General features: G+C 44.5%; 1 protein-coding gene across 2 annotated transcripts; it reads right to left on the reverse strand.

Annotated features, from left to right (window-relative positions):
* Positions 1-409: 409 nt before the first annotated feature.
* Positions 410-15,305, reverse strand: LOC110520122 (N-chimaerin). Of its 2 annotated transcripts, XM_036974450.1 has the most exons (8): positions 15,026-15,305; positions 14,541-14,870; positions 12,693-12,777; positions 4,717-4,890; positions 3,996-4,073; positions 3,023-3,160; positions 1,440-1,545; positions 410-1,293 (listed from the first exon to the last, which is right to left on the reverse strand). In XM_036974450.1, exons 2-8 carry the CDS (start codon positions 14,793-14,795, stop codon positions 1,122-1,124), a joined length of 1,008 nt encoding a protein of 335 aa, XP_036830345.1. In that variant the 5' UTR covers positions 14,796-14,870; positions 15,026-15,305; the 3' UTR covers positions 410-1,121. The 2 variants fall into 2 exon arrangements, with proteins under 2 accessions (XP_036830345.1, XP_021452872.1); XM_021597197.2 differs by having other exon boundaries at positions 14,541-15,304.
* Between the last annotated feature and the right edge of the window lie 41,536 nt (positions 15,306-56,841).

Genomic DNA, 56,841 nt, shown 5'->3' on the forward strand with positions numbered 1-56,841 from the left:
AATTAAACCTAAAAATGCATAAACCCCAAGTGACAATGTTTGCGTATGTATCCAGCAATTAAAAATCTGGATGGAGAGAAGGCCGTGCCTAAAGGTATTGTGGGTTTTGTTTTAATCTCAGAGCGAATCATTGTGATTGACACATAGTTTGAGGGGACGCTGCACACGGTCATGTGGGGCCTGGGCTGTCTATAGCACTGCCTGTTCATTTCAATATGCAGATTGAGAGGAACAGCCCCCTTTATCAAGGTCATTTTGCAAGTGCACGCAAATGTAGCATGCCATGTACTTCAATGTCTGGTGTCTGGACATATTTTACCATATTCTAAAATGAACATGCACTGCAATAAATGCTTATTCAACAGCTTCATTGTTACTGGAACAATTGCGATGACTCAGGCCATACCAGTGCATTTTCAGAAAGCAAGGTTTAATAAATTAAAATGTACATGAGCAAATTAAGTAAACAAATATTACAATAAAAAAACATTAACTGCACAAATGTAGTAGTTTGAATGCAATAAAGTTTTAAAAGTACAATGATTACTTGTTTTCTGATTGAAAGAGGCTTTGAATTTCCCCCAAAGAAGACTTGCATATAAAACAGCTGAAAAGGCAAAAAAGACAGGATCAGTCAAAGATCATTACAAAGGTTCAGAGAAGATACAGTAGTCTATTTCACATCCAGGTATACAATGTTTCACAAAAACAATTGCCTAATAGGCAACCGGGCGGGAGGTACTGTACATCTACAGGACAAATAATAGCAGAGTAACAATGTTTCACAATCTTTACCACATGCTGGGTTACTTCTACAAAGCTATACAAAATAAAGACGTGGCCAAGTCTGGTCCATCAGTGTTCTACACAAGCCCCGACAAAAATGGGGAGACAGACATGCAAGTTTAAGGTACATCATCATCCACACCCGTTACAGGGGAAGAAAAAGTGTGGTTCAGCGCTAATCCACTAGAAGTGGAAATGGATATATAACAAATGTAATACAAAGATTCCTTACTATTCAAGTCCTTGCACAAAAAAAGTGATTAGGCAGCATCAAGCCATTTTACAAAAAAAAGTGTCTCTTTCCTTCCATATCTCAGCAGAATGGATGTATGTTTTCAGAAGAGGATGTCTTCATTTTTTATGAGGAACTCCACCACCTGCCGTTGGTAACGGATGTCGTTGAGTGCTGTCATGGCATCCAGGTTTGGGGCACGCAGGAGGGTGGGCCCGAAAACAATGCCCAGGTTCTCGGCATTCATCAGGTTGTCCTTCTCATTCAACGTTACCCTGTAGAAGAGGCACATCAAGGAGAAGCAATTAACAATCTGAGCCTTCAATTATAACCATATGTCTGAGATAAACAAGCATGCTCTTACAAATCACCAGGGTAACACATTGTTTTGTAGAGAAGCTAGAGGGTGTCAATAACTTACCTCTTTAAATGGACCATGAGGTACCTCAGGGTTTCACTGTGTGCTGCAGGCAGAAGTTCCAGAGCCTCACGGAAGGCCTCTTGCTGCTTCTCTGGGTCTTCCAGCTCTGAGAAGCAAACAGAAGCACGGGGTGAAAGCAGAGCAGTCTCTCTGTCTACAGACTCTCACAAGACACTCTCAAAACCTCCCATAGCAATATCCGTGCTCAATGGTTCTCACTGAAATGATTTACTATTTGTGTTTGGGCCTTTTACCATTGAAGACCATTAGAGACCATAACAATGAAACCATTAGAACTGCTGTAGCCTAATGGTTTGCTTGTTCACCAGGAATGGTCTAACAGTAACTAATCCAGACCTTTTTGAAGGGGACATTTCCTGGACACAGGTTAAAGCGTAAAAGAAGAACAAACTAATTTGCTTTCATGGAGGACTGGCTTGAATTGTGAGGATGACCACACTATTTATTTTAATCATTAAGCAAATCTATTGGTTTTCTACCCAAAGTTGCAAAGGCAATGTTGTGAACTATTGAATAAAACAAACGAGACCAGTATTTGGATAAAAGAGTGTGGTTGTATAGCAGATACAGTGGCATCTAGTGGTCAAAACCTGGTATTTTCACACTACTTTTTGGTAAATAATGCGAGTGACTTCAATTACTAATTTCTCTGAACAATGAAAAAAACCCACCAGATTCACAGAGAATACATTTCATAGTATGGAGAAGCAATACTCCAAGCCGTGGCGTTATACTACTTGACAAACATAGAGAACTGATTCTGTATACTGGTTGTTGGGGTGGGGTTGGCATGGGGTGTGGGCGTCAGTGGGTGTCTTACGCATTGGTAGGAAGAAGTTTGGTCCAAATCGGATGTTGGGTACTATATTTATTGAATATTATCTGAATCGTATAAATTAAAATTGACAATTTGGGTGCAATCAATTAGCTTAATTTATCTGAGATAACACTTAATTTCAACAAAATAATGTTTCAGGAATGTGAATCTTACCTGTTTCTAACTACAGAAAGAATTTCAGAATAATCTGAGATGGTGGGTGTCATGGCTTGGCGAAATGACATGGAACAAGGGTTTTCCCCTTCACATCAGAGTGCACTCAAGTCGATATAACTGATTACCACACAAGTCATTTTCTAAAACAGAACCATAAGAACTTCAAAGGGAGAGAAGCATCTGATGCTCATTTTATGTGGACTGCATGAAAGTACATTACATTCTCCACTGAATGCCCAGGATTGTTAATAACGATACATAAATAGTGGAAATTCAGTAAACACAACAATGAAAACTCAAAAACATCATGACCTATTTTGCAGAACCATTTCTGAACACTCACAGAGCAAAAAGGAAGACCTGAATACATTTTCACTGAATGCTTCCATAATGCATCATGGCTTTAATGTTGAGGGATTTACATAATTCAACCACATATATGAAAAGGCACACCAATGGTAGTTCTTCTTGCATGGTACATTTTCCGTGGTGCTGGTGCGTGACTGAAACAATTATACATGGTTTTAACCAGCAGAGAAGAGGAAAAAGCTGCTTTTGTTGAACTCACTTGCAACCTCAATGAACCTGGGGTAGGCATCGTATGAGATGACAGGAATGGGTAAATCCCTGAGGTACAGTTTAAGTGCTCCCGTGATGATGTTGATATCTTCATAAGCGTTTGCAGAGATGTCTGTCTTCTCACCATCTGTGAAGAGATATAACACATTTGTTAGAAAAGAGGGAAGAACTGTCTGGATGTGCATAAGACATTGCATTACATTCGTCTTGCTGATTGAACTCAAGGAAATTGAGTTCAATCAGCATGGTGTGCTTGTGGTGTAGTGTAAGGTGAGGACTAAAGGGATTGTGGCTGGTCCTCTGCTTTGACTCGCCTGGCCTGCTTTCCTCCGACTGTTCCTGAGTCCGACACAGTATCCAGAGCAGGCCATGGCCTAATTCTGAGGGTCTACATATCACAGTGTTGTGAGCTGGAATGACACTCTTGTCATAGGTGATCTCCCATACACTGGTCTAGCTAAGGTTCAGCCCATAGCTCCAGGGTTGCCCTCAATCCATTTCTAAACTCACTCTGCACTGGGCAGAGAACGAGGCAGGCTAACTACCTCTTTAACTGGAGTAGATAAATGAAGTTGGAGGTTTAATACTACGGTGAATTACATTTCGGTCAGCTACAGCCTTTGGACTAGTCCAATAACGGCCGTTGAACTAGTCCAATAATTTGCCATCCCCAGAGCTGGCCCATGGCCCTATCTGTAAATCCTGTGAGTGGACCGTGTCAGGACGAGCCATGCTCTCCAGATGGAGATGAATCCCTCCACAAATGTGTCACTTTCCCATTAATCACAAATATGCAAACACATCGCATTGCCAACATTTAACTCAAAGATTAGTTCAATGTAAACCATCACATTGAGCACACATGAAGGCGCTAAGAGCTGACAAGCACGCTACTGTGAGAGGCACCCGAGGGGTTTGTTAACACCCGAACAGAAGGATAGGGGTGTCAAAAGAAGACACACCTCTGTCAAATGCCGACTTGACATCTTCGACTGAATCGCTGAATCCAGACATTCTGTAGAGCCCTTCAGACTTCAGACCTATGACAGAGGGATAGAGAGGGATTCATGAAAAATTCTGCATTTACATAACACAACATAGGACTGAAGTAGGCATCCAAGAGCAAAATAAATAGAGGCAAATTCACCTTCAGCGGTCACCTTGGGCAACATAGAGAATGTCATTAACAGCTCTTCAATATGCATGAGAAATTAAGAATGTCTACAATAGCACGCAGGGAATAACATGGGCAGATGCAAATAGTTTTCCGCACCATTGGACAAAATAATAAAGACATAAATCAAACATAGCATTAGTTACAGACGTAGATTACCGGGCTAGACAATGAGGTAGAAATGAGGGTTTTACATCGTTGAGTGATTCAACTGGAATGCAATCAACTGAGGCAGCAGCAGCAACACAGTAAACTATTCTCTATTACACATGTACCAGGCCTCCCATCAGCTCTCCAAGTCATATCAATGGATAGGACCAACGTTACAATCATTCGTCCTTCACCTTCTACTACCTACACTGAATTGTGTTTGTGTGCAAGTCCATCACATTACATTACAATTCCGTTGCAATTCTCAAAATATAACATTTCCTGAAAAGGAAAGAGGGAGTGAATGGTGTAATTTCCAAGTATTTTAATAGAGCCATGGCCATCTATCTTCTGCTCACCTCTTGATTCAATTTCCTGTATGCACATGTCCACTACCATGGGTCGCTTGGTGTTGTGAGCTTTCACCAGAGTTGTTAGCTCACAGCTGTACACTTTCTTGACGTGTTTCAGGTCTGGCACGCAGTTGCGGGGTACCATAGTGGAGCACTGCTTGTGGACGTTCAAACCACAATCTGAAAGAAAAGAGGAGACTCAGAGTGGACAACCTAAGAGGGATATCTTCCAATGATACGATCTTCCAGGGAAATAATAGACCTGATTGAGCATTGAAGTGTACCAAAATGATTAGCCTGCATCCCCCAAATTGCTCATTTCATTTTAGTTGACTGGCTTGTTTTGTTTTTGCTTGCTAAGGCCTTCATCATCTTGATCAATATTTGCCGTCGGCATGTCATTGGACGACTGGAGAATTCTGTCCAAGCTGTTGACTTCACTCACTGGTCAGCTGCCAGGGGTGTTATTGGAGTCACCTTGAGCACCGGAGTGGAACACAGGTCCACAAACAATCCCTCATTCAGACAGTGTGCCATTCATGCATAAAAAGAATTCATAACAAATTCCACAAAGTTTGATCTTATAGCAACCAAATGTATTCTTGATTTTCCTATGTAGCTTGGTTTGTTTTGTCATCTTTACACACAAAAATAATTTGTAGCTCAACATGCTCCTGATTTATGCTCTTCTAAGCAGTGAATATGTATTTTTAATGAGCATCTCACGCTGCTTTGGTCTTCAGTACTAGTGATTGGGGCCTGAGGTGCAACTGCCTGCCTCAGAATCAGAGCAGATATCAGCTTGTAGGGAGCACAGCACACTAAGCACAGCACAGCAGCCTACAGAGAACAGACGCAGAGCGACTCCTGCTCCGCTTTGTAACAGAGGCTCTTAGAAGGAATTAGAGGCCACTGAAAACAACGTGGCCTGGAGGAGGGAGAGTCAAGCATGCATGCTCCATTCTCCTCCAGAATCTGGGCTCGCACACAATGGCTGTGCAGGCAGAAATTCAGCCGCGGCGGGCAACATCAGACCTAGATTCAGAGGAAATATGTCATCAATTTTGCTACTCAAATATCAATAATTAAAAAATCACAAAAAGACTATGATCTACTGGTATAACTATACATATTTTGATTAATATGGGCCCTCAGAGAAATTTCACCAGGCTTTATTCATGTGCATTGATGCAGAAATGTAATTACGTTTAAGAGATGATTCTCTTAAGGGTATGAGACAGGCAGTGTAATAGAGGGCAGCCTCTCACCAGGCACAGGTCTGCTGAACTGGTGTTGTGCATGTGAGCACGCACGCACGCACACACACACAATGATGTGGTGGGAGAGCCCCAAGGGAGCCTAGGAGCCTGCAGAAAGACACTGCTTTACTGCACTGTCAGCTCTGTTGCCATGGCGAGGAGAAGACACTCCAGTGAGGATAAGCTCTGCTCTGATATGGCTAAAAGGGTTTGACACTGGAGGTGGGGAAAGAGGTAAGGGTCCAGTCCCGCTGGTAGCCAATCAACACCTTATCATGTAGTTTAACCTTTACCGTGCCTGGGATCCCCAATGGTTCTCTATCTCACCATCTCTAATGCCACAGCATAATACACCATCTCTAACGGCAGCAGCATAATACACCATCTCTAACGGCAGCAGCATAATACACCATCTCTAATGGCAGCAGCATAATACACCATCTCTAACGGCAGCAGCATAATACACCATCTCTAATGGCAGCAGCATAATACACCATCTCTAACGGCAGCAGCATAATACACCATCTCTAATGGCAGCAGCATAATACACCATCTCTAATGGCAGCAGCATAATACACCATCTCTAATGGCAGCAGCATAATACACCATCTCTAATGGCAGCAGCATGATACACCATCTCTAATGGCAGCAGCATGATACACCATATCTAATGGTAGCAGCATGATACACCATCTCTAATGGCAGCAGCATGATACACCATCTCTAATGGCAGCAGCATGATACACCATCTCTAATGGCAGCAGCATGATACACCATCTCTAATGGCAGCAGCATGATACACCATCTCTAATGGCAGCAGCATGATACACCATCTCTAATGGTAGCAGCATATGTAATATTATATGTAGTTCTCCATCATCAAATCAAATTGTATGTGTCACATGTGCCGAATACAACACTCAGCGTTCTGGGGGCGGGGGGGGGGGGCAATGCAAATAGTCTCGGTAACCATTTGATTACCTGTTCAGGAATCTAATGGCTTGGGGGTAGAAGCTATTTAGGAGCCTCTTGGACCTAGACTTGGTGCTTCCGGTACAGCTTGCCATGGCTAGGGTGGCTGGAGTCTTTGACAATTTTTAGGGCCTTCCTCTGACACCGCCTGGTATAGAGGTCCTGGGTGGCAGGAAGCTTGGCCCCGGTGATGTACTGGGCCGTACGCACTAACCTCTATAGTGCCTTGCGGTCAGAGGCCGAGCAGTTGCCGTACCAGGTAGTAATGCAACCCGTCAGGATGTTCTCGATGGTGCAGCTGTAAAACATTTTGAGGATCTGAGGACCCATGCCAAATCTTTTCAGTCTCCTGAGGGGGAATAGATTTTGTCGTGCCCTCTTCACGACTGTCTTGGTGTGATTGGACCATGTTAGTTTGTTGGTGATGTGGACGCCAAGCTCTCAACCTGCTCCACTACAGCCCCGTTGGTGAGAATGGGGGTGTGCTTGGTCCTCCTTTTCCTGTAGTCCACAATAATCTCCTTTGTCTTGATCATGTTGAGGGAGAGGTTGTTGTCCTTGCACTACACGGTCAGGTCTCTGACCTCCTCCCTATAGGCTGTCTCATCATTGTCGGTGATCAGGCCTACCACTGTTGTGTCATCAGAAAACTTAATGATGGTGTTGGAGTCGTGTCTGGCCGTGCAGTCATGAGTGAACAGGGAGCACAGGAGGGGGCTGAGCACGCACCCCTGAGGGGCCCTCGTGTTGAGGATCAGCGTGGCGGATGTGTTGTTACCTACCCTTACCACCTCGGGACAGCCCGTCAGGAAGTCTAGGATCTAGTTGGAGAGAGAGGTGTTTAGTCCTACGGTCCTTAGCTTAGTGTTGAGCTTTGTAGCACTAAGGTGTTGAACACGGAGCTGTAGTCAATGAATAGCATTCTCACATAGGTGTTCCTTTTGTCCATGTGGGAAAGGGCAGTGTGGAGTGCAATAGAGATTGCATCATCTGTGGATCTGTTGGTGCGGTATGCAAATTAGAGTAGGTCTAGGGTTTCTGGGATAATGATGTTGATGTGAGCCATGACCAGCCTTTCAAAGCATTTCATGGCTACAGACGTGAGTGCTACAGGTCGGTAGTCATTTAGGCAGGTTACCTTAGTATTCTTGGGCGGTCTGCTTGAAACATGTTGTTATTACGGACTCAGAAAGGGAGAGGTTGAAACTGTCAGTCAAGACACTTGCCAGTTGGTCAGCGCATGCTCAGAGTACACTTCTTGGTAATCCATCTAGCCCTGTGGTCTTGTGAATGTTGACCTGTTGACCTGTTTGAAGGTCTTACTCACATCGGCTGAGGAGAGTGTGATCGTATAGTCGTCCGGGAACAGCTGATGCTCTCATGCATGTTTCAGTCTTACTTGCCTCGAAGCGAGCATAGAAGTAATTTAGCTCGTCTGGTAGGCAGGCTCGTGTCACTGGGCAGCTCTCGGCTGTGCTTCCCTTTGTAGTCTGTAATAGTTTGCAAGCCCTGCCACGTCTGACGAGCGTCAGAGCCGGTGTGACTCAATCTTAGTCCTGTATTGATGTTTTGCCTGTTTGATGGTTCGTCGAAGGGCATCGCGGGATTTCTTATATGCTTCCGGGTTAGAGTCCCGCTCCTTGAAAGCAGCAGCTCTCCGATTTAGCTCAGTGCGAATGTTGCCTGTAATCCATGGCTTCTGGTTTGGGTATGTACTGTACGTACAGTCACTGTGTGGACGACGTCACCGATGCACTTATTGATGAAGCCAGTAACTGATGTGGTGTACTCCTCAATGCCATCGGAAGAATCCCGGAACATATTCCAGTCTGAGCTAGCAAAACAGTCCTGTAGTTTAGCATCTGCTTCATCTGACCACTTTTTTATAGACCAAGTCACTGGTGCTTCCGGCTTGAATTTTGTCTTGTAAGCAGGAATCAGGAGGATAGATTTATGATTTGCCAAATGGAGAGCAAGGGAGAGCTTTGTACGTGTCTCTGTGTGTGGAGTAAAGGTGGTTGAGAATTCGTTTTTTCTCTGGTTGCACATTTAACATGATGATAGCAACGAGGTAAAAAGGATTTAAGTTTCCCTGCATTAAAGTCCTCGGCCACTTGGAGCGCTGCCTCTGTATGAGTGTTTTCCTGTTTGCCTATGGCTGTATACAGCTCATTGAGCGAGGTTTTAGTGCCAGTATCTGTCTGTGGTGGTACGTAGACAGCTACGAAAAATACAGATGAAAACTCTCTAGGTAGATAGTGTGGCCTACAGCTTATCATGAGATACTCTACCTCAGGCGAGCAAAACCATTGAGACTTCCAGCTGTTGTTCACATATATGCATAGGCCCCCGCCCCGTGTCTTACCAGAGACTGCTGTTCTGTCCTGCCGATGGGGTGTATAACCCGCCAGCTGTTTGTTCTTAATCTCGTCGCTCAGCCACAACTCGGTGAAACATAAGATATTACAGTTTTTAATGTCCCGTTGGTAGGATATACATGCTTTCAGCTCGTCCCATTTGTTTTCCAGCGATTGAACATTAGCCAGCAGGATGGAAGGCAATGGCAGATTAGCCACTCGTCACCTGATCCTCGCAAGGCACCCTGATCTCTTTCCGCGAAATCTGCGTTTCCTTCTCCAGTGAATAACGGGGATCTGGGCCTGGTCGGGTGTCTGTATTATATCCCTCCCGTCCGACTCATTGAACTCTTCGTCCAGTTTGAGGTAAGCATTCGCAGTTCTGATTTTTGGTCATAAGAGACGGTAGCAGCAACATTATGTACAAAACAAGTTACGAACAACATGAAAAAACAAACAAAATAGCACGGTTGGTTAAGAGCCGATAAGACGGCAGCCCTCCCCTCCGGCACCATCGTAGTTGCATAGAATGGGGTTGAATAGAGAATGGGCTGTGTGACCGAGCTCTCTGGTTTTTAATGCGGGAGGAAATGGAGTTCCTTCCCAGAGCTCAGAGCCCAGAGCCCAGAGCTTTGTTTTCTTCATGGGCATGATGGTAGGAGACTGGGGGGCGTCCTCTGATGAGGAAATGTGGCACAACAAGCACTGGCAGGGTCTGGCTTCCTGGCGCTTGCCCAAAAACACATACAGAAAGAAAGGGGGAGCACATTTTTGGAATGCTAAATTCAAACATCGCATAAGACTTCACTGTCCTAGATTCTGGTCGCCATGGGTTTTGTCTGAAGGAATGGCAAAAAAAGTCTGTAGAGAATCTCCAAAAATAGGCGCTTTTCATTCGATTGTCATCTGCTTTCTAAGGCAGCGCATAAATAATTCATGGCTCAGCTTCCACAGACATATGTGTGGCTCACTTTGACACATCAATAATATATTAAACACACACATCAGTCCATGTTAATACCTCATTATCAACACCTGGGGACTTCTGTTAATCAAAAAACAATGATAAAAACATTATTATTTTTTAATAATTTCGGATATTTTGTACATGTGAAATCATTCACGTGGTTTTTGGACACGTGAATTTCTCACTTGTTTTCTCCCCACATTACATTATTTTTCACATGATTATGTTCACCACTTCCAGCTATATCTGGTCTCCCATCTAGGGACCAACCAGAACCAAACCTGCTTAGCTTCAGAGGCAAACTAGAAGTGGGATGCAGGGTGATACATTGCTGGAATGAATGTGACAAAACTTCAAAAAGGCAGTGAAAGCAAAGGCCAGGGTAACAACAAAAAATAGCAGAAAAGAGGGAGGCGTTATATTTAATTGCGTTATCATTATTATTATAATTTTTTTTTTTTTATTATCACTGAATACAATTTTTTTTACCCTCACATTTAAAAAGTATTTCCTTGCAATATTTGGTTTTGCTATTAATACTTTGGGGTTTATGTTTTGCTTTCAGTATCATTATTTTTGGTGGCAATTCGAAGAATGTTGTTCTCGACTTCAGAAGTTTTGCTTGATATTAATGGTGCAAAAGTAACTCACTTAATAGAGGATTACACCATATAATAACACTATTACTCTATTGAAGGTGTTTTAAGCCGCAATCTTTAATTGAAACATTAACAAAGTGTATCCCCGCCACAGTTTCGGTAAAAAGCAGAGGGATGGGGCTGGAGAAATGCAACCACTCTTAAATCCATAGATTACGCTAAGAATGCATGGAATAACCATCCATGATATCAACATTTTTGTTTTAAACATGTTTGTTTACATTTAATTTGCATACAAACATTGGAGTTTTCTTACATGTGAAACAATCACGTGAAAGTTTTTCACATACGAAACTGCAAATTCGATTTTTACATGTGGTTGTTTTTCACATGTGAAACTACATATCCAATTTCCACGTGAAAGTTAACATGTGAAACCACAAATTTCATGTGAAACTGCAATTCACATGTAAGGCGAAAACATGTCATTTTCCTCGCATGTTAATAAAAGGTGGTGTTAACATGTGAACTCTAATATGGTTCCACAAATGCTCAACATGTGAAAACAGATACTGTATTTCATATGTGAAAATACGATTTTTCACACGTGAAACTGCAAATTTGACATGTTTTCTTTTTTGTAAGGGTGGTGTGAGGGTGGTTTGCTCTCAAGCTAATTAGTTAATTAATTAGCTAATTAGTTCATCCTTTTTAGAGACCTTCACAATGGCAAAACATGCATTCACCGCAGAAATATGATCCCATTTTTAACATACGACATTCATGGGATGCCACAATTATACCACATTTTTATGTTATCCTAGCATTATAAAATGGCTTGTTAACTAATATCCTGTGGTAATAAAAATTATATAAAATCACTATAATACATTCAAAAAACATTTTTAAAACACTTAGATGGGAACAAAGGAATCTCATGACTATACTGTACATCTTGTAAATGGCTCCAAAACATCAGCTACTGGTTATTGTTCAAAAGGCAGCAAAATCACTCAACTAGTAATATCAGCCCTGATTGGATAAATAGGCCTAGACGTACACGTGTTAGAACATTGTGAATCTATTCAGAGACCATCAAGTGAGTATTTCCGCATGAATCCACAGAGGCATTCTCAACCCCCCACTTCCCCTGCAACTGGAGCAGAGAGAGAGAGAGAGAGAGAGAGAGAGAGAGAGAGAGAGAGAGAGAGAGATAGCGAAGAGAAGGGAGAGAGGGCGAGAGAGCGAGAGACAGTCTGAGTCCGAACGCCACTGTACATTATGATAATGGACTGATCAATATGACAGGATATAGAGTGCATATAGAGTGCATATAGAGTGCATATAAGTACACTATTAGTCTGACGTTGAGTGGAAAACAACTGCTTTGAACATTACGTGAGAATATGGGAATTTTCATTATAGCTTGTAATTTGAACAGTGGAATAGTAGCCATAAGCAGACTCATCAACTTGACCTCTCATTCATTATAACAGTAACACACAATCTGCTCTTAGAGCATGGCTTTCACATTAGTGGGAGTATGGATTACATCACACTGAGTAAATGCTTGATGTTGAGTTCTTATTTCACTCTATTATACAACTCCTCTAATCTATTCCCAACACATGGCGGGATTTTAGATTAAGGGACGCAATAGGACACATACTTACAAACACTCACATTAAAAAGCAGGTTACCCACATACTGGGGTGAGAACATAAAAATCCATTACATAAATAGAGAACAGCGTGTTGTTAAGAAAAGAGCAGCCAGGAGCAGCAGCTGTATAGTGGCTGTCTACTGTTAAGTATAGCACAGTACGTACCTGCACACTTGACTCCCTGAGCCTTCAGCCCCCACATGAAGTTGGCACAGTATTCACACCAGTGAGGTCCCCGGAACGTGTGGACCTGGAGGATAGAAAGAGAGAGAGAGCGCGAGAGAGAGAGAGAGAGAGAGAGAGAGAGCTGGCAGTCAGAAGCTGCAGTCATGTACTGCACAGGTACCATACCTTCCCCAGGTTGCCCTGGAGAAAACCACAATGCCGGCGTCTTAAACTAGTTAAATAAAAGGGATTATCTCTGTGTGTGTGTTGTAGATTAGGGGCGTTTAGAGCCCAGTCAAATCAGACAGGATGTCTAGTCCATGCTAACCATTAATGAGTGGCCAGGCTGAATAGTGGTGGTGGTGATGTGATGGTGATGCAGAACGGGGGAGGATGGGTGGGCACCGTTGACCCTGTGCCAGTGTGAGGGGGCATGTTGTCATGGAAATGTGCTACGGCAACGGTTAAAGGATTCTCACACAGGGAAGGGAGCTCCCACTCCGCCAGGCAACATAACAACAGCTCAGCCAATCAGGAGTGCCTGATCCAGACCTCTGGGCAGGAGGCAGTGCTGCCACCCTCTGAGGTGTTTTCCTACATGACGGAGGCAATAATGGCCCCTTTGATATGAGGTGAGAATACTAGCGCCATCAACAATACACTGTGTGAACTCACTATGGGAGCAGGGAAAGCAAGAGAAGATCGCCAGTAAAACAATCTGCCACGGTATGCAATAGAGAAGATGGTACCAAGTCTGATGAACTGGGAGTTCATCAGACTATACTATTTGCAGGACGATTAGAATCTCTTTTGGGATTCATGGTTTACAGGGAAAGGAAACCTTACTCTATTTGGTTGGAATACCTGAGCCGACAAGGTGAAAAATCTGTCGATGTGCCCTTGAGTAAGGCGCTTAAGCATAATTTGCTCCAGGGGCGCCGTACTACTATGGCAGACCCTGTAAAACAACACATTTCACTGCACCTATCTGGTGTACGTGACAATAAAACATGTTTTTGTGTGTGTGTGTGTGTGTGTGTGTGTGGAAAAACAGAACATTTAATTAACCCATAAAACTTAGCACTGGTTGTTATGTCTGGCCTATCTGGTTAAATTTGTCTCCAATGTTCATTTTAAAAAAATAATATTTTGTATTCATAACTTCAAAGAGATGTCTTGGCTGTACAGAAGGTTTAGGATGATTATTCATTTTAATGCTCTGTCAATAACTATTACACCCTAACCATGTCAGCCCAGACTGCTTCCTGTTGTGAAGGGATCTTGAAACAGTTCAATGTGTGACAGACCCTTAAAATGATTTAATGGCGCATTCAGCATGGACTGCATGGCAAAGTAATAAATAAACAAGGGAAGAGGGAAGCAGGAGTCCTGTAAGTGTCAGCAGTTCTAGAACCTTTGAGGGAAGGTTTCTCCCCCAGCTCCCAACTTCATTAACTAACCCAAACAGTCAGAGCAGAGCAGGGGCTAAGTCTGCTGACTGGAGCCTAATGGGGATACCACTCCTCCACTGCCCCCCCCCCCCCCCCCTTCCATCGCCTAATCTCCCCATCTGGTGCCCGAACCAACAACAGTGGACTACAGACCGCCCAACAGATTTCCTTTTGAAAAACACTCAGTGGACAGATCCAAAAACAGTCCTGTTTTCTCAGGCTTTCTCTCGTCCCATAACCCCCCAAACAGACCTTCTGGATCCCAACTGCCACCACAGCAGCATACTACAAAAAAACACTGCCTGTCTACAACATGCTGAAATATAAGCCATATTTTAGAGTGGAATGGCACGAAGAGGTGCAGCAGAACTACTGTTCCTGTGGCGATCTGTCTCACCTTGAAGTTGTGGACTTTTTCGTACTTGTGCGGCAGGCTGCTGTCCTTCAGCGTGGCTTTGCGGACCAGCGAGGTGAGCTGTGAATAGGCAAACAGTTTGAGAGGCTGCCAGATTGTGGCTGGAGGTTTCTGGGGTCCTGAGATCCTCATCCCCAGAGCAGCTGCCAGTATGTCCTGCTGGTTGGCCTCCTGCTTGGCCTTCTGCACCAGGGACTTCTCTCCCTTCTGGACCTCGTAAGACTCCCTGGATGGCATTCTGACACTCAGGTTGGACAAATCAGATGAACAAGCAGCAAACCTTCTAGCGCCGTCCAAAAAGTTAGAGGCCCCCTGGAAAGAACTGGATGCTTAGAGCTAGTTTAAACTATGTAATATTAATTGCATTGTTCCAATTGAACAATTCTCAACTAAGTAAACAAAAACAGCACACACAAATCGCAAAATCCAATACGCAAAAGAATGTGTCCTCCTTTAAATCCTCTCACCACAGAAAGAATTGGATGAACAATGCTCCAACGATGAGAGTCTCAAGTCCTGTGATGGTTGGAGTTGGATAGAAAAGAGAAGAAGCCTTGGGTGCTCATTTGTTCCCTGAATGTGTACGCAGATGAGCTGATGTTGTGTTAATCCTCTCCTCCCTGTGCAGAACTGATATATTCTCTCTGGAACAGAGACAGCACAGTGTGTACTGTGGATGGATGCTGCCAGCATTACCAGAGTGAGGGGAAAGAGGAGTAGTCACGACAGATTAGATGGATCGCACTGGCCAATCACAGTGAGGCAGGAGGCTGCTTATGCTTCATCGTTGCAGTTTCCCCGCCCTCTACAACCCCCCTCTCAGATCCAAAGCAGGAGAGCTTGTGTCGGGAAGAGTCAGAGTAAGCGTGGGCTGATAATGAGCAATGAATGAGTCACGCATCATCAATGAGCTGCCACTGCTCACAGCTAAAGACAGAGGTGGGCTGTTGGAGAAAGGGTTATTTTCAAAATCTGGTTACCAACCATTTCCTGTTCCAGGGACCACAGAGACCTGTCCCCACACTCCATAATGATATACAGAAAAACAAATAAACATCTCATATTTTCAGCCAGAATCTTTTTCGATACATGTTTAAACCACATGAATTTAGCACATGAAACATTTAAAACACATGCACTTTCACAAAATAAAATTCACAAAAATATGAATAATTTAGTTGGAAACGCTATGAATAGGGAGAGGTGATGCAAGGCCGTGTTTTTCAACTGCAATAGTCTGCCTGCAAGCCTATATTTCAGTCACCATGCAGACAACCCAGAGAGAATTAACCCAGATGTGCTCATCCCACACAATTACAAGCTCCTTGGGGTGCCTTCGAGCTTTGTTTGGTTTCCTGGCTTCAAATACATAAACAGATTAAAGTAATATGTCAATGAAGGAAATCATGAAATACTCTTTCAGCGAAATTCTGTTGAAGAGCAATATCGTTTATTCTTCCAATATTGGCTATGGAAAAATAATGCGCTGAATATTGAAACGTTAATCACAGAATTATACTGAACAAATGTACATTTCTCTAATACCAAAATTCATAGATACTGAAGTCTAGTTTTTCATTTTTTATACAAAAGAAAATGAATGAATATTGGATGAATATGTATGTATGAATATTTCTTAATTACTATAATGAGAAATGGAAGAGGAAAACATTGAGTCTCTCTGTCAGTAGGATTCTGTCTGAAATTGTGCTAATTTATTCTATTACTGATGCCAACGCGGATGGTATGCAAATTCCGCATCACATACAGAGCACAATTAAAGCGCCACGTTGGGAATGATCTGAAGCCTGCTACAATCCACACAGCTAGTCAGATGTGATTATGCTCCCCCATCCCAGAGGCTGATTTGGGCTCAGTTGTTAGAAAGCCATCCTTACACCTCTTAAAAGACTCTGGAGGTGAAGCAGCCCAGTATGAGTGCACATAGACTCACTCTTCATGCAATCAATAAAGGAAGAGCGTATTGACGGTGTGTGTATCCCCCAACACAGAGAGATTGGGCAAAATGAGAGCTGCTAGAGACGAGCTGGCTTTGAAGATCACCGCAGGTATGATGGCATCGCATGACTGCTGTGTGCATAACTGAAAGGGACTTAGGCTGGACATGAAACAAGAGGCTTCCAATGGAGCGCTCCTCTTCCACACTGTGGAACCCTCTCTCTTCAGGAGGTAGATAGTTACATGTAAGAGGCGGATGAAAGGCATCCCTTTCATATGCAGCCGTCCACACTCACAGACCCCGGGTTCTTCAGGAGGCTGTGCAGAGTAATTATGTAGCCTGCTGTCAAGTATGGAGAGAGCATCTGACACCCAGGATGTGGCCTTACTTTGAACGCTCCTCTAATTGACACTGATTGACGGGACTTGTTTCTCAAACATGTCCCAAGTAGGGCCTGTTGAAGAAAGGATGGATGCAAAAGCAGTTACCTTAATACATTTTGCTTCTCCGCCTAGACACGTGTCCATCTGGGCAAGTCTGGGCGTCTGGGTTCATTTGTCTCCCAATGCACCTGCCATGTCTCGGATGATGTCTCTGATGTGGCCTAAACACGATTTCTTTACAACCATCCAACAACAAGCATTTTGTGTGGAGTTTCTAGAAATACACTTCACGCAAATAGAAAATACATACATCTGTTGCATTGAAACTCGTTTTGAATTTCTGCTGCACGAATACAAATGTACAGACAAACGTGTTTCTTAATATTATCTTTCATAATATTCTCTTCACAAAATGAGGGCGAAATTATTTGTGAGTTGGGATAGAGGTTAAGTAATAAGAGTAATCTGTGGTCGGACAGCAAGATTGTCATATAATGTAATATTTTCTTAATGCATTTCTATGGCCTAGCACCATCACAAATGGGCCATTAAAGTGGAAAGGGTTTCTCTCTCATGTTCAGGTCATAAACTCTTACTGAGTACAACTACATAGACTATAAACTGGGAAATAAATGTCTCGCTTTGGGAGCATAGATTACAGTTTAACTCCATTGTTAAAAAATAGCATTTTAGCAGAGTTATTATTTTAGATACTTGTTAAGTATGCTCTTAAAAAGGTATGACTGTATGTAAATGAGGAGAAGGAGTGGTGCTGGCGGTAGAAGGATGGATTCACACTAGAGGAAGGCTGATACAAGGAGGAGGCTGAGAGAACAATTGTACATCTCTTCTCAGCCTTGAATAGAACCAAAGGTCATTCTGAGCGTTACATAACAGATTACTTAGCCTGTGATACATAATCATGTTCTAATCAGAAGAACAGGATCATTCTAATAATGGATTCGGAAAAGGCTCTTTGTGAGGTCAGTAGATTGATCCCATAATAACTAGGGCAGTCCAGAATTGCCCAAATGTCTAAAAAATAAAAAGAAGAGGCTCAACATTAAAAGCAGGTCCTAACAACCCTAAGAGAGTGGCTGTCTGATAGTCCACAGTTCTCAATACAGTGTTTCATAAAGAGCTGTACAACTCTAGCCTGGGAACCCAACCTGGTCTCGGAGCATTTCTGTAACGTAGACGCAGGGAGTCATGAAGCAAATGTAGTTAGTGAGTTTAATGACGAAGAACATTGAACGATACAAAACAAGAACAGCGTCTGAACATGGAAACGTAAACAATATTGCCTGGTGGGTGATAATGACGGAGTGTTATACGGTGCATTCGGAAAGTATTCAGACCCCTTGACTTTTTCCACATTTTGTTACTTTACAGCCTTTTTTCTAAAATGTATTCAATTGTTGTTGTTTTCTCATAAAACTACACAATACCCCATAACGACAAAGCAAAAACAGTTTTCTATACATTTTTGCTAATTTATTAAAATAAAACTGAAATAACACAGTTACATAAGTATTCAGACCCTTTACTCAGTACTCAGACCCTTTGCAGCAGTACTCAGTGCTGCAAAGATGGTTGTCCTTCTGGAAGGTTCTCCCATCTCCACAGAGAAACTCTAGAGCTCTGTCAGAGTGACCATCGACACAATCCTGTCTCTGAGCTCTACGGACAAAGCCTTCGACCTCATGGCTTGTTTTTGCTCTGACATACAGTACATGCACTGTCAACTGTGGGACCTTATATAGACAGGTGTGTGCCTTTCCAAATCATGTCCAATCAATTGAATTTACCACAGGTGTACTCCAATCAAGTTGTAGAAACATCTCAAGGATGATCAATGGAAAAAGGATGCACCTGAGCTTAATTTCGAGTCTCATAGCAAAGGTTCTGAATAGTTATGTAAATAAGGTATTTCCTTCATTCTTTCTTTTTAAATTTGCAAACATTTCTCAAAACCTGTTTTCGCTTTTTCATTATAGGGTATTGTGTGTAGATGTCTGAGATGTAACAAAATGTGGAAAAAGTATTTCCGAAGGCAGTGTATAAAGGGGAAGTAATCAGGGAGGTGATGAAGTCCTAATGAGGCGCAGGTCTGCGTAATGAAGGTTGCCAGGTGTGCATCAGGATGAGTTGCCAGGACCGTGGTTAGGAGACTGGCGACGTAGAGCGCCAGAGAGGGGGAACACCAGCCAGGAGGATGGTCCCAAGGACGAGGAGCGGCCCGGTCCTGACAGCGAAGGGGGAAATCTCGGATGATGTTGGGATTTAGAAAGTCGTCCACCAGAACCCAACACCACTCCTGTCATGGGGGACGGCATCAGCCAGGGGACCAGGAACCACATGCCTGAGGAAGGAAACGTGAAAAGAGGGTGAGATCCGGTAGTCATTGGGAAGCTGTAATCGGTAAGTTAACTAATTGACACTCCGGAGGACTTTAAATGGCCACACAAACCGGGGGCTCAGCTTCCGGTAGGGCAGGCATAGGGGTAGGTTCTTGGTGGCGAGCCAGACGCGATCACCAGGATGAAAAACGGGTGCCTCATTGTGGTTTCGGTCCGCCTGCTCATTCTGACGCCTCACGTGGGCAGCGTCCCAAACATTACCTTCGTGCCGGAACCACTCATCCACCGCAGGAGTTTTGGTCTGGCTCGGGGTCCACAGAGCCAGAGCCGGCTGGTACAACAGGAGACACTAGACGGGAGACAACCCAGTGGAGGAGTGACAAAGGGACTTCTGGGCGTACTACGCCCAGGGAAGAAACCAGGCCCACTCCCTCTGCCAGTCCTGACAGTGACTCCTCAGGAACCTCCCCAGCTCCTGGTTGGTCCTCTCCACCTGCCTGTTGTACCTAGGGCTGTATCTGGATTTGAGGATGACAGTGACTCCCAGCTTCTCCACAAAGGCTCTCCATACACGTGACGTTAATTGGGGACCACGGTCAGAGACGATATCCTCCAGAAGGCCATAGTGCCGGAAGACCTGCTGAAATCGGCGGTAAAAGTTGGCAAACCCCAAAAACCATTGTAGTCCCTTTATACTGTTTGAGATTGGCCTTGACCTGACCGCATCTACCTTCCATTCCTCCATAACCACTCTATGTAGGCTGATCCGATATCCCAAGAAGGAGACGGCGACCTGATGGAACTTCTAAGCTTTCAAGTACAGATGGTTTTCCAGGATGCGTCCCAGTACTACCCTGACGTTGACGATGTGCTCCTCCAAGGTGGCCAAGTAGATCAGGATGTCGTCGACATACACAACCACCTGGCGCCCAAGCATGTCTCAAAACACCTCATTCAAGAATGCCTGGAACACCGATGGGAGCATTGGCTAAACCATAAGACATCACCAAGTACTCGTAGTGTCCAGACACCGTACTGAAGGCCGTCTTCAGTTCATCCCCCCTCCTGGATGCGGATCAAATTGTATGCACTCCGCAGGTCCAGATTGGTAAACAACTGTGTCCCGCGGAGCTGTTCAATGGCGGCCGGCACAAACGGGAGGGGGTAGCGGTACTTGGTGGTGATGGCATTGAGACCTCTCTAGTCAGTACACGGACAAAGACGCCACTCCTTCTTGGCCACAAAAAAGAAACCAGCCGAAGCAGTGGAGGTGGATGAGCGGATGAAACCCTGTTGACGAGCCTCCTGGATGTACTCCTCGTAGCCTTGGTTTCAAACACCGACAGGGGGTAGATGTGGCTGCGCGGAGGAGCAGAGTCTGTTAGCAGGTGAATGGCACAGTCCCAAGGGCAATGAGGAGGTGCAGGTGGTGCAAGTCTTGAAGAAAACCTCACGGAGATCCTGGTAAACCTCCGGGATGTCAGCCTGGAAGGCAACCACAGTAGTCGGTTATCCAGTGCTTGAACCGGAAACGGAGAGGAGAGCGGGTATGATGTCATGTTCAGGGAGGAGGCAAGGGCCTGGTCAATAAAATTCCCCGCAGCTCCGGAGTCCACTAGAGCTGTGGAAACAACACATGAGGGACAGCCCGCTAGTGAAATCTGTACTAAGAAGCCTTGGTGGAGAGTGAAGATGATGGGATACTCACACCTACCCCAGGAGACGGATGATCACTGGACCATCCCTCTGCTCTAGTGACTCTCGGGTTAGAACGTAGCGGACACCGTTGAAGCTGGTGTCCCTCCTGGCCACAATAGGGACAGAGCCCAGTTGTCTCCGACGGCGTCGCTCAGCTGCAGGGAGAGGTGTGGCCGCTACATCCATGGGTTCAGGCACTGACTCAGATGGGTCAACGAAGGAGGGAGAGATGCGATGAGGGTGCTGACGCTCACAAAGGAGGTTATCCAGACGGATGGCCATCGCGATGAGTGTGTCCAATGAGAGGGTGTCGTCTGGGCATGCTAGCTCCGTCTGGACCTTGAATAAGGTGAGAAGCGCCGGCTCATTCCATCAGCTGGCTGCTGCCACTGTACGAAAGGTGAGGGTGTACTCCGCAGCGGTCTGGTCCTCCTGACGAAGTTCCAGTAGGCGCTCACACCCCTCTCTGCCCTCCGGTGGACGATTGAAGACTACTCTGAACAGAGCCATGAATCTCCCATAGAAACCCAGCTCCTCCTCTCCTCTCTCCCAGACGGCCGTGGCCCATTCCAACGCCGCCCGGTCAACTGGAAAAATAATCATGGCAAACTTGGAGGTGAGGCCTCCCCTTTGATGGGCAAAATAGAGGAAGCACTGGAAGAGGAAGCCACGGCATTTGGATGGAGTCTTGTCATATTTGTCTGAAAGGGACAAACGGGCATCGCTGATCTAGGTAGACTGCTGAATAGGCTGGGGTACTGGCTTGCTGGGTCGACTCATGGTAGAGGATCCTCCGCTCGTTGGGAGTGATGCCCCTTGGGGAAGATCTAGACATTGAAGAATGCAGAGGACCTCATCCATTGCCGTCCCCAGTTGCACCAGCTGATCGTGGTGTTGGCGAAGTAGGTCTTCCTGTTCGCCGTGAATCTGTCTCGGTTGGCTGCTGCTTCTATTCTGGGAGGCAATATTCTGTAACGTAGATGCAATGAGTCAGGAAGCAAGTGCAGTTAGTGAGTTTAATGATGAAGACCATTGAACGATAAAAAACAAGAAACGCATCTAAACATGGAAACATAAACAATATTGCCTGGTTGGTGACAACAATGGAGTGCTATATAAAGGGGCAGTAATCAGGGATGTGACAAAGTCCAGGTGTGCCTAATGAGGCGCAGGTGTGCGTAATGAAGGTTGCCAGGTGTTTGTCAGGATGGGTTGCCAGGACCAGTGGTTAGCAGACCGGCGACGCTGGAGAGGGGGAATGGGAGTGGACGTGACAATTTCGTATTATTTAGTACGTAAACTGAGACACTCCACTTAGTATGATATGTTAAGTTTCGTATGGTATGTATTAATTTGTAGATGTCCATCACCATTTTTCACATGATACAGTATGTTACAAGTTGTATTATAGCTTAGGAAATTGCTAAACATACAATATGTAAAACGTACAATATGTCACAAATTTTCTAAATGTATGATATGTTACGAATTCTAGCTATGTGGCTAGGTTGCTTAATTAGCTAGATTAGGTGTTGGGGTTAGGGTTAAGGTTAGGCTCAAGTTCAGGAGTTAGGTTAAAGGGTTAATGTGAGCTAACATGCTAAGTAGTTGCTAATTAGCTAAAGTTGTCTGTGATGAGATTCAAACTGGCAACCTTTGAGTTGCTAGACGTTAGTGTTATATGCCCACCCATCCACCCCGACCAACGACCTTACTTTCGTTTTGCCTTAAGTAACCATACAGTTGAAGTCGGAAGTTTACATACACTTAGGTTGGAGTCATTAAAACTCGTTTTTCAACCACTCCACAAATTTCTTGTTAACAAACTGTTGTTTTTGCAAGTTAGGACATCTACTTCATGCATGACACAAGTCATTTTTCCAACAATTGTTTACAGACAGATTATTTCACTTATAATTCACTGTATCACAATTCCAGTGGATCAGAAGTTTACATACACTAAGTTGACTGTGCCTTTAAACAGCTCGGAAAAATTCCAGAAAATATTGTCATGGCTTTAGAAGCTTCTGATAGGCTAATTGACATCATTTGAGTCAATTGGAGGTGTACCTGTGGATGTATTTCAAGGCCTACCTTCAAACTCAGTGCTTCTTTGCTTGACCCCATGGGAAAATGTAAAAAAATAAGCCAATGCCTCAGAAAAAAAATTGTAGACCTCCACAAGTCTGGTTCATCCTTGGGAGCAATTTCAGAACACCTGATGGTACCACATTCGTCTGTACAAACAATAGTATGCAAGTACAAACACCATGGGACCACGCAGCCGTCCTACTGCTCAGGAAGGAGACGCGTTCTGTCTCCTAGAGATGAACATACAAAAAGTGCAAATCAATCCCAGAACAACAGCAAAGGACCTTGTGAAGACGCTGGAGGAAACAGGTACAAAGGTATCTATATCCACAGTAAAATGAGTCCTATATCGACACAACCTGAAAGGTCGCTCAGCAAGGAAGAAGCCACTGCTCCAAAACCACCATAAAAAAGCCAGACTACGGTTTGCAACTGCACATGGGAACAAAGATCGTACCTTTTGGAGAAATATCCTCTGGTCAGATGAAACAAAAATGGTCATAATGGCCATGAAGACCATCGTTATGTTTGGAGGAAAAAGGGGGAGGCTTGCAAGCTGAAGAACACCATCCCAGCCGTGAAGCACGGGGGTGGCAGCATCCTGTTGTGGGGATGCTTTGCTGCAGGAGGGACTGGTGCACTTCAAAATAGATGGCATCAAAAGCAACATCTCAAGACATCAGTCAGGAAGTTAAAGCTTGGTCGCAAATGGACAATGACCACAAGCATACTTCCAAAGTTGTGGCAAAATGGCTTAAAGACAACAAAGTCAAGGTATTGGAGTGGCCATCACAAAGCCCTGTATGTAAACTTCTGACCCACTGGGAATGTGACGAAATAAATAAAAGCTGAAATAAATCGTTCTCTCTACTATTATTCTGACATTTCACATTCTTAAGACAAAGTGGTGAGCCTAACTGACCTAAGACAGGGGATTTTTACTAGGAATTGTGAAAAACTGAGTTTAAATGTATTTGGCGAAGGTGTATGTAAACTTCCGACTTCAACTGTTTGTCTTAGGTAACCATACCAAACGTAACATATCATACTAATTTGAGTGTCCCTGATTTACATATACTATGTTACGTCTAGTCTCCTTGTACTCCATGTGACTCCATTCAACTCCTTGTACTCCATGTGATATGTTGGGCTTCTGAGTGGCGTAGCAGTCTAAGGCACTGCATCTCAGTGCTAGACGTGTCACTACAGACCCTGGTTTGATTCCAGGCTGTATCACAATCAGCCGTGATTGGGAGTCCCATAGGGAAGTGCACAATTGGCCCAGCGTTGTTAGGGTTTGGCCAGGGTAGGCCGTCATTGTAAATACTAATTTGTTCTTAAATGACTTGCCTAGTTAAATTAAAGATGGCAAAGAGTGTTTATCATGACATGAGTGCAATGATTGCTAAACAGAGTGGTACCCAGACTAGTACCACTCTAAATTGGGGCTTATCAATTTGTCCTCATTAGGAACTGTGATGGATGGAATCAACTATGGCCTAATGGCTAATTGACTGAGTGGCAAGAGAACAATCCACTGAAATCTGGCAACAGAATGGAACCATCCCTACTGTACCTGCTCATTACGCATCCCCCCACATTGAGAGCTTCCATAGAGGGGAAGACTACAGTTCAGTACTGATATCATTACAGCTGTGGCTTGGGCAACCTTTCCCCGGGAAATGGTACTGTTGCTGAAAATCTCACCCTTTTTGCTTGCCTGGCAAAAAAGAGAGACCATTCACACCGTATTCCTCCAAGACAAATACATTACCTGGCTGTGATTTTGGCTGTTGCCTCGACAGTGATGTATGCTGTGCTGCTATCCCACTTTGCCATCCACAGTGGATTCCACACAGCAGGGTTATACAAGGACACATCCACGCAGCTTATGGGATGCATAGGTACTGTACTGTGTGTTAATCCACACTACACTGGTATGTGGGGTATAGGGATATACAGTATCTCTCTCCTGAACAACGATGACCTTTCATCAACTCGAAACATGCTCATTTAGCTATATTAGAGAAACTGTACCAGTCAACCTTGATAAGAATGACTTGTCGATCTCATTAAATATGTTAAATAACCAGCAAATGTAAACTCAGACTGACCATTCTCTGGTCAAACGTCTACTATCTTTGTCCATGTCTAATATTAGAACAACGATGTTCTGTCTCTGACTGAACAACGGATGGCGATCAGCATACGCTAGCAACATTAATCCTCTCCAAAAAGCAATCGAATACATTGTCCACAGATTTAAAACTTATCTAATCCCAGTTATCAGATAAACTCTACTGCCTTTAGATGTCTCTTCGTGAAACTGCTGAAGGATAGCAGGGAGGGATTACAGAGAGCGTTGGTTGAGAAGTTCACAGATCATAGCGGCCTGGTATTAATACCTGCATTTGTTGCGACCACTCTGTCCATCTCTCTCAGTGTTCTGTGGTTATGCAACCGTGCGACCTGTGTAACACTCCCCCGCATGACCAGAGAGAAGTCCTCACAGCTGCAGCTCCCTGCGCATTAAAGTTACAAGGAATGTTTCATAAGCGGAATGTTTCATTAGCGATAGCGCTGACAGTGCTTCTGTAGGCCGCATGGCCATTTTCGCATAGAGACAAGATGTGCATTTAATTGTAAAGAATCAGAAAGCTCACCAACTCAAAGCTAGGAAGGGAAGTAATTTCCAATTTCCATGTAAAAGGACCCATGAGAACCGACATGGGAAGTTCATAGGAGCAAATCAAATTGGATGTAAAGTGGAAGCTAAGAGTCTATATCTATTTCTTTTAAATGAATGCATGTATACATTTTTCAACCATTATATATGCTAAAAATTAGGAAAAAGCAAATGCTTTGATTTCTGGTCAAACAGATGGAAAAGGAGTCTTAGACAATTGTAACGATGTGCGCTGAGAGTCAGGAAGCAAGTTCAGGGAGTGAGTGTTTTAATAAAATAAACGGAACTTAATACAAAACAAGAAACACTAACCACACACACACACACACACACACACACACACACACACACACACACACACACACACACACACACACACACACACACACACACACACACACACACACACACACACACACACACACACACACACACACACAATAAACATAAACAATGACGCCTGGGGAAGGAACCAAAGGGAGTGACATATATAGGGCAGGTAATCAAGGAGGTGAGATGGTGACAGGTGTGCACCATAACGAGCAGCCTGGTGACGTAGAGGCCGGAGAGGGAGCACATGTGACAACAATACTTACCAGAAAAAGTCTTAAACGGTATTAGAAGTACATCAAAACACAATAATGTTGAAGTAAAGTAAAACACATCTGTAACATAATTACTGCAGTTGAATTTGCTGCAATGGGAAATCATAGTCACAAACAGTTGTGTCACCTGCTACTATCCTCCCTTCCACTTACATGCTGTTATGTTCAGCTCATAACAGTTTTTTCTCTCTTTCTGTCGTCTGGTCTTCAAAGCAAGTGTGTGAAAACAGTCTGGACAACTCCTCCCTCTCACTCTCCCTCTTCTGCCCGCTCTTTCTTCTCTCTGTCTCCAATTAATGTCACTTCTCCTGGCTCTTTCTGACACCTAGCATCTACCCTCTTTCCATTTACTGTAACAAGCACCCTCACCCACTAAGCACCGACCGACACCAGACGTCGGGTTGTCCATGGACGTTGAGACTTAGTTTAAATTTGGTCAGTCCGCCCTGACCGGACCAAATCTGAATCAAATCAAAGACGTCTACGTTTCACAAGTATAGACAGCATGGTACAGTACAGTAGAACACTATAGTACAGTACAGAGCAGTACAATTAAGTAGCGTACAGTACAGTATTATACTGTACTGTACAGTAGAGTTCAGTACAGTAGAGCACTCAAGAGTACAGTATAATGTACTGTATTGTACTGTACTGTGCATGTCTACTTTCCTGTACTGAACTCTACTCTACTGTGCTGTACTGCGCTGTCAAATATAGACGTCTAAGATTGTTACAGATTTGGTCTGGTCCGGACCAACCAAATGTTGTCTTGTTTGGGGGCGGAGCTCATTAGAATAATAGCCAGTGTGTAGAATAATACCCAAACATGCAAAAGAAGGATATTGCATATTTCTACCTTTGTGTATCTATCTATTCAGGATACATCACCATGAATAGAATGATATTCATATCCATCATTATTCATTTCTGTGTAGTACAGAACAGGGACCCATGATGGGCTTCAGATAGCCTTGCGGTTAGTGCATTGGGCCAGTAACCGGAAGGTTGCTAGATCAAATCCCTGAGCTGATAATGTAAAAATCTGTCGTTCTGCGCCTGAGCAAGGCAGTTAAGCCACTGTTCCTTGGGGTGCGAAGATGTGGATGTCGATTAAGCCAGCCCCCTGCACCGCTCTGATTCATAGGGGTTGGGTTAAATGCGGAAGACACATTTCAGTTGAATACATTCAGTTGGACAACTGACTAGGTATCCCCCTTTCTGTTATACTAATTCCGTTACCGGATTTAAATCCACTTCACCTACTGTAGTTCAAAAACCAAAATAGATTTTTGTAATGTCATAGCTGACACCCGATTCTCTCTGCAGACATCTTTGAATCTTAATCCGGAGCAGAGTTTTTGGAAAACGTGTTCTCATAAAAAAGGGACATTTTACTGTAATTCTGTTACCAAACTTTGCATCTGCACATTTCTTCCAGTAAATGTGTTTCTGTGAAATTTTCGGTGTACATTTCAGTAGTCCTTGAGCATAGAGTTGTATGGTTTGTCAAACTTTTAAATCAATGTTTTTTGTTTGGCATATATTTTAAAGCGAAAAATCGGAGTCAAAGCCTAATTCCGTTACCCTGGAATCCATTACCCTGGACCCACTCCAATTTGCTTACCGCCCCAATAGGTCCACAGATGACGCAATCGCAATCACACTGCACACTGCCCTAACCCATCTGGGCAAGAGGAATGCCTAAGTAAAAATGCTGTTCATTGACTACAGCTCAGCATTTAACACCATAGTACCCTCCAACCTCGTCATTAAGCTCGAGACCCTGGGTCTCGACCGTGCCCTGTGCAACTGGGTCCTGGACTTCCTGACGGGCCGCCCCCAGGTGGTGAGGGTAGGAAACAACATCTCCCCCCGCTGATCCTCAACACTGGGGCCCCACAAGGGTGCATTCTCAGCCCTCTCCTGTACTCCCTGTTCAGCCATGACTGCGTGGCCATGCACACCTCCAACTCAATCATCAAGTTTGCAGACGACACTACAGTGGTAGGCTTGATTACCAACAACGACGAGACGGCCTACAGGGAGGAGGTAAGGGCCCTTGGTGTCAGGAAAATAACCTCACATTCAACGTCAACAAAACAAAGGAGATGATCGTGGACTTCAGGTAACAGCAGAGGGAGCAGCCCCCTATCCACATTGACGGGACAGCAGTGGAGAAGGTGGAAAATGTTAAGTTCCTCGGCGTACACATCACGGACAAACTGAAATGGTCCACCCACACAGACAGCGTGGTGAAGAAGGTGCAGCAGTGCCTCTACAACCTCAGGAGGCTGAAGAAATTTGGCTTCTCACCAAAAACACACAAACTTTTACAGATGCACAATCTAGAGCATCCTGTCGGGCTGTATCACCGCCTGGAACGGCACCTGCTCCGCCCACAACCGTAATGCTCTCCAGAGGGTAGTGAGGTCTGCACAACGCATCACTGGGGGCAAACTACCTGCCCTCCAGGACACCTACACCACCCGATGTCACAGGAAGGCCAAACAGTTCATCAAGGACAACAACCACCCGAGCCACTGCCTGTTCACCCCGCTATCATCCAGAAGTCGATGTCAGTACAGGTGCATCAAAGCTGGGACCGAGGCTGAAAAACATCTTCTATCTCAAGGCCATCAGACTGTTAAACAGCCATCACTAACATTGAGTGGCTGCTGCCAACATAGTGACTCAAATCTCTAGCCACTTTAAACAATGACACTTTATATAATGTTTACATACCCTACATTATTCATCTCATATGTATATACTGTACTCTATACCATCTACTGCATCTTGCCTATGCCGTTCGGCCATCGCTCATCCATATATTTTTATGTACATATTCTTATTCATTCCTTTACACTTGTATAAGGTAGTTGTTGGGAAATTTTTAGATGACTTGTTAGATATTACTGCATGGTCGGAACTAGAAGCACAAGCATTTCGCTACACTCGCATTAACATCTGCTAACCATGTATATGTGACAAATAAAATGTGATTCGAGGTCATTGTCCTGTTGTAGGTGGAAATTGGCTCCAATTAAGCGCCATCCACAGGGTATGGCATGACATTGCAACATGGAGTGATAGCCTTCCTTCTGCAAGATCCCTTTTACTCTGTACAAATCTTCCACTTTACCACCAACAAAGCACCCCCAGACCATCACATTGCCTCCACCAAGCTTGACAGATGGTGTCAAGCACTCCTCCAGCATCTTTTAATTTCTTCTGCATCTCACGAATGTTCTTCTTTGTGATCTGAACACCTAAAAGTTAGATTTGTCAGCCCATAACACTTTTTCCCAATCTTCCTCTGTCCAGTGTCTGTGTTATTTTGCCCATCTTATTATTTTAGTTTTATTGGCCAGTCTGAGATATGGACTTTTCATTTTATTTTTCTCAGTCGCCTCTTCACTGTTGATGTTGAGACTGGTGTTTTGCATGTACTATTTAATGAAGCTGCCAGTTGAGGACTTGTGAGGCGTCTGTTTCTCAAACTAGACACTCTAATGTACTTGTCCTCTTGCTCAGTTTTGCACCGGGGCCTCCCACTAGTTTCTTGCTAATTTCTCGCATGGAATAGCCTTCATTTCTCAGAACAAGAATAGACTGACGAGTTTCAGAAGAAGGTTTTTTGTTTCTGGCCATTTTGAGCCTGTAATCGAACCCACAAATGCTGATGCTCCAGATACTCAACTAGTCTAAAGAAGGCCAGTTTTATTGCTTCGCTAATCAAAACAACAGTTCTCAGCTATGCTAACACAATTGCAAAATAGTTTTCTAATGATCAATTAGCCTTTTAAAATTATAAACTTGGATTAGCTAACACAATGTGCCATTGGAACACAGGAGTGATGGCTGCTGATAATAGGCCTCTGTACGCCTATGTAGATATTCCATAAAATATCAGCCGTTTCCAGCTACAATAGTCATTTACAACATTAACAATGTCTTCACTGTGTTTCTGATCAATTTGATGTTATTTTAAATGGACACTTTTTTTTTGCTTTCTTTAAAAAACAAGGACATTTCTAAGTGACCCCAATTTTTTGAACGGTAGTGTATGTTGAGTTCACATTCTTTAAATAATATTCAAACAAAGACAATTTCAAAATGTATGAAAGGAATAAAAATACTTCATTTTGAAACAGCCTGACTACTCTGTCTGTGCAGTACAGGATATAAATATGTGGAGTACTGTACTGTACTGGCCATATTGTGGTTTATCACGTTTGGTTGGCTGTAACAACATCTGTTCAGGAGTACAAGGTTCCCATGGGAACAGCACTGGTGTTTCTCCACTTCCGCCATACACCAGCGCTTATCTTGTTTGCTGAAATAAGCTTGCCAGTCCCGCGAGGGGACAAAGTTAATGTACGCTTCAGAGCTACTAATGTTTGAATAATTCAATCTGTGAATTTCATACACTGAACGGATATTACATCCTCAGCAACAGAAACACTTGAGTGAATTTGTGCAACGCAAGTATGCCTCACACTCGCAAAGCCCTAGTCTATTCCAGGAGGAAAACAAAGCATCATTACTTATTCAAAGATGAATCAAACACAAAGCCCTAGTCTATTCCAGGAGGAAAACAAAGCATCATTACTTATTCAAAGATGAATCAAACACAAAGCCCTAGTCTATTCCAGGAGGAAAACAAAGCATCATTACTTATTCAAAGATGAATCAAACACAAAGCCCTAGTCTATTCCAGGAGGAAAACAAAGCATCATTACTTATTCAAAGATGAATCAAACACAAAGCCCTAGTCTATTCCAGGAGGAAAACCAAGCATCATTACTTATTCAAAGATGAATCAAACACAAAGCCCTAGTCTATTCCAGGAGGAAAACAAAGCATCATTACTTATTCAAAGATGAATCAAACACAAAGCCCTAGTCTATTCCAGGAGGAAAACCAAGCATCATTACTTATTCAAAGATGAATCAAACACAAAGCCCTAGTCTATTCCAGGAGGAAAACAAAGCATCATTACTTATTCAAAGATGAATCAAACACAAAGCCCTAGTCTATTCCAGGTGGAAAACAAAGCATCATTACTTATTCAAAGATGAATCAAACACAAAGCCCTAGTCTATTCCAGGAGGAAAACAAAGCATCATTACTTATTCAAAGATGAATCAAACACAAAGCCCTAGTCTATTCCAGGAGGAAAACAAAGCATCATTACTTATTCAAAGATGAATCAAGCACAGTAAATATTAGTGCCATTATCACCATTGATATGCAATAAACAAGCAATCTACCGCAAGCATGCAGCTAGAATCGAAGAAGTGGCATCCATTGTTGTTTATCAGTGGCATCCGTTGCTGTTGAGAATACATATGGAACTACTGGGAGACCTGTATGTGTTGTTTGGCTTGAGGCAGTGTTCCAACCAACAGGCACCAGGCCAGGAATATCAAATCATTCAGATTGACAAATAACAGACCGGCTGGTGGACATCTGGCCATCTCATGTCTAAGGATGATGATGTCTCCATGTTGTCTGCTTGTTAGCATATCCAAGGCAGAATGGCAACCAGCTACGTTAACACACCATAAGGAGAAGGAAAAAAAACCTACCAACGTGTTTCAGAAAAACAGACTGTATTAAACATGGAGGAATAGGACAATCTGGTAGAGGGAATAAACTGGTGTGTGAGAATGAGATGGAATGGAGGCAGACATTTTCCAGACAACAAGTATTTGAGAATTCCCAGCCTCCCTGTCCACAACAGAGAGAAACTATATCTGTCCTCCTCAGCTCTCTACTAATGTCAGCCAGGTTGACTTAACTAGCCGTCAGGCACTACAACCAACAGGATGATCGACAAAGTACGGGCAATACACAGTACAACTTCATACAACCCAATCAAAAACATCCCCCATGTTCTGTAGCCAACCATTTCAAATGACCATGGCTGTATCTCAATGGATTTTCTAAATCAGGCAGATAGCCAAAATGTCATGACTGCATTGTTTTGGGGATTTTAGTGAGACACTCATTTTTCCATGCTGGTCAATAGATAGGCGTTGTGCATGGAGGCTCTATGCAGCTATACAAGGTTACACAACACACACTGAGGCAAGTTCGCTGTAGCAGCAAGTCAGCAGTAAGGAATTTCCTGGACCCAACTCTCGTCTCTCAATTGTTTTCAGAGCCATTTGCGACGGTCAGTTATGACATAATCTCATTTTGGGCTGTTAAACAAGGACAATCCCTCCGCTGTATAATTCCGTTGCCCTGCTCCTCCTTGGCTGTGAGAGAAATGTGTTTTTCCTTTAACTGTCTTACTGGGAGCCAGGGCTCATTTACTGCCCTTGTCTCCACCGGATTAATAACCCTATGACACAACCACTAACACACACACTGGCTTGTCCTAGCGATCTTGTGATCTGGACCCAGCATTATTTAAAGGAGTAGTGCCTGGAGTCATTGCAATTCTGCATAAGTTCATCCGCCCGTCTCTCTCTGCTCCCATGAAGTCTCTTGTGGTTAGAATGGATACTTCAGTGTCCCATTCAGAATTGCTCTTATAGAATAGATGTTTCAGCGGTTGTCGGTCTATGCATTCAATGGTACATAATTTCTAGCTGCAGACTACATACTTATTTTCCACCATAATTTGCAAATAAATTCATTAAAAATCCTACAATGTGATTTTCTGGATTTTTTTTCTCATTTTGTCTGTCATAGTTGAAGTGTACCTATGATGAAAATTACAGGCCTCTCTCATCTTTTTAAGTGGGAGAACTTGCACAATTGGTGGCTGACTAAATACTTTTTTGCCCCACTGTACTAGACGGTATCAGAAGAAGGCCCAAAAAATGGTCAAAGACTCCAGTCACCCAAGTCATAGACTGTTCTCTCTGTTACCGCACGGCAAACAGTACCGGCGCGCCAAGTCTAGGTCCAAAAGGCTCCTTAACAGCTTCTAACCCCAAGCCATAAGACTGCTGAACAATAAATCAAATGGCCACCCAGACTATTTACATTGACCCCCCCTCCCCAAATTACCTCGACTAACCTGTACCCCTGCGCATTGACTCGGTACCGGTACCCCCTGTATATAGCCTCGTTATTGTTATGCAATTTTATTGTGTTACTTTTTATTTAATTAATTTTTTACATTAGTTTATTTAGTCAATATTTTCTTAACTCTATTTCTTGAAATGCATTGTTGGTTAAGGGCTTGTAAGTAAGCATTTCACAGTAAGGTCTTAACTTCTTGTATTCGGTCCATGTGACAAATAACTTTTGCTTTGATTTGATACCTAATGGGGAAAAAATAACAATAGCAGGTTTTGTTTCATTCGGCACATGGATTCAACAAATGCACTATTTTATTCCGACCATAAAATCACTGCTGCTTTTTCACTTTTCCAATTTCCTGAAACATGGTTCCAGTTTATGGGCAAGGAGAAAGGCTTTCTAATTAACACCAATTTCTCCCAGTCCTGGGGAGTGAAGGTGCTGTGTTTAACCCAGTGTGAAGCCACACAGCAGAACATGCTTCCGTACCTTCGTGTTTTTAACCTCACAAACACAGACACCCACATGACTAACAATACAACCCAGCTCCCTTTACATTCCACCATGGGTCAGAGTTGACGACGAGAGGCCAGCCTGGAGCCTTGCCTTTATATTGTGCCTAGAAGACTATGAAATACCATGGCTTCAGCTTCTATGTGCTGTGGCGAAAAACAGAAATCTAGTCGGTGTGGTAAGCAAGACTAAGATGGACATTCACCTAATCCCGTTATTGATTTTCTGGTCAGAACATAGTGGTGACATTTGGTCTGTTTGCAATGGACTATATTCCCAATAACCTTGTGACAATATCGGTGTGTACAGAGCCAGAGTCCCGGCCTGACAGAACTGTCAGAGACTAAAGGCCTTTATTTGAGGATTTTCATTTCTAATTACAAGGGCTTTAAGATATTAAACTCCAGAAATACCACCTTTCTGGTCAAACCCACAGAGAGGCCATGTCATTTACACAGAAGCTTCAACAGAACATCCCTATCCTCTCACACTCACCTTGAACCACCTCACATGATCTGTGCCCCACAACAACGCCGATACAACGAATTCAATAGAAAACATCCAAAGGAATTTACCTTTGTGACTTGTAATATCCCATCACAATATTGTACCTCTGACCATCAGAAATCTTGTATTATTAGATTCTAGATTCTATTCTATTTCGGCTTTCTTTTTGGCTATATTTTCGTACTCTGTTAGGCATACGGTTCTTCAATTACTGCCTAGTCACAGCTGCAAAAGCCCCATGTCTAAGAATACCGACATAGGCACCAGTTAGCTATTAAACATCTCCAATAACATTAAATGCAAATATTGCTGACACGGGGAGGATGTTTCCATGTCTCTAAATGTTTGAATAATTTCTAGAAGCAATCATCTCACTTAATATAATGGCTGATTGTTAAAACATTGATTATTGCGTCTTTGTTTCCCTGATTTATACGTTGGCAGACACCAGACGTGAATGTGAACAGCTGCATGGCTGCTAATGAGTTGGAACAATCCACACTAGATTACAATCTTGACCACAGATTGGAGTTGGACCAATGTAAACATTAGGGAAGACAACTGGTCAATTTACTAGTCTACATGAAAGGACTAACTGCCCTTACGCTCCTTGTCAGTGAAACTACGGTTTTATCCACAATAAATTCTTCCTTATAAACCTAGGAGTTTGCAGTGTGCCCGAATGTAATCCTAAATCCTTATTTACCATATTGACACTGATACTTGCCATGATGGTGACTGCTGTCCATGCTGTGTGCCAAGAGGTTACATCTGCAGATGCATGCGATACACTAGTCATTTCTAATCCAAGCACACAATTGAAAACCAGCCACAATGAACTAGATAGTATTGCAACAAATTGCTAGAAGATTAGGCTAATTGATCCTTAACAACACTGATTCTGAAATGATTCTAAAATGTGTGCAGTAATCGAGACCAGTTCACCAAAGACAGCGACACCATCTGGATTTCATAACATGACGAACAAAGAGAGTTGCAGCACCTGGCCTATAGACTGTAGAAGCTTTCGATAAAAGCAACAGTTCCACAACATAGAACATACGTTATTTATAGCATTATCTTCTGGCCTCAGATCTTTGCGTGGTAGACACGCATGACCCCTTTCTGACAGAAGGAGAAGAGAAACCACCACAGAGTGCCTAGTTTGCTTGTTACTTGCGATTGTCATGAGGACTCCATTTCCCCTTCTGCCTAACCTAAGAGTCATTTGATGACATGAGAAGTTTACTGAAGAGGGTATTTCAAGATATGTCATCTTATTGACATCACTTAAAACAAAAGAGCTATTCGGAGAACAAGTAACCTTGGTGTAACCAACTCTGCAGGAACACAGAAGTATTTGTCATGTTGTGTCTTGTCTCTGTCCTTTCCCTTCACCCTGTCTCCCTCTGCTGGTCGTTGTTAGGTTACCTTTTCTCCCCCGCTTTCTCCCAGCTGTTCCTTGTCTCCTCTAACTACCCATTCACCCCGTTTCCCACCTGTTCCCTTTTTTCCCTCTGATTAGGTCCCTATATCTCTCTCTGTTTCTGTTCCTGTCCTTGTCGGATTCTTGTTTGTGTTTCATGCCTGAGCCAGACTATCGTCATGTTTGCTGTAACCTTGTCCTGTCCTGTCGGAATCTGCCGGTCTATCTGAGCCTACCTATGTTTGGTTATTAAAGAAGCTCTGTTTAAGTTAGTTTGCTTTTGGGTCCTCATTCACTCACCATAACAGAAGAATCCGACCAAGAATGGACCCAGCGACTTCGGATCCTCTCCACTCAGCCGTCGGGATCCAGGGAGCGATGCTAGGCAGACACGAGCAGGAAGTGTCTGCTGCTCAACATGCCGTTGAGACCCTGGCCACCCAAGTCTCCAACCTCACAGAACAGGTTCACCATCTCCGCCTCGATCCACCGGCCACTTCCAGGGCTTTCGAATCTCCGGAGCCCAGAATCAATAACCCGCCGTGTTACTCTGGGGAGCCCACTGAATGCCGCTCGTTCCTCACCCAGTGTGATATTGTGTTTTCTCTCCAGCCCAACACTTACTCCAGGAGCACTGCTCGTGTCGCCTACGTCATATCTCTCCTTATTGGACGGGCTCGTGAGTGGGGCACGGCAATCTGGGAGGCAAGGGCTGAGTGTACTAACCAGTATCAGGACTTTAAGGAGGAGATGATACGGGTTTTTGATCGATCTGTTTTTGGGGAGGAGGCTTCCAGGGCCCTGTCTTCCCTATGTCAAGGTAATCGATCCATAACAGACTACTCTATTGAGTTTCGCACTCTTGCTGCCTCCAGTGGCTGGAACGAGCCGGCTTTGCTCGCTCGTTTTCTGGAGGGTCTCCGCGCAGAGGTAAAGGATGAGATTCTCTCCCGGGAGGTTCCTTCCAGCGTGGATTCCCTGATTGAACTCGCTATTCGCATTGAGCGACGGGTTGATCTGCGTCACCGAGCTCATGGAAAGGAGCTTGCGTTCTCCGTTGCCCCCCTCTCCGCATCACTACCATCTTCCTCTGCCGGCTCGGGAGCTGAGCCTAGGCAGCTGGGAGGTATCCGCATCTCGACTAAGGAGAGGGAACGGAGAATCACCAACCGCCTCTGTCTCTATTGCGGTTCTGCTGGTCATTTTGTCACTTCATGTCCAGTAAAAGCCAGAGCTCATCAGTAAGCGGAGGGCTACTGGTGAGCGCTACTACTCCTGTCTCTCCTTCAAGATCCTGCACTACCTTGTCGGTCCATCTACGCTGGACCGGTTCGTCAGCTTCCTGCAGTGCCTTAATAGACTCTGGGGCGGAGGGCTGTTTTATGGACGAGACCTGGGCTCGGGAACATGACATTCCTCTCAGACAGTTAAGGGAGTCCACGGCCTTGTTCGCCCTGGATGGTAGTCCTCTCCCCAGGATTCAGCGTGAGACGCTACCTTTAACCCTCACTGTTTCTGGTAATCATAGCGAAACCATTTCTTTTTTGATTTTTCGTTCACCTTTTACACCTGTTGTTTTGGGCCATCCCTGGCTAGTTTGTCATAATCCTTCCATTAATTGGTCTAGTAATTCTATCCTCTCCTGGAACGTCTCTTGTCATGTGAAATGTTTAATGTCTGCTATCCCTCCTGTTTCCTCTGTCTCTTCTTCACAGGAGGAGCCTGGTGATTTGACAGGGGTGCCGGAGGAATATCACGATCTGCGCACGGTGTTCAGTCGGTCCAGGGCCACCTCTCTTCCTCCACACCGGTCGTATGATTGTAGTATTGATCTCCTTCCGGGAACCACTCCCCCCCGGGGTAGACTATACTCTCTGTCGGCTCCCGAACGTAAGGCTCTCGAGGATTATTTGTCTGTAGCTCTTGACGCCGGTACCATAGTCCCCTCCTCCTCTCCCGCCGGAGCGGGGTTTTTTTTTGTCAAGAAGAAGGACGGGTCTCTGCGCCCCTGCATAGATTATCGAGGGCTGAATGACATAACAGTGAAGAATCGTTATCCGCTTCCTCTTATGTCTTCAGCCTTCGAGATCCTGCAGGGAGCCAGGTTTTTCACTAAGTTGGACCTTCGTAACGCTTACCATCTCGTGCGCATCAGGGAGGGGGACGAGTGGAAGACGGCGTTTAACACTCCGTTAGGGCACTTTGAATACCGGGTTCTTCCTTTCGGCCTCGCTAACGCTCCAGCTGTCTTTCAGGCATTAGTCAATGATGTCCTGAGAGACATGCTGAACATCTTTGTTTTCGTTTACCTTGACGATATCCTGATTTTTTCACCGTCACTCCAGATTCATGTTCAGCACGTTCGACGTGTCCTCCAGCGCCTTTTAGAGAATTGTCTTTTTGTGAAGGCTGAGAAGTGCACTTTTCATGCCTCCTCCGTCACATTTCTCGGTTCTGTTATTTCCGCTGAAGGCATTAAGATGGATCCCGCTAAAGTCCAAGCTGTCATTGATTGGCCCGTCCCTAAGTCACGCGTCGAGCTGCAGCGCTTTCTCGGCTTCGCGAACTTCTATCGTCGTTTCATCCGTAATTTCGGTCAGGTGGCCGCTCCTCTCACAGCCCTTACTTCTGTCAAGACGTGCTTTAAGTGGTCCGTTTCCGCCCAGGGAGCTTTTGATCTCCTCAAGAATCGTTTTACATCCGCTCCTATCCTTGTTACACCTGACGTCTCTAGACAGTTCGTTGTCGAGGTTGACGCGTCAGAGGTGGGCGTGGGAGCCATTCTTTCTCAGCGCTCCCTCTCTGACGACAAGGTCCACCCATGCGCGTATTTTTCTCATCGCCTGTCGCCGTCGGAACGTAACTATGATGTGGGTAACCGCGAACTGCTCGCCATCCGGTTAGCCCTAGGCGAATGGCGACAGTGGTTGGAGGGGGCGACCGTTCCTTTTGTCGTTTGGACTGACCATAGGAACCTTGAGTACATCCGTTCTGCCAAACGACTTAATGCGCGTCAGGCGCGTTGGGCGCTGTTTTTCGCTCGTTTCGAGTTCGTGATTTCTTATCGTCCGGGCTCTAAGAACACCAAGCCTGATGCTTTGTCTCGTCTCTTCAGTTCTTCAGTAGCCTCCACTGACCCCGAGGGGATTCTCCCTGAGGGGCGTGTTGTCGGGTTGACTGTCTGGGGAATTGAGAGGCAGGTAAAACAAGCGCTCACTCACACTCCGTCGCCGCGCGCTTGTCCTAGGAACCTTCTTTTCGTTCCCGTTCCTACTCGTCTGGCCGTTCTTCAGTGGGCTCACTCTGCCAAGTTAGCCGGCCACCCTGGCGTTCGGGGTACGCTTGCTTCCATTCGCCAGCGTTTTTGGTGGCCCACCCGGGAGCATGACACGCGTCGTTTCGTGGCTGCTTGTTCGGTCTGCGCGCAGACTAAGTCCGGTAACTCTCCTCCTGCCGGCCGTCTCAGGCCGCTTCCTATTCCCTCTCGACCGTGGTCTCACATCGCCTTAGATTTTGTCACCGGACTGCCTTCGTCAGCGGGGAAGACTGTTATTCTTACGGTTGTCGATAGGTTCTCTAAGGCGGCTCATTTCATTCCCCTTGCTAAGCTTCCTTCTGCTAAAGAGACGGCACAAATCATCATCGAGAATGTTTTCAGAATTCATGGCCTTCCGTCAGACGTCGTTTCGGACAGAGGTCCGCAATTCACGTCTCAATTTTGGAGGGAGTTTTGCCGTTTGATTGGGGCTTCCGTCAGTCTCTCTTCCGGCTTTCACCCCCAGTCTAACGGTCAAGCAGAACGGGCCAATCAGACTATTGGTCGCATCTTACGCAGTCTTTCTTTTCGCAACCCTGCGTCTTGGTCAGAACAGCTCCCCTGGGCAGAATACGCCCACAACTCGCTTCCTTCATCTGCGACCGGGCTATCTCCTTTTCAGAGTAGCCTCGGGTACCAGCCTCCGCTGTTCTCATCTCAGTTCGCCGAGTCCAGCGTCCCCTCCGCTCAGGCTTTTGTCCAACGTTGCGAGCGCACCTGGAAGAGGGTCAGGTCTGCACTTTGCCGTTATAGGGCGCAGACTGTGAGGGCTGCTAATAAGCGTAGAACTAAGAGTCCTAGATATTGTCGCGGTCAGAGAGTTTGGCTCTCCACTCAGAACCTTCCCCTTAAGACGGCTTCTCGCAAGTTGACCCCGCGGTTCATTGGTCCGTTCCGTATTTCTCGGGTCATTAATCCTGTCGCAGTTCGACTTCTTCTTCCGCGATACCTTCGTCGCGTCCACCCGGTCTTCCATGTCTCCTGTATTAAGCCCGTTCTTCGCGCCCCCGCTCGTCTTCCCCCCCCCCCCCCCCATCCTTGTCGAGGGCGCTCCCATCTACAGGGTCCGCAGGATTTTGGACATGCGTCCTCGGGGCCGTGGTCACCAGTACCTTGTCGATTGGGAGGGGTACGGTCCTGAGGAGAGGAGTTGGGTTCCCTCTCGGGACGTGCTGGACCGTGCGCTGATCGAGGATTTCCTCCGTTGCCGCCAGGTTTCCTCCTCGAGTGCGCCAGGAGGCGCTCGGTGAGTGGGGGGGTACTGTCATGTTGTGTCTTGTCTCTGTCCTTTCCCTTCACCCTGTCTCCCTCTGCTGGTCGTTGTTAGGTTACCTTTTCTCCCCCGCTTTCTCCCAGCTGTTCCTTGTCTCCTCTAACTACCCATTCACCCCGTTTCCCACCTGTTCCCTTTTTTCCCTCTGATTAGGTCCCTATATCTCTCTCTGTTTCTGTTCCTGTCCTTGTCGGATTCTTGTTTGTGTTTCATGCCTGAGCCAGACTATCGTCATGTTTGCTGTAACCTTGTCCTGTCCTGTCGGAATCTGCCGGTCTATCTGAGCCTACCTATGTTTGGTTATTAAAGAAGCTCTGTTTAAGTTAGTTCGCTTTTGGGTCCTCATTCACTCACCATAACAGTATTATTGCATGTCAGCATCAATAATAAACTCGATGCATATGGATAACATTAAAAAGCAATCTACAATATACCCAACAACCAGACAGGTTTATGTATAAAGCACCAACACTGAAAAGTATGATGTTGAAATGTTATAAGCAGGAAAGGGACATTTAAAGGGCAATTAGCCTTTTCCTTAAATCATTATCGTTAAGTAACCAGGGATGAAGTGGAGCACATACAGAAAACCTGCATCCTGATAAAACAGTATCTCGCCCTCTCCTCCAGGCCAGCCTCCTCTCTCACTGGCTCCCTCCCATCTGGGAGCTCTCTGGGTGGTCTGGGAGTTTTCTGAGTGGTGTAGGAGCTCTCTGAGTGGTCTGGGAGCTCTCTGAGTTGTCTGGAACTCTCTGAGTTGTCTGGAGCTCTCTGAGTGGTCAGGGAGCTCTCTGAGTGGTCTGGGAACTCTCTGAGTGGTCTGGAACTCTCTGAGTGGTCTGGGAGCTCTCTGAGTGGTCTGGGAGCTCTCTGAGTGGTCTGGGAGCTCTCTGAGTGGTCTGGGAACTCTCTGACTGGTCTGGAACTCTCTGAGTGTTCTGGTCTGGAACTCTCTGAGTGGTCTGGGAGCTCTCTGAGTGGTCTGGGAACTCTCTGAGTGGTCTGGGAGTTCTCTGAGTGGTCTGGGAACTCTCTGGGTGGTCTGGGAGCTCTCTGAGTGGTCTGGGAACTCTCTGAGTGGTCTGGGAGCTCTCTGAGTGGTCTGGGAGCTCTCTGAGTGGTCTGGGAACTCTCTGAGTGGTCTGGGAGCTCTCTGAGTGGTCTGGAACTCTCTGAGTGGTTTGGGAGCTCTCTGAGTGGTCTGGGAACTCTCTGAGTGGTCTGTGAGCTCTCTGAGTGGTCTGGGAACTCTCTGAGTGGTCTGGGAGCTCTCTGAGTGGTCTGGGAACTCTCTGAGTGGTCTGGGAGCTCTCTGAGTGGTCTGGAACTCTCTGAGTGGTTTGGGAGCTCTCTGAGTGGTCTGGGAACTCTCTGAGTGGTCTGGGAGCTCTCTGAGTGGTCTGGGAACTCTCTGAGTGGTCTGGGAGCTCTCTGAGTGGTCTGGAACTCTCTGAGTGGTTTGGGAGCTCTCTGAGTGGTCTGGGAACTCTCTGAGTGGTCTGGGAGCTCTCTGAGTGGTCTGGGAACTCTCTGAGTGCGGGCACGTGTCTAGTGGTTAAGCGCGTTGGGCCAGTAACCGAAAGGTTGCAGGTTCAAATTCCAGTGAAAGATCTGTTGATGTGCCCTTGAGCAAGGCACTTAAACCCTGATTGCTCCTGTAAGGCGCTCTGGATAAGCGTGTCAACTCTCTGAGTGGTCAGGGAGCTCTCTGAGTGGTCTGGGAACTCTCTGAGTGGTCTGGAACTCTCTGAGTGGTCTGGGAGCTCTCTGAGTGGTCTGGGAGCTCTCTGAGTGGTCTGGGAGCTCTCTGAGTGGTCTGGGAACTCTCTGACTGGTCTGGAACTCTCTGAGTGTTCTGGTCTGGAACTCTCTGAGTGGTCTGGGAGCTCTCTGAGTGGTCTGGGAACTCTCTGAGTGGTCTGGGAGTTCTCTGAGTGGTCTGGGAACTCTCTGGGTGGTCTGGGAGCTCTCTGAGTGGTCTGGGAACTCTCTGAGTGGTCTGGGAGCTCTCTGAGTGGTCTGGGAGCTCTCTGAGTGGTCTGGGAACTCTCTGAGTGGTCTGGGAGCTCTCTGAGTGGTCTGGAACTCTCTGAGTGGTTTGGGAGCTCTCTGAGTGGTCTGGGAACTCTCTGAGTGGTCTGGGAGCTCTCTGAGTGGTCTGGGAACTCTCTGAGTGGTCTGGGAGCTCTCTGAGTGGTCTGGGAACTCTCTGAGTGGTCTGGGAGCTCTCTGAGTGGTCTGGAACTCTCTGAGTGGTTTGGGAGCTCTCTGAGTGGTCTGGGAACTCTCTGAGTTGTCTGGGAGCTCTCTGAGTGGTCTGGGAACTCTCTGAGTGCGGGCACGTGTCTAGTGGTTAAGCGCGTTGGGCCAGTAACCGAAAGGTTGCAGGTTCAAATTCCAGTGAAAGATCTGTTGATGTGCCCTTGAGCAAGGCACTTAAACCCTGATTGCTCCTGTAAGGCGCTCTGGATAAGCGTGTCAGCTAAATGACTAAAATGTTACATGTAAATGTGTCTCTTCAGCACAGCCTCCCTGTGGAGCCAAGTGGAGACTATATGTCTCTTCAGCACAGCCAAGTGGAGGCTATATGTCTCTTCAGCACAGCCTCCCTGTGGAGCCAAGTGGAGGCTATGTGTCTCTTCAGCACAGCCTCCCTGTGGAGCCAAGTGGAGGCTATGTGTCTCTTCAGCACAGCATCCCTGTGGAGCCAAGTGGAGGCTATGTGTCTCTTCAGCACAGCCTCCCTGTGGAGCCAACTGGAGGCTATGTGCTAGTAGATGAGGTTGATGGGCACATGTAAGATGAGGGCCATGAGGACAGCTCTCATTAGCAGTGAAAGTGGTGAGGAATTAACCTACACATGGAACCAGGAGAGGCACATTCTTGACAAATGCACACAAACTGCCAAAGAGTGGCTGGTCTGAGAAGAAATGTCTTGCTCTCTTTCTGAAGCCCTGTGTGAGCTATCCTGTAGCTGAGGCAAATAAAAGCAAAGCGCAACACTATCCATTGGAGATTATGACAGCAGCATATACTGTAGGCCTATATCATATTACCCTAACCATACACTCAGCCATTCTGATCAATATTGTGATCTAAAGCCAACGTTGACTCTCCCGAGTGGCGCAGCGGTCTAATGCACTGAATCCCATTTCTTGAGGCGTCACTACAGACCCGAGTTCGATGCCAGGCTGTGTCCTTGTCCCATCTCGCTGTAGTGACTCCTTGTGGCGGGCCGGGAGCCTGCAAGCTGACCCGGTCGCCAGCTGGACGGTGGTGCAGCAGGCTTCCGGGTTAAGTGAGCAGTGTATCAAAAAGCAGGACACATGGCTCCCGACCTTCGCCTCTCCCGAGTCCGTAGAGAAGTTGCAGAGATGGGACAAGACTGTAACAACCAATTGGATATCACGAAATTGGGGAGAAAAAGAGGTAAAAGTTAAAACATTTTTTAAAAAGCCAACGTTGTGTACATATTTGATAGGTCATGGTACACTAACTGCAGTTACAAAGTAAATGCTGTAAACCACCCACTACTAACATAAAGTCACATGAACTAGAGCTGAGCTGATAAACTGAACATTATCGACGCCTACCCAACCAAACACTTATTGTGGACATTTTGCTGATGTCGTTCATTACGATAAATAACCTATAGGGCTCTACTAGAGAAATGTGAAGTTTGGAATGAAATCATTTTGCGAATATGGGTGATTGCTAATGGGACAATTGATAGTTACAACATTAAAAATAGTAGTATTAGTCTCAATGTTAATATAAAAAAATAAAACTGTGGTGCAGATTAATATAATAATAATAATTATACAGTGTATTCGAAAATTATGCAGACCCCATCCCTTTTTCCACATTTTGTTATGTTACAGCCTTATTCCACAGTTGACAGTGCATGTCAGAGCAAAAACCAAGCCATGAGGTCGAAGGAATTGTCTGTAGAGCTCTGAGACAGGATTGTGTTGAGGCACAGATCTGGGGAAGGGTACCAAAACATTTCTGAAAGCATTGAAGGTCCCCAAGAACACAGTGGCCTCCATCATTCTTACATGGAAGAAGTTTGGAGCAAAGACTGGGGCAAAGGTTCACCTTCCAACAGGACAACGACCCTAATCACACAGCCAAGACAATGTAGGAGTGGCTTCGGGACAAGTCTCTGAATGTCCTTGAGTGGCCCAGCCAGAGCCCGGACTTGAACCCGATCGAACATCTCTGGAGAGACCTGAAAATAGCTGTGCAGAGACGCTCCCCAGAGCTTGAGAGGATCTGCAGAGAAGAAGGGGAGAAACTCCCCAAATACAGGTGTGCCAAGCTTGTAGCGTCATACCCAAGAAGACTAAAGGCTGTAATCACTGCCGAAAGGTGCTTCAAAAAAGTACTGAGTAGAGGGTCTGAGTACTTACGTAAATGTAATGTTTTTTTTTTTTTTAATACATTTGCAAAAATCTATAAAAACCTGTTTTTGTTTTGTCACTATGGGGTATTTCGTGTAGATTGATGAGGGACAAAAACAATTTAATCAATTTTAGAATAAGACTGTAACGTCAAAAACATTTGGAAAAAGTCAAGGGATCTGAATACTTTCCGAACGCCATTTAGCAGACACTTTTATTCAACACAAATTACAGTCCTGCATGCATAAACTTGACGTATGGGTGGTCCAGGAATCAAACCCACTACCCTAGCATTACAAGCACCATGCTCTACCAACTGAGCTACGACATACTAAATGTTTAATGTTACAAAATTATCGATCACCTTATAGTTATCGTGATAATTCAGTCAATTTATCGAGATATGGATTTTTTTCCCATATCGCCGCACTCTAAGCTTGAACTCATGTTTATCCACTTTAGAGACCAAATCAGAGCATGGATCAAGACAGCAGTCCTCACTCTCCATTTGTGGAGAGGAGAACAACTCATCGGGCACTGCCATGGTCTCAGGGTCCTGTGGTTAAATTTACTCAATAGTACTGTATCCAATGTCTGGGTCCTCAATACCCAGGAACCAGAGCGAGATATACTTCAGGCCTAAGAGCCTATAGCTTCTAATGTGAACCCCATAACACCGTCTGGGAGCAGGAGTAACAGACGGCTGACTTTACTAGAGGCAGTAATAGCAGTGACCTCGCGGTCCCTGGAGTCGTCTTAGGAACACACAAGTCCCGCTCCCTTCATGTGTAATGAGAGGAGCCCTCATTAAGTCAACGCTGGTCTTAAAATGTGTATAGTTAAATCCTGGGTAAAGAGCCCTTTCTCTAATCCCATTAAGTCCTCCAAGCACAACCCTTAGCTTAATTGTTGGAGAAATTGGGTCTGGGACCGTGAGCTCAGCTCACCCAGACAGAACAAATTCTGTCAAATTGTGTGCATCTTGAACCCATTTACAAAATCCACATTCGGCTAATTCTGCTTTTAATAAACTCACTTGGCAGATTGATGGAAATCTCAAATAAAGAGACTAACTAGTGTACAAATAGTCGCCAAATAAAAAAGTGGAGAATTTATTAAAAACAAATAACCCAGCAGTCTGTCCAAAACCACTGGCATTTTCAACACATGACCACCAACAATAGAAGTGAGAGGTGGATGATGCAGTCACATACTGACTCATATGACTCACACCGCAGAACAACCTTTGACAAGGCTTGATATTAAACATCCCCTCCATTTAGAAAGCTGCATATGTGCCAAGCCCATATCATTTCACACGTCAAGAGGGATGTGTAACTTGTGTTGATGTGTGACGAATTACCATCTAGCCTAAATAAGATAGATGCCCTCCGCAACACTAGACAAAAAAAAAAAATTGAACAAAACAGATTCAACTTATTCTTTTGATCAGAATGAAGGTCGGTTCTTAAAGCCAATCCAGGGAACTAGACAAAAGACGATTATGTCTTCTTTTAGATTACGCTGATGTCCTCCTATCTATCAGACCATCAAGAGAACTGAATGATCACACTACCCTTATGAGCTACTGACCACACAACATTCTGATGTAAATGAGCTGAACCCATTAACATGGTGCTGGCCAACAGGGAGGACCCAGTGAAGGAAGGAACATAGAATCCTGTGAAAAAGCCCTGTACAAGAAATACTGTAGAGGTAAACTGAACAAAGAAGGATTTCAGATGAAGGTCCATTGTGTTAGGATGACGAAAACAAAGCAGGCAGGACCTTGCATTTAACCTTGAGATGGTTGTCTGGGTGTTGCTGTTGGTAATCAGTGAGCTCCATGAATAGAGAACAGGGATAGAGTAAAGAAGCATTAGGTCATTTGAAGATGTATTGAAAGCTGCACGCTTTGCATTCACAACAGACAACCCCTCCCCCAAGTCCACAAAAGGCCCTACTGGAAACGATTAGCTAAATGAATATTGAGGGGGTTTGACTGAGCTGGTTATGGTTGATGGGATCATGGAGGGGGTTGGAACTGAGCTGCACAAACAACCCACAAGACAAACCGCAGAAACCTACAACAGAAGCCTCCAAATATTGAAGATACCACTATCTATATTCATTAGATATGGGTAATATATCCTATCAGTGAAAAAAAACCTATCCTTTTCTCTATCAGTCAGTTTCAGTGTGACTGTCAAAGCAACGCAGTTCTATATCTACAAAGTAATTAAAACCAGTGGATTGCAAATGTGAGGGCGAGGTGTCTATCACAGCGGCCACACACAAGCACTCCCGGCATGGGCTCGATAAGAGCCCTGGACGTACAATAAGGCATGAAATGACCGAAAGGGTAATGAACAAGCTAATGAGGGGAATCAAGACTGCTGCAGGGCCAATAAATCAAAGCAACTGTGTCTGCAATGATATAGGAGCAATCTGTAACAATGGCCAGGAGCAGAGAGCAGGAGGGGCGTGAGGTGGAGGAGAAGGGACAGCAGCATAATGCATGTCAATGTCAAGGCCATGCTGGCGGTTGTGGGCTTCTAATATAGCGCACAATCAAAGCCTTGTTTTCTGTAGGAAAGGATGTCAAATGAAGACTTCAGGGCATTTCCTCTACCAAATGAAAGTGTATAAAGCAACCTTTTATAAATTTGTCTCTGTCCTACTGACTAAATAAAATAGAGACTTCTCCAAAGGAGATTTGTTGACTCCTCACAGTTTCAACCTTGAAGGATTTTTACACGTGACGGATTAAATTGCCAAGCTGAAACTGAATTAAAAGAGGACAAAATATGCAGGCTCAACAAAATAGCTTGAGCGAATTAGTTTGAAAGAATCAATAGAACACAGTCTTCAAGGATCAGGACGCGTGTCAATAATCAGAGATCTTCTAGCTCAACGTCATACTATACAAACAATGAAAATGAGTCCGGTATACATTTACAATATTCAGGGGATGTTCAAAGGAAAAATATGAGATATGGGAATAGAGTTGAGAAAAACAATTACAGTGATATGTGGGGAAGAAATAGTGTAATAACACCATAAAGGTTAATTGTAGGCGAGAACCAGGAGGAGATATCCATGGGGAGGCTTGACACACAATAACCTGAAACTGCACGGCTAGGACATTTATCCCCACAAAAATCCATTGAAATGTGGGAACTTCATCCTTCAATAATTCTGTCCGCTACAACGTGATAAGAAATCGATGCGAAGATTCTCACGAGTTTTGCTACAGTATCGAAACGTTCAATATGGCTTTGCACTCATCAGCATTTGACTCTAGAATCCCTGTTGTGAGCATGCGAACTAAGGCAAGGTAAGGTCAATTAACGCTTCAATGTATGGTGGGTCGTCACAGTTTTCAATTACGAGACCGTTTATAAATGCAGTTCGGAAATAACAGTATAATTCAACTGAAGCAAAGTCATCATTTTCTGTCTGGGGTTAAATCAGAGTTTGATCGGGAAGTGACAGCCTATAGCTTATTCTCTGAAAAAAAATAGCTATTTTTATTACCATAATCTAAATAATTAAGTTCTGAGGACCTTTTTTTAATAATCGATTCTACTAAGTGCTTAAGGGTCTGGACAAAACAATGCCTCAGGGCAGATAAAAGCTTCCGTCCATTTTTGGGATGCCAACGTAAGTAGGTAGTGCATTGAAACAATACAAACAGACCTTAACATTTCTATTAGGTTATTACCGACCAATAACATCACCTCAGGTGAGGTTGAGGATTAAAACTCAAGAGGTGCCACCGTGCTGCTCCTATGCTATGAATAGATCTCTATGCAAATGTGGTTGGAGGCTGAGTAGCTGTATGTGATGTCTGCAGACGCTCCAGCCAGAGATAGTATGCCCTGGGGATGGATTGCAGGGAAGAGCACAGCCCGGGTACGTGCCCAGTGGGGATTGTCTCTACTGCTGTTTGGCCTGGCATGTTGCGCTGAGCTGATACACTCAGGGTAATTCTATTAAATAGATGCAGGTTCTGGGTGATAAAGCCAGACGCCATGCCCAATCGCTCTCTGATCAAGATTAGGGAGAAGCAGCTCCAGTCTGACATTATGTCCTAGTAGTAACTGAACTGAAAATACTGACTGGCTACCGCTTTATGTAATATGGAAGGAAAATACACATCGCCAGCTCCAGTGATAATATATGGATTTTGGATGGGGGGGGGGGGGGGGGGGGGGGGGTCTGTGGGGGGAAATAATATGCAACCAATCTAAATGACAATGGAGGTTATCATCGGGTTGTATTGTGTCTTGTACTGAAGGTTTGGACTGGGACACTACTAGCATAGAGAATTAGCATATTCTGAATTAAATATAAATCAAGCCGTTTCATCTCGTTTTTTGGGGGATTAAAACGGGTTCAAGTCTGTGCACACAAAAACAACACACCTCCTAGGGGAATAGGGCTTTCTGGTGTGAAACCTCGAGCCAGAAGCCTACAGCAAGTCTTTTTAATGGAGAAGCCTCGAGATTCTTAATATTTACTCTTAATGCTCCCTCCAAAAGCAGGCGGCCAGCTTGTATTTATGATACAATTCACATAAATGAGGCCGTTTGGCCCTTAATCCTTGCCTAATTAAGTGAGCGCCCAATCTGCTGAGGTAGACTGCATAGGGCCATGGCGTAATACCTGTCGAATTACGGGAACAGCAGGACCAGTCTTCTCTCTGTCAGCCGATCAGCAATATATTAACATTCCTCTCAGTTATTCAGGGAGCAAAGACAGAGACGGCAGAGAGATTTGGTTTTGTTTCCAAACCAACATCGGTCTTTGTTCATTTCTGTGGTTGGGGCCCTTCCTTCCCCAATTCTACTTGACTTCTACATATCCACAGATGTATCAGTGCTTTGTGTGTATATTTACAGTGCCTTCGGAAAGTATTCAGACCCCTTGAATTTTTCCACATTTTGTTACGTTACAGCCTTGTTGTAAAATGTATTAAATCAAATAAATTCCTCAGCAATCTACACACAATATCCAATAATGACAAAACAAAAACAGGTTTTTAGACAGTTTTGCAAATGTATTTGAAAATAAAAAACTGAAATTACTTTTTTTCTGTAAGTATTCAGACCCTTTGCTATGAGACTCGAAAATGAAGTGCAGGTGCATCCTGTTTCCATTCATCATCCTTGAGATGTTTCTACAACTTGATTGGAGTCCACCTTTTGGTAAATTCAATTGATTGGACATGATTTGGAAAGGTACACACATGTCTATATTTATGAGACTCGAAATTAAGCTCAGGTGCATCCTGTTTCCATTGATCATCCTTGAGATGTTTCTACAACTTGATTGGAGTAAACCTGAAATTCAATTGATTGGACATGTTTTGGAAAGGTACACACATGCCTGTATAAGATCCCACAGTTGACCATGCATGTCAGAGCAAAAACCAAGCCATGAGGTCGAAGGAATTGTCCGTAAAGCTCCGAGACAGGATTGTGTCGAGGCACAGATCTGGGGAAGGGTACCAAAAAACTTCTGCAGCATTGAAGGTCCCCAAGAACATAGTGGCCTCCATCATTCTTAAATGGAAGAAGTTTGGAACCACCAAGACTATTACTTGAGCTGGCCGCCTGGCCAAACTGAGCAATCGGGGGAGAAGGGCCTTGGTCAGGGAGGTGACCAAGAACCCGATGGTCACTCTGACAGAACTCTAGAGTTCCTCTGTGGAAAAGGGAGAACCTTCCAGAAGGACAACCATCTCTGCACCCTCCACCAGTTAGGCCTTTATGGTAGAGTGGCCAGACGGAAGCCACTCCTCAGTAAAAGGCACATGATAGCCCGCTTGGAGTTTGCCAAAAGGCACCTAAAGACTCTGATACCATGAGAAACAAGATTCTCTGGTCTGATGAAACCAAAATTGAACTCTTTGGCCTGAATGCCAAGTGTCACGTCTGGAGGAAACCTGGCACCATCCCTACGGTGAAGCATGGTGGTGGCAGCATCATGCTGTAAGGATGTTTTCAGCAGCAGGGACTGGGAGACTAGAGAGCTCAGGACCTCAGACTGGGGTGAAGGTTCACTGCCAAAAGTGCTTCAACAAAGTACTGAGTAAAGGGTCTGAATACTTATGTAAATTTGATATTCAAAAAAATAAAATAATATGTTTTCAAACCTTTCAATAAACCTATTTTTGCTTTGTCATTATGGGGTATTGTGTGTAGATTGATGCGGAAAATAAACAATTTAATGAATTTTAGAAAAAGGCTGTAACGTAACAAAATGTGGAAAAGTCAGGGGTCTGAATACTTTCCCAATGCCCTGTACATACATGAATATACACTTTGTGCAGCCCGCTTTCGGCGGTTTGCTTTGGCGGTTTTGACAAACAATCAAGCCATTCTGTCTGCGTTGTGGCCTTTCTGACAGACAGAATGAGTGAGTGCTTCTCTCCATCCTCAACACAGCAGACACATCTGTCTGAGGCAGAGGCTTCCTCCTAACACAATGAGAACCTGACAAGAAAACGGTAGGCATGGATGCTCTCCGCTCTCATGGTCGCAGCCTCCAGCAAATTAACATTCACATCATTACAAGATGAATAATGCATCACCATTACCTCAAGGTTTTTAATTAATGCAACAATCAGAATTAATAATCTGCATGGGGGGAGGGGGGGATGGAGCATCTTTTATTGATTTGCTGGTGCTGTTTTGTTGATTCTGTTGATATACTTTATAATCGCATCTCAAATAAACCATGCAGAGCGCTAACTAGGCTGGCCAGTCACAGACTTCAAATAGCCACACAGAGGCAAAGGAAGTCATTGTTATTCATCAGAGTTGTGTGACGGTGACCTACATATTAACATTTACAATTCAACCCTCTGTGATCATTCGCTAGTCAAAGCTAGCCCAAATCAGAGCTGCTGTGATGCCACTGTGAGGGCTTGTTGTTGTGCTGAGGACAATATGAGCTTTGGATGCATAAACCTAAAACACATGACCAAATTCAATACAACACAGCACTGATAAGTAGGTTGATACATTCATCTAAAATTGTGCAGTGCAATAATTAAATGTCACATCTGACTTATTGACACATTTTATGTCCCCCTGTAGTTATCTAGTGCAGTAGTTGAGTGTGTCCTCGGAAAGAAGGTTCATCAACTCACCTCTGGCAGTCAGGCTCTGTGGTGCAGGTTTTCAGGTACGGATATGGCGCCTTCTGCTGGAGCTAGGACACTACTGCAGAACAGGAGTCGCAGGGAAAGCACGGTAAAATGTATGAAGAAAATGGACCAATTCTTACAGAAACGTTTACCGCTAGAGTTCTGTATTCATCTGTCTGTAGTAAGTATGGCTATGTACAGCATGGCTATTTTTTTTGTCAGGCACACTGAATGTACTGCATGTACTGGTGAACTGCTTTCTTGGCAAATACACTACTGTTCAAACTAAACCAAAGGGATAGTAGTACGATCACATGATACAATCTTTTTTACAACTGCCATTTACATCTGTTACATTGTTTAGAGCCATATTGTTACAATCATCTCTCGCGGAGGTTTTGATATCAAAACGTCTGACTTTTCGCAGGGATGTAGCCTACTGGGCTGGCTATGAGGCTATGAACGATGTAGTTGTATATTTGTGCATGCTGCAGGAGCTATCCTATCTTTACGTTTCTACGTTATTTTCTTGAACAACTTACCGAAGATTTGTCGTATCGCAAGACCTACCTACGCTTTAAATTGTACAATTGCTAATTGTAAAGGCTATTTACGAGAAGACAATAAAGGTGTCAGACAAATTATTCCAGCCACATGGTAATATGGTGACTATAATCGGCTGTGGGGGGGTGTTGACGTCATTATGGTATCTTTGGGACGCAGACCCTCCCTGTAACCATGGAGACCCCAAGATGCTGCCAGGGGAGGTGATAATGGAGTAAGGCCCTCAAGATTCATTGGCCTCTATTAAGCGTTATAGCTGCCACTGAACCAAAAATCCCCTTGGATAGAGATATAGGCCTATAGAGACATAGACCTTTTTACCAAAAGTCCAATAAGTTATAAGTAGGCTTAAGTTATCATGGTGTCCAACACAGCCCTTTTCCCATCATGGCTGATTATTCTCTGCAGTCCACTACCAGCCCACCTCCAACATGTTAAATTCACCTATTGATAATAATGTAGCACAAAGAAAAACAAGCGAAAGTCCACTTGTCTGTCAACCAAAATATGTAGATTGTGTGTTTGCTGACATGACAACTAGTATCTGTGCATGAATAGTAGTATTTCGTTTGTTTTCATTCAGCATTAAATCAGGGAAATAGGTTGCTTGTAGGAAAACATGAACATTTGGGGAAATGGGTGGTGCATGACAATTAAAATAATTATACCGTGTACAGTATTTCTCTCGGGGCATATGTTTGTTTAGAGGAATACAAAAAAATAGAAGGAATGAACAACAGGAAATGCCTTATTCACGGTATTTTCCTGTTTTTAAGGAGATGGGCAAAGGTAGTTTTCTCATTGGCTTTGGACAACGTCAGAGTATCATCATACGATTTTTCGAAGGACCCTGAAAATGTTGAGGATATAAAAAATGTAATTTTGGCCCTTTTTCCTACACACAGCATTATCTACACTGTGTCCTTCATTCTGTAAATGTCACAATGAAGAAATAGTTTGCTCAGATAGAGGAATTACCATCATTTTACTGGTTCATGGTTTTGTAAAACATCTGAGTTTGACTAGGAACTCCATCAACACAGTTGAACCTAAGGCTTTTCTACACTACCCAAATCTGACCCGTTTGGACCTGGGATCCAATTCAATATCTTCCATTCACCGTGGATCGTTCTATTCTCTGAGTGGTCTGACAGAGCTTAATCTGGAAAATAACAAGGTCTCTTCGCTTGAGAGACAGACCTTTTCAGGAGTGACAAGTATACTCTCTTTACATGGCAACCAACTGTGTGATGTTAAACAGGGTACAGTTGATGGATTAATTCATCTAACAAGGCTGAGGATCAGTGGCAATGCCCTTACAGTCCTGCATCGAGGGCTCTTTGTTGGTTTAAGATCGTTGGAGACCTTATACCTTGAAAATAACCAAATCACGTCAATGTCGAGAAATATATTTAAAGGACTTAGACATTTACATGAGCTGGATCTCATTGTCATGGTTTCCAGGCAGTGTTTTTAAACCACTTTCATCGCTGTCAGATCTCCTGCTGAATGATAATTCCCTCATGCAAATCAAACACACACACTTCAAATCCCTGGTGGAATTAAAGGCGCTGTCTTTGAGCCATAACATGTTTTCTGAGGTTGACCCAGGCTCTTTCAACAAGTTATCAAAACTGGAAGCCTTGAGGCTGAATGGAAATCATATCTTGAAGATCGGGAAGCATGTGTTCAGTCTCTGTACTCACATCAGGGAGATTGACCTCAGTGACAATTTAATCTCCACAATTGAGGATTCTGCTTTGGTGGGTTTAACACATCCAAGGGTTCTGATACTGAACCGCAACATACTCTCGCACTTATGTCCAAAGGCATTGGAAAGCCGCCTTCAGCTGTCATTTTTTAGTCTGGATGACAACCCATGGGACTGCGACTGCAGAATACTTTGCCTAAAAAGATGGTTTGAGAAGAGCAGTAACAGACGTCTCAGTGTTTCTGTGAGGTGCTCTCAACCTGAAACTCGGAGAGGGCAGTACCTGGGTGCCATAAGCAGTGCATTGATCCAGAGCAACAACAGCATGTGCAGTGATGCACTCCCCCATGTCAATTCTGGAGCAATCGCCTTTGCCAGCAACACATGGCTGTCAGAGCTAAACATTGAGGAAATACAGACACATAAGACTGCTACTCCTGTGGTGATCATCAAAAATGCAAACAAGCGTGATGTTTCAGAGTCACAGTAATAGCCAAATCAAACAGCAGTTGGAATATTGCCCCTTGGAAACAGAACAATCCAATCAATATCAGTGCAAACCACAATTCCGACCAAAGTGTCCCCTGTGGAAATTACAGTCAATGATGCATGCACCTACAATCAGGTGATCATCAACATTTCAGCCCTGCTGTCATTGAATGGAGGTCGGCGAAAGCTGACAGACAAAATGTGTACTTTAGGGTAATGTATGACCAGTTTGATCCAACAGCTAAGTTCAATAGGTTCGTCAATGTCAAACAGGGCACAGTTTATAACCTCGGTGACCTACAGCCCTCAGTGTCGCCCATGAGCAAGTCTGCCATGTAGCCTTGCGTGATCTCTGTCTTGGTATCATCACAGATGAGTTATCAGGGCCTGAGCCTCACACTATAATATTGTACTTTATTGCTACAAATACCCTGGTTATTATTGTTGTCCTAATTCTCTTTGGGATATACAGCCTTCACACTGAGGAAACACTGGAGCAGTACTCTGCTGATGTTCTCTCAGAACAGAAGTATCTCCTGTGCTATGTGTGCTGGGATACCAATGTCTTATCGTAACTCGGGCATTCAAACGAACAGTTCCCACATGGGCACTCATCAGCTGAATGAGGATGATGCCATAGAGCTGCCACCTGCACACTAAACATATATCTATCTACACGTTACCGTACTCGGGTGGCCATTACCCTTCATGATCATATTATTTATTATATGTTGATTACATACTTTATGTCATGTTGATATATCAAAGCATTGAATTATCTGTTATATTTGTCATTGAAACTCATCTTTCACTGAATGTTTGCTGAGTCTTGAGGGGGGTTGTTGTAGGTCTTTCTGTACTCACTGACCCACACCAAAACTCATTGCACAATATCCACCAGGTGGCAGAAGACACCACAATAAACTTACACAGACTAGTCTCAGTCAGCAGGTAAAGCTGATATCCTGTCCGTTTGTACAACAAAGAAGTTACTGCAAACAGCGAACACTGTTTTTTCCCCTCGGACATCATTGCACATGCGATAGAAGAGCGCAATATGTACAGCAACATTTCTTTACCATGCTGCGCGACGCTACTCAGCTCGGCAACAAAAACAATGGTGGTGGTGTGGCCAGTGGCGTCGTTTCCCCTTACTGCGGATTCCATCTTTAAGTACAATAAAGAAACAAATCATTAAATGGTCCAAACAAAGCATGCTTTGAGTCAGAAAGAAGCAACTATCTAGTCTGCATAACTGGTTATACCCCACATGCTTTATACAGATACACTACATGACCAAAAGTATATGGACACCTGCTGGTTGAACATCTCATTCCAAAATCATGGGCATTAATAGGGAGTTGGTCCCCCCTTTACTGCTAGAAAAACTTCCACTCTTCTGGGAATACTTTCCACTAAATGTTGGAACATTGCTGTGGGGTCTTGCTTCCATTCAGCCACAAGAGCATTAGTGAGGTCGGGCACTGATGTTGGGCGATTAGGCCTGGCTCACAGTCTGCTTTTCGCTTTGGGCACGGGGACATTGTCATGCTGAAACAGGAAAGGGCCTTCCCCAAACTGTTGCCACAAAGTTGGAAGCACAGAATCGTCTAGAATGTCATTGTATGCTGTAGAGTTAAGATTTCACTTCACTGTAACTAAGGGGCCTGGCCCGAACTATGAAAAACAGCCTCAGATCATTATTCCTCCTCCAAACTTTACAGTTTGCACTATGCATTCGGGCAGGTAGTGTTCTGGCATCTGCCAAACCCAGGGTCGGACTGCCAGATGGTGAAGCATGATTCATCACTCCAGAGAACGTGTTTCCACTGCTCTAGAGTCCAATGGCGGTGAACTTTACATCACTCCAGCTGATGCTTGGCATTGCGCATGGTGATCTTAGGCTTGTGTGAGGCTGCTCGGCCATGGAAACCCATTTCATGAAACTCCCGACGAACAGTTCTTGTGCTGACGTTGCTTCCAGAGGCAGAATTCATTCCAGAATTCATTGGAATTCGGTAGTGAGTGTTGCAACCGAGGACAGACACATTTTATGAGCTACAAGCTTCAACACTCGGTGGTCCTGTTCTGAGCTTGTGTG

This window comes from Oncorhynchus mykiss, chromosome 3 (assembly GCF_013265735.2).
Source record: "Oncorhynchus mykiss isolate Arlee chromosome 3, USDA_OmykA_1.1, whole genome shotgun sequence".
Lineage (NCBI taxonomy): Eukaryota > Metazoa > Chordata > Actinopteri > Salmoniformes > Salmonidae > Oncorhynchus > Oncorhynchus mykiss.

Coding starts and splice junctions, on each gene's coding strand:
- LOC110520122 (XM_036974450.1), bottom strand. CDS start 14,795: ATGCCATCCAGGGAGTCTTACGAGGTCCAGAAGGGAGAGAAGTCCCTG. Junction 12,778..14,540: donor AAAAAGTCCACAACTTCAAG/GTGAGACAGATC, acceptor TCTATCCTCCAG/GTCCACACGTTCCGGGGACC. Junction 3,161..3,995: donor CAAGTCGGCATTTGACAGAG/GTGTGTCTTCTT, acceptor ATCTCTTCACAG/ATGGTGAGAAGACAGACATC.